Raw genomic sequence first — 72,089 nt, forward strand, 5'->3', positions numbered from 1 at the left:
CTACTACCACTCTATTAACTATGATTTTTTTCTGCTACCACATTCATAAAGTAAATGTCTAAAAATCTCTTTTATTACTGTTTCATTTTCACATTTATCAGCACTACTTTTTTGGTTCATTGATGCAATGAATGCCTTTTCTTATTTCTGTGATGACTGTGTTTTATTCGACCCTGCACTTTGTGCCTATTTCTTTTAAGTTCTTGTCCCTCAGCCACCTTTTAAATAAGAGGCTTTTCTGCATGTGATTATCTGTTTGCTCATATTTAACACACACACACACACACACACACAAATTGGAGTTCTTGGTGTGTGAATCAGATTTATGTATCAATTAGTTTTATTATAAGATTAGCAGGACAGTGTTTGCCTGTCTTGGGGACCCAAAATGTCAGTAACCACGGCGTTTCTCTCTCTTGGGCCAGTCATGGTGGGTAGCAGGGTGGAGTGTTTGAGGCTTCTGCTGGTTGCTCCCACCTGCCTGTTAGCATTCTGGAAGTCAGTGAGAAGAGGGCTTGGGGACCCCATTTTTTTTTCTGTATAGACTTTTACTTGAGCATGTTGCCTCTGCTCCACACTTCTGTGCCTTGTGTCCCTCACTGGGTATCTCTGATTACAAAACTGGAGGACAAAGACTTATCTTGCTGCCCAGCGTGCCACAGTGCACCTGATCCTCACAAAGACCTTTAATAATTGTGCTTTCTTACACTTATTTTAGCCTACTTTTATGGAAACCGAACCCTTAAACTACTGTGTCTCTTTGGGGTGTGTGGTATGAGCACAATTTGTGTTGGGCTCTCCCAATGGCGGGCTTTTTCTTGTTCACTAAGTTGGTCATGCTGCACCCATCCATTTTCTATCTTCTAGAAATGCATGGATCACTCTCCTCACTGCTGTCCTTGTTGGTACGTTGTAGTTTTATGAGATTCACGCATTCGTTCAACACATTGTTTAGGTACCTTCTGTGTGCCTGGCATTGTGTCAGGTGAAGTGGATCCAGGGATAAATCCCTGCTCTCAGGGGGCTTACATTTTAGGAGCAGGAGTCAGAGGATAGATAAGTCAAATAGACAGTGTGTCAGATGATGGTCAATGCCACATGTCGGGTAAAGTCATATAGGGAAGGGGCAGAGAACAGGCTGGTCACAGCGGCCTCGGTGATAAGGTGCTTCTTCTGGCAGAAGTGTGGGGATGAGGCTTGCAGCAAGAGATGAAGGAGGCCCTGCAGCTCTTGACTGATCACTGGTGTGGTGAGATGCTCTTCCTGTGCTCTCAAGAGCGTCTGCAGCATGCTTTAGTAGAACTGCTTTCATAATGTGTCATTGTCATTATTAAATGATGTGTCTCTTCCCCTGACTTGACACAGCCACTCAGCAGCTGGAACCCTGTCTTCCTTTTATATCCCAGGACCTGATACATCATAGGAAGTGTTCAGAATGTCATTGTTGATTCAATGAATAAGAGATGAGATCCTCATTCAACAGTCAGGCCCCAGTGTTCCGGCAGAGCTGACTCACACAGGACCCTTTCTTAGACATCTGTCACTCCAGCACTTTCCTCCTAGCCACAAAAGCCTCTCAATCCAGCAGGGCTCCTCCACCTCTCCCATGCTCTTCCTCATCTGTCCTTTTAGAAACAGTTTTAAAAAGACACCCATCCACCTTCTTTTCTCAGTCTCCAATACAAGTCATCACCTCCCAGCTTGGGTAAAACTGTTGTGATAAAATATTACTGTGTTTCTATCACTTTAGTAATTTTGAACGATCGTTCTTTGCACAGCTGTCGTAAGTTCTTGACTTCCTTGTATGGGATCGCCCTATTCTGACAGTCGCCCTGTAATGGGCTCATTTTACACTTGAGGATGTGGGCACTTTGGAAGGTTGTGATTTGCTGGCTATCTCACAGTTACCCAATGACGGCGCCAGGATCTCTTTCTGGCTATACAGCTGTCAGCTGGAGCAGCAAGTCAACACAGAGGGGAATCCTAGAGGCATTCAGAATCACTGACATGGGGAAGGTAGGCGTTGTTCCTTCCAAGCAGATGTCAAGTGCAGGAAATGCGGGGTGGGCTTCCTTTGTTTCAGAAGGTACCTCTCAAGAGCCATCATTTTTAAGGTCTCCTTTGCATAAGCAATTTCCCTTTTGTTTGACACCCCCATCTTTCCTCCTCTGCTAGATCATTCTCATCAACGTGAAGCAGTCTGTGATTCCTCCCATGTTAGAAAAACAAGGAAACAGACCAAAAAAAAAAAAAAAAAAAAAAAACAACAACCAAAAACCCAACAACCTTCTCAATCTTATACCTCCCACCACCCTCCATTACATTTCTCTAGCTCTTTTACAGCAAAAGAGTAGGGTTTTACTTTCTTTCTTCCTTTTCTCTCCATCTACTTGAATTAAACTTTTCCCCCCTTATCATTTGCCATCAAATCTAGCACTGTTGCTGATCACCATGGCACACTCTTGGAAGCTAAGGAAGGAGGATTGCAAATTCAAAGTCAGCCTTGGCAACTCAGCGAGGCCTTAAGCAACTTAATAGGATCCTGTCTCAAAAAAAAAAAAAAAAAAGAAAAAAAAGAAAAGAAAAAGGAAAAGGAAAAGAAAGAAAAGAAAAAAAAAAGACTAGGAATATGGCTCAGGGGGTAAGTGCCCCTGGGTTCAGTCCCTGGTACCAATAAAAACAAAACAAAATGGAACAAATAAAATAACAATAACAACAATAAAACTAGTAATGTCACTGTCATCGGTGACCCCCACATTGCTAATTCTGTGTCCTTTCTGCAGTCTTTATCTTACCTAGCATCTCAGAAACATTCGATATATTTGATCTCTTTCTCTTCCTTAACACCACTTTTCCTTGTTTTCTATGTTTTTCACTAACCACTCTCTACGGCTGGCCAACCCTCTTCCCCATGGGATAGATATTGAAATGCCCAGAAGGTTAGCTTGGGCTTCTTGTTTCTCTCTGCATTTCCTACTTTGGTGGAAGTCACTGATCCTTATGGCTCTAACTACTACTACTTTTATGTAAATGACTCTCAAATTTCCATCTCTGGACTAGCACTCTCTCCTGAACTATATCTGAGTACCTGAAGTCCCCTGGAAACCCTAAGTGGTGTCTCCTCTTAACATGTCCAAATTCAAATTTCTTTTGTTTCTTCGAACATGTTCCAAATCTTCCATTAGACATCCTTCTGCTTCTCAGTATCAGTAGCAGCACTTGATATTACTCAGTCCAAGAATCTAAGTGTTTTTCTTAACTCTTTTATTTTCAGGACTCCACATCTGCTCTATCAGTTAATCCCATTGGCTATAACATATATGATGAATAATATATATAATATATTATAATAATATATATATATATATATTATTACAGGTGTATTATTACTCTCCTGTATTATTACAGGTGCCTCCTAACTGGCCCTCTCACCTCCACCATGTTGCCATTTAGGCACAAATAACGATATATAAAAAAATGAAGCCTATCTTGCACTTCTCAGCTCAGAATCCTCTTGTTTCAATCAAGTTAGAGCAGATTGCGTTCCAGATGATTTACGGACACAAGGTCTGTCCTTCCTCTTCGACTTCATCTCCATCTACTCTTCCTTTCTGACCATCCTCTCCAGCCACGTTGATTCCTCTAACTTCCTTGAATGTGCAGGGCTCCCCCATGTTTCAGGACCCTTGCACTTTGGGTCTTCTCTCCCTGGAAACCTCTTGGTTCCAATAGGTGCTTACCCACCTCCTCACACCTCTGTTTAAACTTTATCTTTTCATTTTCTGGTTTCTATCTTCTCTGATCACTCTATTTTTTATTTCTTTTCATTTTGTATTTTCATTAATGCACATGAATTATACAGAGTAATGGGCTTCGCTGTGGCATTTCTGAACATACATATAACACGCCCCGTTGCCCTCTCTATCCTCCCCTCTCCTGATTCTCTTCCTCTTTTCTAATAGGCTTTGTTTTACTTTCACGTTGCTTTTTTTTCCCTCCATAGATTATACATAAGAGAAAAACGTGATAACTTGTCTTTCTGAGTTTGCCTTATTGTGTTTAACATGATGATCTCCAGTTCCATCCATTTTCCTGCAAATGACACAATATCACTCTTTTTGACTAAATAATGCTCCACTGGGTATATATACTCATGTTCTTTGTTCTTAGAGCCTAGGCTGCTCTCATAACATGTCTATGGTGAGTTGTTCTGTCATAGCATGGGTATGCAGATACGCTGACTTGGTATGCTAATTCCTTTGGGTGGATATAGAGGAATGGGTAGCAGGATCATATGGTGGTTCCATTCTTAGTTTTTTGAGGATCCTCCACACTAATTTCCACGTGGTTGTCCTAATTTATATTTTTGCCAACAGTGTATGAGAGTTCCTTTCTTCCTTATCTTCTCCAGTATTTATTGATTTTTTTTTTGTATTCTTAATGACAATCTTACTGACTAGGATGAGATGGAATCTCAATGCAGTTTAATTTGCATTTCCCTAATGGTAAAGATGTTGAATTTTTTTTCATAAATTTACTGGTCATTTGTATTTCTTTTTAAAGTATTTGATCAGTACATTTGCCCATGTATTGTTTAAGTTATTTGCTTGAATGTTTTGAGTACTTTATATCTTCTCAATATGAGTCCTGGCAGAAGAATAGTTGGCAAATATTTTCTTCTATTCCGTAGGCTCTCTCTTCACTCTTTTGGGTTTTTTGGTGTGCAAAACTTTTTAATTTGATGCAATTAAACTTGTTGATTCTTGCTATTATAACCTGAATCTTTGCAATCCTGTTTGGGAAGTTATTGCCTGTGTCTGTATCTTGAAATATTTCCCTAAGTCCTCTTCTATCGGTTTCAAAGTTTCAGGTCTTACATTTAGGCCTTTGATCCATTTTCAGTTGAGTTTTGCACAGAGTGAGAGATGGGGACCTAATTTCAATCTTATACATATGGATATCTAGTTTTTCTTGTACCATTTGCTAACATACGTTTTTGGTAACTTGTCAAGAATCACATGGCCATGACTATGCGGGTTTATTTCTATATCTTCTATTCTATTCCATTGGTCTGTTTTTTTTTTTTAAATACAATTACTATGCTGGCTTTGTTACTGTGGCTCTGTGGTATGTTTTGAAAATCACTGTGATGATATTTCCAGCATTCTCTTTTTGTTCATGATTCCTTTGGCTAATTGAGGCCTTTTTTTGCACCCATATAAATTTCTGGTTCTGTGAAAAATGTCATTGGCTGAGCACTGTGATGCTCACCTGTATCCTCGAAGCTCAGGAAGCTGAGGTAGAAGGATCTTGAGTTCCGAGCCAGTCTCAGCAAAAGCAAGGGGCTAAGCAACTCAGTAAGACCCTGTCTCTAAATAAAATACAAAATAGGGCTGGGGATGTGGCTCAGTGGTAGAGTGGCCCTGAGTTCCCCTGAGTTCAATCCCCGGTACCATCCTCACTCCCCAAAATTACTAGTTTGGTGGATATTGCCTTGAATCTGTAGATTGCTTTGAGTGGTGTGGCCATTAACACTGTTAATTATTTCAATCTATGGACATGGAAACTCAATTTTCTACTGTCTTCAACTTCTTTTTTTCAATATTTTATAATTTTCATTGTAGAGGTCTTTCAGCTCCTGAGTTAAGTTTATTTCTAGGTATATTTTTTTGATACTATTGTGAATGAGATTGCTTTCTTGATTTCTTTCGCAGTGAGTACGCTACTGGTGTATAGAACAGCAGCTAAGTTTTGGTATTCTGGTTATGTATTTTTTCTTTTTATTGGTTCTTTTGGTTACCCATAACATTAAGATTTATTTTGACAAAATTATAAAAGCATGGGATATAACTTGTTCTAATTCGGTGCCTGGTACTTCCCCTCTTCCCTTCCCTCTCTACTGATCTTTCTGTTGTTTACTTATAGATTTGTTTAAATTAGTGTATTGCTTCTGATTTTTGAACATTGATTTTTGTATGCTTTTTTCTTACCAAATTTGTTTATTAGTTTTCAGAGTATTTGGGTGGAGTGTTCAGAGTCTTCTAAGCATGGAATCCTCTCATCAGTCAACAAAGATAATGACTTTCGCTTTCCCTTTCCTATTTATATCATTTTTCTTTCTTTCTATTACCCAATTACTAATTACTGTGGCTAGAATTCCTAATGAATTAGAGTGGTAAGAGTGGATACTCTTTTCTTGTTCCTGATCTTAGAGGAGATGCTTTCATTATGATGTTGATTATGGTTTTGTCATAGATAGCCTCTGTTATGTTGAGAAATGATTCTTCTATACCTAATTTATTCAGGGTTTTTATCATGAAGGGATGGTGGATTTTATCAAAGACTTTCTGTATCTTTCAAGATGGTAATGTGGTTTTTATCCTTCGTTGGGTTTACGTGATATATTTTATTTATGATTTGCACATGTTGAGCAAGCCTCACATCCTTAGAAGGAAACCACCTTGATGTGGTGAATAATTATCTTCATATACTGTCGAATCATATTTGCAAGTATTTTATGGAGACTATTTGCAAATATTGGAATATTGTCTACATTTTTTTTCTGTTATTGTGTTCTTCTCAGGTTTTGATAGCAGGGTAATACAAGATTCATAGACTCAGTTTGGAAGAGTTTCTTTCCTTTCCATTTTGTGGAATAGTTTGAGAAACTTTGGTGTTAGCTCTCTTTTAAAACTCTCCTGAAATTCAGCAGAGAATCCACCAGTCTTGGCTTTTCTATGTTGGGAGGCTTTTTATTACTGTTTCAGTCTCATTACATGCTATTGCTTTATTTATGTTTTTGATATTCTATTGTTTAATTTTGGTAGAGAATATGAGCCCAGAAATTTATCAATATCTTCTACATTTTCCAATTTATTGGCATGCCGTTTTTTTTAATATTCCCTGTTGATTCTTTGAATTTCAAGGGTATCTATTATAATGTATTTTTTTTTGCACATCTGATTTTATTTATTTGGTCATCTCTTTCTTTAGTTTGGCTAGTTTAGCTAAGCATTTGTCAATTTTGTTTAATCTTTTCAAAGAAAAAAAATCTCTGTTTCTTCAATCCTCAGTAGCATTTTTTAAGTCTCCAATGCATTTATTTCTGTTCTCAACTTTATGATTTATTTCCTTCTACTGATTTGGGGTTTGGCTGGTTCTTGTTTTCTTTAGACTGTGAGGTGGATCATTTGTTATTTATTTGAGATTTCTCTCTCTCTCTGATGTAAACACTTATTGTTATAAATTTATCTCAGTACTGCTTTTGATGTAGCTCACAGGATCTAGTAATTTTTTTCCATTTTTCTTTGTTTTTAGGAATTTTAAAATCCCTCACTCGTGAATTTTTCAATGACCCACTGTTTATTCAAAAAGTGTATGATTTGATCACCCCGTGCTTTTATAGTTTGCATAATTCCTGCAGTTTCTTTTGCTATTAATTTTCAATTTCATTCTATTGTGGCGAGATAATACACAATAAATTATTTTGTGATTTCCTCTATGATATATTTTGGAAAAAGTTCCCTGTGCTGGGGAAAATAATAGGTATTCTAGAGTCACTGAATAAAACAATCTATAGACATCTGTTACCTCTTTTAATATATAGTGTAAACTTACTCTGATATTTCTTTGTTGATTTTTTTTCGATGTGGATAATCTAATGAGAGCAGGGTCTTGAAGTCACACTCTGATTGTATTGGAGTCTGTCTCTCCTTTTATGTCCAGTGGTGTTTGTTTTAGAAAATTGGGTGTTCCAATGTTCAGTGCTTTTGTATTTGTAATCATTATAATTTCTCAATGGATTAGTCACTCATAATATATAGTGATCATCTTTGTCTATTATAATTAATTTGTCCTAAAGTCTAATTTTGGATGTATGTATAGCTAATCCTGCTTGCATTTGGATTACATTTGGTTGGAATATAATTATGCATCATTGCACTTTCAGTCTCTGTTTTTGCAGGTGAGGTGAGTTTCCCGTTGGCAGATAGTGTTGGGTATTATTTTGAAACCCATTCATGCCTGAGTTATTTTATTTATATAATTATCTCCATTTCCATCCATGTTGTTGCAAGTGGTAGGTTCTCATTAATTTTATAATAGAATAATATCCCATTATGTATATGGACATTTTCTTTTATCAGTTTATCAGTTGTAGACACTTAGGTTGTTCCCATTTATTGGATATTGTGAATAGACCTGCAGTTAACATAATAATGCAGATGCAGATGTTGACATGTAGACCTCATTTCCTCTGAATGTATATATATATACTCAACACTGGAATCACTGAATCACTTTAACTTTTGAGGAACCTCCATACTGTTTTCCATAATGGCAATACTAATTTATGGTCCCACCAACAGTGTGCAAGAGTTCCCTTCTTTGCATGTCTATGCGAGCACTTTTTACCTTCAGTGTTTTTTAAAATACTTATTATTATTGGAGTGAGAAGATATTTTACTGTGGCTTTGATTTGCATTTCCCTGATGATTGGTAATGTTGAACATTTTTCCATATACCTGTTGGCTGCTATTTGTATGTTTTTTAAATGTCTATTTTGGTCTTTCATCTGTTGGCACATCATGATTTATTTTTGCTATTGATTTCTTTTTACATATTCTGGATATTAACTCCTTTTCAGATGTGTAGTTTGCAAATATTTCCTCCCATTCTGCAGGTTGTCTCTTTACTCCGTTGTCTCCTTAGATGAGCAGAAGCTATATCAGTTTTGTGTAATCCCATTTGTAATTCTCACCTCTTTCCTGTCGGTTCGGCCATTCGAATGTCCCAAAGTGTATCCCCTATGTTTTTCTTCTACGAGTTTCATAGTTTTAAGTACTATGTTTAAGTCTATAGTCTATTTGCAGTTGATTTTTTTTTTTTTACATATTGTGAGAAATACAGGTCTAGTTTATTTCTCTGCAGGTCGATATCCAGTTTTCCCAGCATACTATGTTGAAGACTGCCCTTTTTCCACGGCATGTTCTTAATACCATTGTAAAAAAATCAATTGGTATACACGCATGGGTTCATTTCTAGGCTCTGTGTTGTGCTCCACTGCTCTATGTCAGTTTTTATGCCAATACTTGGCTATTTTGACTATTACAATTTTGTACTATGTATTGAAATTCAAATCATTTGGTGCCCCTTGCTTTGTTCTGTTTGTTTAATGCTGCTTTGTCTATTCAGAGTTTGTGTGTGTGTGTGTGTGTGTTTTCACACGAATTTTAGGATTTTTTCCCCCTAATTCCATGAAGAATGTCTTAGTAAAGAATTGCACCAAATCAGTAGATTGCTTTGGGTGGTATGGATATTTTTACAACATCAGTTCTTCCAATCCTTAATCATGGAGTGTCTTTTTACTGTCTCTCTCTCTCTCTCTCTCTCTCTCTCTCTCTCTCTCTCTCTCTCTCTGTGTGTGTGTGTCCTCTTCAATTTCTTTTATCTTTTTTTTCTGATTTTCATTGTAAAGATCTTCCATTTCTTTGGTTGAATTTATTCTTTTTTCCTAGCTATTGTAAATAGAATTGTTTCCTCAATGTCTATTCCAGATGACCTGCCATTGCATACAATAATGCTAGTGATGTTTGCATTTTGATCTTGTATCCTGCAGCTTGACTGAACTCATTTATTAGTTCCAAAAGTCTTCTGGTGGAGTCTTCAGGATTTTTATAAATAAGATCATGTCCTCTTCCAACAGTGATAGTTTGACTTTCTCTTTTCCAATTTGGACGCAGTTTATTTATTTGTTTTTTCTTGCCCGATTGTTCTGGCTAGGTTGAATAGAAGTGGTGAATTTGGGCATCCTTGTCTTGTTCCATATCTTAGAAAGATAATGTCCCTCATTGAGCTCTTTATTGCAAAAGGTCTTTTTTATATTGACTTTCATTCCTTCTATACTTAATTTTTCCAGAAATTTTATCATGATGTGTTAATTGAATTTCATAAAATACCTTTTCTACATTTATTGAGATCATTGTTTTGTCATATATGGGGTCTGAAATGTTGTATTATATTTTTGACTTTTATATATTGAACCATTCTTGCATCTTTGGGATGAATCCCACCTGATCATGGTGAATTATCTTTTTAATGTTATGTTGGACACAGTTTGTTAGTATTTTGTTGAAGATTTTTGTTTATCAGGGATATTGGCTCATAAATTTATTTCTCTCTCTCTCCCTCCCCACCCCCCTCATTATTTCCTTGTCTGCTTTGGGTATAAGGATAATGCTGGCATCAAGAATGAGTTTGGAAGAATTCTCCCCTCTTCAATTTTTTAGAAGAATTGGTATAAATAAAGACTTCGGTTCCTGGACTTTTGTTGATAAAAAACTTTTTATTCCTGATACAGTCTCATTCATTGTTGGTCTGTGCAGGTTTTCTGCTTCTGAATGTTTCATTGTTGGTAAGGTTTATTTTTCCAGGAATTTATCTATTTCTTATAGGTCATCAAATTTGTAGTCATATAGTTTTTTGCAGTTATCTCTAATGATGTTTTATATTTATGTGGTATCAGTTATAATGCCTCCTTTTTTCATCTGATTTTATTATTTGAGTTTTATCTCTTTTTCCTAGTCTAGATAAGAGTCTGTCTATTTTGTTTATCCCTCTGAAGAAACAGCTTTTTATTTCTTTGCTTTGTAAAATCTCTATTGCATTAATTTCGGCTCTCAGCTTTATTACTTCTTTTATTCTACCAATTTAATTTTTTAAAAAATAATTCCTTGCAGGTACAGTATGTTTATTGGAGATCTTACTGCTTTTTTGAAGTGAGAGTTGATTGCCGTGACCTTCCGTCTTAGTACTTCTTTTGCTGTCTCTCACAGGTTTGACATACTGTGTTTCCATTTTTATCTGTTTAAAGAAATCTTTTAACATTTTTTTCCATTTCTTCCTCAATCCATTGGTTGTACAAAAGTAAGTAGTTTAATTTACATGTATTTTTATGGTTTCCAAAGGTTCTCTTGTTACTGATTTCTAGTTTTATTACACCGTGGTCAGAAAGATAATTATATAATTTTTAATTTGTCAAATTTTGAGACTTGTTTTTTGGCCTATTATGTGGCCTATCTTGGAGAATGTCCCATGTGCTCCAAAGAAGAATGTGTGTCCTACAGTTGTTGGATGGAATGCTTCTTTAGGTCCGTATGGTCTAGAATACAATTTAATCCTTTGGTTTCTTTGTTTATTTTTCTGTCTGGATGATCTCTCCATTGCTGAAAGTAGGTGGTTAAAGTCCTTTACTATATTTGTATTGGAGTCTATTAATATTTGCTTATATATCTAAATGTTCTGATATTGAGTGCTTATATATTTAGAACTGTTCTTTCCTTTTACTGAATTTATCCTTTTATCATTAGATAATGGTCCATCTTGTCTCTTGGATTTAAAGTCTTATTTTATCTGATATAACAGTGACTACTCCTATTTTCTTCTGGGTTTTATTTCCATTCAACATTTATTCCACTCCTGTACTTTCAGTCTATGCATGTCCTCAGAAGTTTCTTTCTTTCTTTTTTTAAAAAATTATGTATTTATTAATTCTAATCAGTTATACATGACAGTGGAAAGCTCTTTGATTCATTGTACATAGTTGGAGCAGAATTTTTCACTTCTCTGGTTGTGCATGAACTAGAGTCACACCATTCATGCAGTCATACATGTAATGATGTCAGTCTCATTCCACTGTCTTTCCTACCCTTTTGCCCCCTCCTCTCCTCCCCTTTACCCCATCCAAAGTTCCTCCACTTATCCCTTGCCCCCCGCCAATATGGATCAGCATCCACGCATCAGAGAAAATATTCAGCCTTTGTTTTTTTGGAATTGGCTTACTTTACTTAGCAGGATATTCTCCAACTCCATCCATTTATTTGCAAATGCCATGATTTTATTCTCTTTTAAATGCTGAGTAATATTCCATTGTGTATATATGCCACAATTTCTTTATCAATTCATCTATTGAAGGGAATCTAGGGTGCTTCTACAGTCTAGCAATTGTGAATTGTGCTGCTATAAACACTGAAGTGGTTGTGTTATTGTCGTGTGCTGTTTTTAAGTCTTTAGGGTATAGACTGAGGAGTGGGACAGCGGTGTCAAATGGTATTTCCATCCCAAGTTTTCTAAGGCATCTCCATACTGCTTTCCAGATTGGTTGCACCAATTTGCAGTCCCACCAGCAATTCGAGTATGCCTTTTCCCCTACATCCTTGCCAACACTTAATTGTTGCTTGTATTCTTGATAACTGCCATTCTGACTGGGGTGAGATGAATTTTTAGAGTGATTTGATTTGCATTTCTCTAGATACTAGAGATGTTGAACATTTTTTTCATTGTTGATTGATTGAATATCATCCTCTGAGAAGTGTCTGTTCAGCTCCTTAGCCCATTTATTGATTGGGTTGTTAGTTTTATTGGTGTTAAGTTTTTTGAGTTCTTTATATATTTATTTATTTATTTTCAAGACTATTGTGAATGGGATAATTTTCCTGATTTCTCTTTCAGAGGATTCATCACTGATTTATAGAAATGCATTTGACTTATGTGTATTGGTTTTATATCCTGCTACTTTGCTGAATTCATTTATTAGTTCTAGAAGTTTTCCTGTGGAATTTTTTGGATCCTCTAATATAGAATCATGCAGTTGGCAAATAATGATAGTTTGAGTTCTTCTTTTCCTATTTGTATCCCTTTAATTTCTTTCATCTGTCTAATTGCTCTGGCTAGCGTTTCAAGGACTATGTGAATAGAAGTGAAGTGGTGAGAGAGGGCATCCCTGTCTTGTTCCCATTTTTAGAGGGAATGCTCCCAATTTTTCTCCTTTTAGGATGATGTTGGCCTTGGGTTTAGCATAGATAGTTTTTATAATATCAAGATATGTTCCTACTATCCCTAGTTTTTCTAGTGTTTTGAACATGAAAAGAGTGCTGTATTTTGTCAAATGTTTTCTCTGCATCAATTGATTATAATCATATGATTATACATATGATTCTTTAAGTCTATTGATGTGATGGATTACTTTTATTGACTTCTGTATGTTGACTCAAACTTGCATCTCTGCAATGAACCCACTTGAACATGGTGTACTGCATTTTTGTATGCAATTTGCCAAAATTTTATTGAAAATTTTTGCATCTATGCTCATCAGGTATATTGGTCTGACATTTTCTTTCTTTGATGTCTCTCCATGTGATTTTTGGTATCAGGGTGATACTAGCTTCTTAAAATGAGTTTGGAAATGTTTCCTCCTTTTCTATTTCATGAAATAATTTGAGGAATGTTGGTGTTAATTCTTTATAGGTCTTGTAGAACTCCACTGAGTGTCTGTCCGGTCCTGGACTTTTCTTGGTTGGCAGGCTTATGAAGGCATTTTCTGTTTCCTTGCTTGAAATTGATCTGTTTAAGGTGTGTAAGTCCTCCTGGTTCCATTTGGGTAGGTCATATGCCTCTAGAAATTTCTCGGTGTCTTTGAGGTTCTCATGTGCTGCTGAGAAAAAGGTGTGCTGGTTTGTTGATGGTTTGTTGATGTTCTATATATGTCTGTTAAGTCTAAATTATTGATTATTTTAGTGAATTCTATAATTTCTTTGTTTAGTTTTTGTTTGGGAGATCTATCTAGTGGTGAGAGACGTATGTTAAAGTCACCCAGTATTATTGTGGGTTGGTCTGTTTCATCTTGTAGTTGAGAAGGGTTTGTTTGATATACATAGAGGCTCCATTGTTTGGGGCATAGCTATTTATGATTGTTATATCTTGTTGATGTGTTTTTCCCTTAAGTAGAATGCAATGACCTTATTCATCCCTTTTCACTAACTTTGGTTTGAAGTCCACTTTATCTGATAGAGGATGGAAACCCCTGTTGTGTATGTGGTCCATGTGAGTAAAGGTTTCACCTTCGCTCTGTGGATGCCTTTTCCTGTGAGATGAGGCTCTTGAAGGGTCTCTTTTTAAATCCAATCTGCCAGTCTATGTCTTTTAATTGATGAGTTTAGGCCATTGACATTCAGAGTTATTATTGAGACATGGTTTGTATTCCTGCTCATTTTTGTTTATTTTTTGGGTTTTAACTTGACTTGGTTTTTCCTTTGATTGACCATTCCTTTTGTGTAATTCTTCCCTATTCAGATTTTCATTGTTGTTTTTCATTCCTCCTTGTGGTATATTTTGCCAAGAATGTTCTGCAGTGCAGGCTTTCTAGTTGTGAATTCTGTTAATTTTTGTTTATCATGGAGAGTTTTAATTTCATCATCAACTCTGAAACTTAATTTTGCTGGATATAAGATTCTTGGTTGGCACCCATTTTCTTTCAGAGTTTGGTATATGTTGTTCCAGGGTCTCCTGGCTTTGAGTGTCTGGGTTGAAAAATCTGCTGAGATCCAAATTGGTCTCCTCTGTATATTATCTGATTCCTGTTTCTTGAAGCCTTTAAAATTCTATCCTTATTCTATATGCGAGGCATTTTCATTATGATGTGCCTTGGTGTAGATCTGTTGTAATTTTGTACATTTGGGGTCCCGTAAGCCTCTTGTATTTAATTTTCCAATTCATTCTTCATGTTTGGGAAATTTTCTGATATTATCTCATTGAAGAGATTATTTATTCCTTTGGTTTGAATCTCTGTGCCTTCCTCCATCCCAATAAATCTTATATTTGGTCTTTTGATGTTATCCCATAATTCGTGGATGTTCAGTTCATGGTTTCTTACCATCTTCACTGTGTGGTCAACTTTATTTTCAAGATTGTGTATTTCGTCTTCATTGTGTATGGTTCTGTCTTCCAAGTGATGCTTTCTATTGAGTTTTTTATTTGGTTTATTGTTTCCTTCATTTCAAGGATTTCTGATTGTTTTTTTTTCTTTTCAGAATCCCTATCTCTTTCGTGAAGTGATCTTTTACTACCCGTATTTGCTTTCTTATCTCTTTGTTGGTGTGATTGGTGGTTGCCTGAATTTGCTCTCTTATCTCTTTGTTGGAGAGATCAGTTTTTGCCTGTATTTGCTCACTTAGGTCATTCTTCAATTTGCAGGTCATTTTATTTATGTATATTCTGAACTCCTTCTCTGACATTTCACCTACTGCCCTTCAATGGATTCTATTATCATAGTGTCTCAGTTTGTTTGTGGGCTCTTTCCTCCCTTGTTTTCTCATGTTGTCTATGTGTCTTCCCCTCTTGCAGTGCAGATCTGAGGTATTGCAGCTTCTACCCTATAATCTTGTAGTGTCCCTTTAGGTTACCAATACCTCACCTTCAAGGGATCTATCAATGTTTACAGTACCTAATGCAACCAATAAGTAGCCATAAATCTATTAGCTTCTATTTTGACATTTACAGTTTTGTGGCTATAAACAGAAATGATGAGCTCAGTTATCTTCTGCCATATAGCCAGTAGGTTTGCATAAGGGTTTACAGTTTTTAATGGTGGGCAGGGGGCCAGGGTAGGCTGTGATGTTTATGAGGTAGGATGTGAGAACATAGAGGTATTAGATTATAGGACTAGTGAAAGGATCATCAAAAGAATTTGGCTGTTAGCAGAAGAAAAAAGAGAGAGAGAGGCAACCCCTGCAGGGCTCCCTGTTGCCTCTGCAACAGGATGGTGTCTGTTAGAACAACCAGTGAACATACCTCTGGTGCAACCCGGCCCACAGGGACCTTGGTGATGGCTTTTCCAGGCTCTGATTGTTGTCTCTAGGTGGAAGCAGTCATGTCCCTTGTTGGTGGCAGCAGCAGGTATCAAGCCTGTAGATACCTTGATGTTGGGTTTCCAGGCCCCACTCAGTGTCCCAAGGTGGAAACTGCCCCAGCTAAAGATGGCAGAGATGGCAGCTGGGTACCCTAAGATGGCAGTGGAGGTGTTCCAAGATGGAGGCAATCACTTTCAGAGATGGGGCTGGAAGAATGGGCTGCACGATGGCATTGGGTGGCCTGTTCAGCGATGCTGCAGTGTGGTGTGTGGTGCTGCAAGGGGCGGCTGCCTCCTGGTCCTGTTTGATGTCCCTCGGTGGAGATTACCATGTGGGGAGGGCCATGGTAGGGGCTGTGAGGTCCCAAGATGGAGGTAGCTTAGGTGGAGGCACACGTTGGTGAGTAGGGAACCACAGCGTCTGTTCCTCTCGGGCAGCGGGTGGTGTGGTGTTCCTCTCGAGTGGTGGTCAGCTCCGGGGTGGATCGGGCCTCTCCTCCGAGGTTTCTTGTGAGTAAGTATGGTTAGGTCTTCATTTTTTATCCGTTCAGTCATTTCATATCTTCTAATTGAAGAATTTAATTCATTCAAGGAAATTATTGGCAGATAAGTTTGCATTTTGTACCTTGTTTTCCGGGGATTTTTTTTTTTAACCCCTTTTATTTCTTTCTCATTCTCTTATGGTCTGCTTTTGTGGTTTATTCTACTAGTGCGTTTTGATTATTTGTGTATTATTTTGTGTTTATTATAGATATTTGCTGTGTGGTTTTCATGAGAGTTACAAAAACATCTTTTGATTAGGACAGACTTTTAAAAATGATAGCAGTATAACATGATCATAAAAATAAGAAAAAATTAAGAGAGAAAATATACTGATTAAAAAGTCAGCAAAGACATTCCATTTCTCCACATGTTTTGATTTTTTGATATTTTATTCTTTATCTTTCTATTTTCCTTATCTCTTAAAATTAAGACAATTGTTATTTTTAATTTTTTTTGTTCTTCAGGCTACATATGAATGGCTTATGCACCATGTTTGTAATATTAGAACATCGTATAATTACTCTGACCAGTGAGTTTTATACCTTGCTAACGGGAGCGATGGCCAGCATCTCTTTGGAGGGGTGGGGTTCTTCTCCCTGCCCAAGAGGATGTAAGCCACCCTAAAACTTAAAGTCTTAAATAATTAATAAATAACAAAACACAAATATTCAGACATATATTTACAAAAGCAAAACCCCTGATAGATCTAGTCCATGTGGGTGCTAGAACTAGACAAAGAAAAGAAGGCTTCAGTGGTTTATTTAAGGAGCTACATAAGTGGTTTATTTAAGGCGGTACATCAAAGGCAAGGATAAGGTTTCAAGAGCAGAGTCTTGTTTCCTGATGTCTTGCAGTCAGTAGGTTGATTGACATCTTGACAGGTCACACCCATCTCAGGTACTTTATGGGCAATGGCAAAGTGGGATAGAAATTCACACTGTCCCTGGGCAAATGTCCACTGGTCATTCCCAGACACCAGATGTTTCAATCATGGAAGACACCACTAGGGGCTTCCATGTACGGTTCCCCACATGCAACCCATGGACAGCTTGGGACACCTTGCTCCATTTTCCTCTTACTCAGGAGTCAGTCTGTCTGTCTGTCTCTCTCTCTCTCTCTCTCTCTCTCCCTCTCTCTCTCACTCCCTCTCTCTCTCTCTCTCTCTCTCTGTTTAATTGGAGAGCTCCCTTTATCATTTCTTATAGGAGAAATCTGGTGAAAATATATTTTCTCAGTTTTTGTTAGGGAGTACCTTTGTTTCTTCTTAATTTCTAAAGGATGTCTTGGCTGGATGCAGTATTATCCGTTGATAGTTTGTCCTTCTGTATAGTGAAAGCCTCTTGCCACTCTCCTGGTCTATGAGGTCTCTGTTTATAGGTAAATTCGGGAAACTCTTATTTTTATTTGTTTCTTTTCTCTTGCTGCCTTGACTCCTTTACCTTTAGACTTGGTTAGCTTGATTACTGTATGTGTTGCTGTGGACTTGGTTGAGTTAAATTTGACAGGTCATCTTTGATCTTCTGGTTCCTGGGTATTTGTTTTCTTCTCTTGCCTTCTATGATTTCTTTGAATCTTTTCTGCTTCAGTGGCATTCTCAAGTTCCCTTTGTAGCCCAATAACCCAAATATTAACTTTCTTAAAGTCTCTATAAGCTTTCTTCATTTCTCCTCCTTCTTTTTTTTCCTTTCTTGTCTTCCAACTCTATATTTTGAGCTTACTGTTTCTTTCTTGTGTTTGGTCTCTTCCGTTACTGATGTCTTCTGTTGTGTTTTTCTATTGTGTTTATTTTTCAGCTCAAGGATTTGTTTGATTTTTAAAATTACTTCCATCTTTCTGTTAAGTTTCTATGTTATATTATCGAATCATTTCTCCGAGCTCTCTTGAAGCTGATTGAGTTTCCCTAAATGAGCTGTTTTAAATTTCCCATGCTAAAGTTTGCCCATACTGGTTACATTCTGGTCAGTGTATTCCAGTTTATTTTGAATATTGAGTGAGGTAATAGTTTACTGAAAAAGTTTTTGATGCTTGTTGCTATGTGATGTTGTCTAAACATTAAAGGAATAGGTGTTCCAGTCTTCCCAACCTGGCTTTGTTTGTGCCTGTCTTTATAGACATTCTAATGGCTTGTTTTCTTTGAGCCTATAGTCCCTTCCACGATTTTAACACTTTATTGCATCAAGGCTTACCAGGAATCAGCTCTCCATGTGCTATAACTGTTTCAGTACTAGACAGTGGTCTAATTCCATGTTTATTCCAAATCAACAGTTACTGTATTGACCAGCATGAAGTAGGGCGGTCGCTAAAAAGGGCAGGCCATCCCCACGAGTCTCTCTGGGGCTGGGATAGGCCCAGACATCTCATTCACAGTCACCAGCCTGTGGTCAGGTACTTCGCAGCCCTGGGCAAAAACACCATGGAAGGACCAGCCCCAGGCTGCTGTGCCATGCCTCTGGCCACCAGTGCCCCTGAACTGTGTCCTACCCTGAGATCACAGCCCACAGAGACCATGCAGGACTGAGAAGGAAGAAGACCCATATTGATATAGGTTTCCTTGTGTTCTTGGGGCCCAAGACTGCTAAGTGGAATATAGTTGTGAGAGACACTATTTCTGCCCTCTAGCAGGGCTGTTCCAGAGGCGCCATTTGCAGGTGCTGATCTGGGCTTGGCAGCCATTAGGACCTGCCCGTTTCTCTAGCCCGTCACTGAGTTCCAAGGCGAACTTAGAACTTGTCACCTGGTCCTGCCCTCACTGAACGGCGTCCTACTCTGTCACCCCCTGAGCAACGTGTCCTCAGTTTCCCAAAGGAGGACAGGTGAGAGGATTAGAAATAAAAACAAACAAACCCACAGATACAGGAGAGTGGGACCCGGTGGGAAAGCCAAGCCCTGATGAGGCTTGGCTGACCCCATTGCGGGCTCAGCACGTTTATTATACCGGTTTTTGGTTTTTTAATTTCTATTTGTTTTAATTAGTTACACATGACAGTACAATGACCTTGACATATCATACATTTGAATCAGATGGGATATGATTTCTCGTTTTTCTGAGTGTACAGGTTGCAGAATCACATTGGTCATGCAGTCACGTAGATACCCACAGCAATGGATTGACTGTGAGAAAGCGTCTTCAAGATAAACAAAGTCATGAGCAGGAACAGCTCAGTTAAGAGCTTATCAGAATCAAAATGCATTCTGCTGTCATCTATACCTCATTTTAAAAAATCCTGAAAATTTGGAATACCTAATAAAAGTAAAAAAAAAAAAAAAGAAATGGCTTATCAGCTTGCACTTAGATCTTTACTACCTCCCGGCAGCTGGTGTTTGATCCCAGGACTGTTTGAACCAATAAATTCTGTGAGCCACTGAACCCCCTTTGAACAAGGTGTCACCAGCCACTGAGCATTCTCCATTGGTGCATTTCCACCGAGAGTTCTCAGAAGGGCATCGTCTCTGTCTTGGGATGGCTTAAAGAATCCTGTAATGTATTCACAGCTCCTGACATTACTCCACGTTGTTCTGAGGAGGAATCAGGCTGGTGAAGGTGCAGCAATTTGGCCACCAAGGCTGACACCAACCTGGGTCACACCTGAATCTCACAGCCACAAGGACCTGCTCAGTCTTAAGCCTTACAGCACAGCTGTCAGGGACACAGGCCAAAGCACCAGCCCATCCCCCTGGGACATAAGTCTCTGCCTAATCCCAGAGCAGGTCTAGAGGCTCCATGTATGAGCGCTGACCTGTGTTACCCAAGTTTGGGGGACAGGTGGTGGAAACAGCCCCGTGACCATGAAGGGTGGTATTAGACTGGGTCACATCAGGACCTCACAGCCACAGGGACTTATGCAGTCTCAGGAGGACAAGGGTGTACCTAGGCCCACACTGAGGCTGGTAATGATGTAGGCCAAACTTGTGTTCTTTCAGCAGCGTGTAGGTTGCTGGGTGATGTCTGGCAGCTCTAGAAGCTTTGTCTGTGAGTACCTGCCCTTCAATGTGCCTTTTCTTCCTGTTGTACTAAAACCAGGCACTCGGGTGTCTCACCCGGCTTCTTTAGCTAATGAGAAGTCAGTTTGGTGTGTGAACAGCTGTTCAAATTGGTGTTTCTGTGGGGAGAGGACCATTGGAGGGTCTTAGCCACCATCTTGTGGAAAAGGGATAAGTCGTTTAGGCTAAGAAAACGATTGCCAGTTATTATGATATTATTATTGGAATTATAAGAGGATTAGATATTTATGATGCTCTCCAAAACACAGCCAATAACATCAGCTTTTTTTTTTTTAAGCGTTATTGCACATTCTCTGAACAATAAAAAAGCAGTTGGCAAAAGAAGGAACAAAGGGTCTGGATTCAACAATTTGAGTTCACATCATCTTATTGCCATTCACTAGCTGTGGGGCCTCAGGTAAGCCATTCCGTCGTGAAAAGCTAATTTAGCCTGTAATAATTGAGAGATTATAATAAATGAAAATGTATTTTTCAGACATATCATGCTGGGTACTTATACCTAGGGGGTAGAAATTATCCCATTTTAGAGATAAATGGGCACTCCCTAAATATTTTCTTTCCTTTGTACCATCCACATTCCACGTGGAAGCACTTGGTAAATGGCAGAACATTCTCCAGTGATCAGTTATTATGCATGATGCAGTATCGTGCTTCTTAAATCACAGTGCGGTGGACTTTGGGGGCCACAAAGTCACCAAATTGATCTGAATGCATTTGATTTCTGTATAAATTTTACATAATAACAAATATCTTATTGTTTTTCATGTTTTGTGGTGCTGGAGGTCAAACCCAGGGCCATGTGCACGTTAGGCAAGCACTCGACCTGGGAGCTATATCTGTATTCCAACAAGTACTTCAAAACAATTCTTTTAAAAAGTGGACAGATGTTATGAAGTAAAATGCTAATTTTACATTCATTAGATAAAAATAAAACTTCAGAGAAATAGCTGTCTTAATTTTCTCATTAAAATGTGATTATGTTATTTTATAAGAGGGTTCTAGCAAGATTAATGTCATGTAGACAAGTAAGAAGCATGCTGAGTTGACTATCACATTACGGATATTTAACCAAAGTTATCTTCCTTACTGCTTTCTTGAGTAAGGAAAGACTGGGACATTTGAGAAGATTGATTTCCCAGGTATTTCAGGGGCATACTGTATTTTGAAAATGGTGCTGATAATAGTTTTGGTTTTTAACTCTACATGTTTTGGTTATTAACTCTACATGTGCAAGAATAGTTTTCTCCAGTCCTTACCTACTGGAAAATTAATAAGGATATTTTAACCATAATAACTTTATTAACATTGTCTCTATGGATGGAGTCTTCAGGCTTCTGAAATTCATGGTCCATTATTTTCTAGTAATAAACATGCCATCTTTCATTCTTTGGCTTATTTCTTGAACCTCATATGTTGCTTCTCTGGAAGTTACTAATTGCTAGTAATGTCAAACATCTTTTTTTGAAAGTTTATTAGACATTTGAGCAAACATTGCTTATTCATATATTTTGCCCACTTTTCAGATAGACCATTTATATTTTTCTTATTGTTTTGTGATTCTCCATATATTTGGAAAGCAAATCTTCTGTTACACACATCGAAGATAGTATCTTCCCAGTTTATTTTCACTTTATTTACTCTGTGTGTGTGTTTTTCCTACAAAGAGGTTTAGAATGTGCACACACTCAAATTTGACTTTAGGCTTTTCTTATCTGGCTCTTTTCGAGCCTTATTTAAGAAATGCCTTTACCTCAATGTGATGAGAAGTCTTGTGTTTTCTTCAACAGCATCACAAAATATATATTGTGTGTGCGATGTGAGATAACGATTCAATATTGTAATTCCTCATATATAAGTGTCTGAACACTTTTCCTGTTCAGCCATCCTTTCCTTGTGATGTATAATGTAACTTTGATCAGATACCATGCTTTTATTTCTGTTTCCATACTCTATTATTAGTTAATTTTTCTCTGTGACACTATCATATCATTATATAATAATATGTTACATACATAATAAACTCATTATATATATTTATGTGAAGGATTGGTAAGCTAGGAAGAATAGTGGTTTCAAATAAACATTTTAAACTTACTTTGTATAATTTTGTCTTTATCCTTTGATGTAGATTTTAGGATCATCTTGTTAAGTTCTCCAGGAAAAGCCCTTTGAGATTTTGCTTGGAGTTTATAGACTAATTTGGCAAAACTGCCATCTTCATTTTATTGAATTCTTCCATTCAAAATATCATACATATCCGTAATTAATTATGTACTTTAAGTCTATCACTAAAGTTATAATGCTCTTTAAAGCATTATATATTTTTATTACATATTCTAAGTACTTTGTAGGTTTGTTATTATTAGAAATTATACTATTTTATTCAATGTTTTCCCCTTTGGATTATTACTGAAATAAAGAAATGAGGCTTTTGTATATGTTAACCTTATATTTAGAATCATTGCTAATTCTTATTTCTAATAGTTTTTGTATTATTTTTGATACCATACATAGACAATCATATTACTACAATATTGTATTGGCCTAAAACCCAATAAGTCAATGGAATGGAGGAAAGAATTTAAAAATGGACCAAATCATATTTGAACAAAGGATTTTTGACAAAGGCACAAAGGTCAATGAGTGGAGAAAGAATATAATTATGGAAAAACTAATATCCATGTGAAAAACATGAACTTTGAATCAGACCTTGTACCATATAAAAAATGATTCAAAAGAGGTTGTAGATATAAGTGCCCAAAGGCCAAACTATAAAATTTCTAGAAGAAAATATAGGACAAAGTCTTCTGATCTTGTTTGGAAAAGACTTCCTGGACGTGACACTAAAAGCATGATCCATGAAAGAGCAAATTAATAAATTGGATTTCAGCTACTGTATGCATACATCAAGATTTTCACATTGTGTACTTGAAATAAATTCACTGTATTGTGTGTCAGTATGTTCAACAATTCCATTTGCAGAGTGAATCCTGTTCTCTAAGAATTACAGATTCATTGTAACACCTCTGAAGATGTCCTTTCTCAGTAGTAGTGGGCAAAGATGCCCACTTAATAAGCTAAGATTTTTGTTTAATCCAAATCTCCTTTACTGTACTGTAGACATTTTACTCTCCCTTTAAAAAGATGTTAACCCTGAGTAAGGTTGAGCACACCCGTGATCCCAATGATTGAGGAGGATGAGGCAGAGGGATTGCAAGTTTGAGGCCAATCTCAGCAAGTCAGTGAGACCCTATCTCAAAATAAAACATAAAAAGGGATGGGGATGCAGCTCAGTGGTAGAAATCTGGAAGTCCAATTCCCAATACCATCAATAAATAAATAAATAGAAAAAGAAAGAGGTGGGGTCCGGGGGAGGAGATATTAACCTCTCACCTTGCTTATTTAACTTTGGGTGGTGTAACTTTATGTGTTTGGGGTTTTTTATAGGCTGACCCCAAAGTTGGGAGATGGAGAGCAAATACAGAGAAATGCTGTTACTGAGGGGCCTGGATAACATCACTGATGAGGAACTGGATAGGTTCAAGTTCTTTATTCCAGATGAATTCACGATTGCCAAGAGCAAACTGCAGACTGCAAACAGGACAGAGTTAGCCAACTTGCTGATTCAAAATGCCGGTGTGGTGCCTGCGGTGACTAAGACCATACGTATCTTCCAGAGGCTGAATTACATGCACGTGGCAAAAAGTCTTCAGGACGAGAAGGCGAAAGGTACATGGAGTTCTTCACCTTTTCTGGCATCAGAGGGAGAAGACCCCGGGGCACATTGAGATTTGTTTGCTAGCACAGATGTCCATTTGACCCCTTTTACTGATAATTGCTAGAAGCGGTTTTTAGAAATTCCACCAATGCAGCCCAGCATGAGTGTGCCACCTCTGGTTCCAGACCTCAGAACTGCCGCTCACTATTTTCTCATGTTCCCTTTGCCCATCTTTACCTCTGGGCCACTTGCAGTGACCAAACACACAGGATGGTTGGCAGTAGTGCTTCAGACTGTATCACGTGGTCTCACACTTTACTGAAGCACACTATAGCCCTGGAAAGCCATAAACCGGGGCATCAGGCACCTCTGCCTCTCCTCACAGGTGCTGCATCTCCCCTGGGCCAGCCTGCCAGGGTCCCAGACTGTCTGTCTTTCTTCAAGAAAGACCCTGTCCTTCTAGTCCAGGGATTCTTCTGTCTCCTCTTCATCTCCAATGACAAGATACATTTCCCAGGACACCATGATTTATATTATTCAGTGAACTATTGATCAGTCTGTAAGAAATATCTCCTTGTCATTTAAGCTCCTGATTGTTGCGTAAGAACAACTGATACATCCTGGCTTTATTGACAAAATGACTTAAGAAAAAAAAAGGTCAACCAAAGATGATCTCATCCAAAGACTCTCCAAAACGAAAGACACCAAAAGTAGTAGTTTTAAGATTCTAATATAGTATTTGTTTGTGGGTACAATGTGAATAACATAGTTTCTCATATGTGATTTCTATGAAGGCTAAATGAGGCCCATTTAAGTGATGATATAAATGTACAGATATGAACTTTTATCTAAGGCACTTTAGAGAAAGGATTGGTTGTGCGGCCAGGCCTTCTATTTTCCTTGGATTGTTGAAATTAGGAGGTGTACTTCTTAGATATGGCCACTAGGTGACAGTAATGGCACACAGTTGCTCCACGAAACCAATTGCCCTGCTTCTTTGAATGTGGACAAACATAGACTGTTAGTATGTTTTCATCTGCTCCATCTCACCCCAATGAAAAATTCATTCCTCTTGCCTGGCATGGTGGCACATACCTGCAATACACCTTACTTGTGAGGTTGGAAGGATTGCAATTTTGAGGTCACCCTGGGCAACTTAGTTACACCCTCCAGCAACTTTGAGTCTGTCAAAATAATAATAAAAGGACAGAACCCTCCCCTCCTCCTAACCCTCATTCTTCCCTTTGGCTCAGGGAACTTCAAATTCCTCTATCCACAATCTTTACTCCTTACTCCAGTTTGCTTTTCTAATGATCCTGAAATTGGATTACCTCAATTAGCTAAAAATGATCCACAGTGGTCCCAGCCTAGAAATCTAGGAATGACTGGCAGCTTCGTATGCTGTGTGAGAAATCAATTAAGTTCCTTTATAAGTCAAAATTCTATCCATAGTTGTCTTTAGGCCTACTTTAAATGTGCCAGATTTATTTGTGCCCCTTACCTCTCCTATGTTTGGGGATCAGTTTTGTGTTTTTCTTTGTAAATTTCATCCTCTGTCATGTGTTTTTGTTTGTTGAATGTTACACCAAGGGTCTGCATGCTTCTGCATGCTTCTACTGCTTGGAAGGTAGGGGATATTTGAAAGATTCTTAGTATTATTATTTTTGTTGTTATTGTGTGTGTGTGTGTGTGGGGGGGGTTATTGGGCATTGAACCCAGGAACATTCTACTAACACTCTACCCATCCTTTTTAATTTTGAAACAAGATCTCACTAAGTTGCTGGGGCTGACCTCAAACTTGTGATCCTCCTGCCTGCCGCAGTCTGGCTGGGCTAAATAACTGAGAGGTGACAAGCAACTTGAAGGTTGAAGCGGGAACTAGTTTATTGCAAGTGAACTCAGCAGGAACTGAGCGAGAACTGAAAGTAGCGGGCACCCGAGATGGCAGGAGCCGCCTCTCTGCCTGACAGCAGAGGTTTATATACCTAACTAATTACACACAACTTGACTCAATTAGCGTCATCTAGATACAGCAGTCAGCCAATAAGGAATCCTCATCATCTTGGTGGCTCGCTGGCGTTGCTTCACAAACCACTCCTCCTGGCAAGCTGCCAGGCCCCATCTTGACTTGATTTGCATCCCCAACACCTGCCTCAGCCTCCTGAGTATCTGGGATTACAGGCATGCACCACTGCACCTAGCTTGCTGAAGGAATCTTTAGTGACTCAGAGTCAATGGTTAGGAGATAGAGAGGCTTTGGGGGGAAGAAAGATGAAGACTAAGAAGGATACTTAAGCATGATAAAAGGAAGCTGAGAGAGAACATGATCAAAGTCTGCAAAAGTCATGTCAGATGAAAATAGAGGTTGAAAATGGTAAATCAAATAGATGAAAATGTGAACCTGATGATTAAGGAATGTAAGAGATGTGTAGTGGGCAGATGTGTTCTTTGACAAACATTTCCTTGGTCCCCTATGAATGAGATGAAAGATGGCTGATGTGATGGGCAGGAGGACATGTGGAGTCCTTTGACCTTCCTGACCCTTTTCTCTCCTCTACGGTCTGGTCCGCTTTGAAAGGGGGACTTTCATCTACACACCTCTCTGAAACCAGTTTCATGGAACTCACTTACCGTGGGAAGGTCACTTCAACTTCTGGGGCAGAGGTCCCCCTGTGATCTCCCTGTCAGAGGGTCCAGTCCTTCCTGCTGTTTGAAATGTAGCGACAGAGAACTTACTGCAGCAGAAGACAGCTCATTCTGCGGTGAGCCGTGATAACTATTCTTCTTTCCCATAAAATCAAAGTGACCTTTTGACTTCAGCCTAGAACTGCTCAAGTTCCGTCAGGAACAACATCCAGTGATTTCTCATGCCCTCTTCTTCCTGAGAGAGCCTTAAATAATTGAACGGAATCATCTTGATAGATATATGGTCATTTTAAAACCAGAGCCCAAAGTTGCCTGAGTAAAATATAATCTGACCCTAGGCCTGGGGTATCCAAGCCAGACCCTAAGGCTGCATGATGGTGACACTGTGAGGAGCTGGCATGCCATCCACCTGTCTATCCATCCACCCTTTCTCTAATATTGATTGAATTCCTGGTAGGCGCCAAGAATCCTTCTAGATCTGGTGATAAAGCAGAGAGATAACAAGTAAATGAGAAGTTCGGTTGTGCTGTTGTTTATTCAGGAACATGTTGTAGAATTTCCGCATATTCCTGAATATCCTAAAATTATTTTCGTGTTTTTGGTTTTTGGTTTCTAGGTGGTCGGTTCTGCTGTTTCACTGCTTGGCATCTGTATTTGGGCAGAGCCACAGGCTGGGTTGGAAGCTGAGAAAGTGGGAAAAGTTGTTGGGGTTGCTTTGGGGTCATCCAACTGGGAAAGCCATAAGCCATGCTCCAAAGATATATGAGATCTCAGACTTGCTTCCTTGCCTGGGTCCAGCACAAGTTCAGATTGTGCTCCAAAGCTGGGTGGCACCACTCCTTAACCACTAGGACTGGAGCGGCCAGATGTTCTCCTCTGCAGATGTGCAGGGACACAGGCCGGGTGGTGGGTGGGGTCAGCTGCTCAACTGCTTGTGTCTGGCAAGGCCAGATGCTCCCCTGCAGAGGTTTCTGTGGAAGTCGGCTTGCGTCTTCGCGTGGGGAAGCATTATGCTGAGGTCTGAGGTTAGGCAGCTTCCCTCCACAGGTGTGCATACACGTGCACTTACCTGTATTGTGGGGAAGACCATGGCTGGGTGGGAAAGCTGGTTAGAGAACTGAAAACCATCAGACCAGCTGGGCACCGGGGCACACACTGATAAGCCCCTCCACCCAGGAGGGGAGGAAGGACAATCGCAAGTTCCAGGCCACCCTGGGCAATTTTTTGAGAGCCCCCATCTCAAAGTTAAAAAAAATAAAAAGGACTGGGGATATGGTTTAGTGAGAGAGAGAGCACCCCTGGGTTCAACCCTCAGTACCACAAACAAGAAACAAAAAACAAAACAAAAACCCAACAGACCTATTGATCATGTTTTCTGCAAAACAATGCTGTTGGGACCTCTCTCTGGTTTGGAGCCTCCATTGGCCAGAACGTAGGGTCACCAAGATCTGTGTGCTGATCCCTGTGATACCCACCCCCTTCTTTCTTTCTAAGTGGGCCTCCCGGGTGGTCTATCACTGCCAGTGCCTCCAGTGTTCCTCGAGACCTAAGTGAGCCTCCTGCAGAGCTTCCCAGGATGCTGGGGACCAAATGCTCCCCATGCCTCTTTTCTCCTTGCAGCACCCGTGGGTCCAGGGGAATTCCGTCTGAGTGGTGCTGGGCTGCCTCGGGAGAGGGGTGGCATGGGAACAGTGAGACCATTCCTCTTTCCTTCCAGTGGAACTTTTCTCAGTTCTGTGGTCCCAGAAGGAGCCTTGGCTGCACTCCCAGGTGGCTGCAAAAGTCTCCTTGTATGTGACGGCTGTGAGGCGGACTTCTGTGAGGCCAGCCGGATCCGGGAAGCTCTTGGTCACCCCTCCTGCTAGGGTCCTTCTTCTTATTTTGTTCCTGAGAGATAATGCTGTTTAAATTTCTCAGCCAACTTTGTCCCTCTTCTGGTTAATATGTCCTTTTTTTAAAATTTTTTTTTTAATAGTTGATGATAAGTATATGGGAAATAAAAAGACCAAAGAAGCAAGTCTGACAAAAAGGAAAAGTCTAACTGAAGTGGGTTCTGTGGCCTCCGCAGTCAGCGGCAATGATGCTGGCCAGCACCGGGTGGCACCAGCAGTCTCTCCTCCTGGGAAGGTAGGACGGCGTGAGCAGAGTGGCCTTCATCCTTCTGAGAGTACCCTCTAGTCACTGTCCCTGTCCTTCCCTACCTGAGGATCTCTGTTCTTTATCTCACAGCTTGCAATTAAGGAAAGACAGTCTATCACATGAAAATTGTTCCTAGGTTACAAAAAGAAAACTGGACTCAAAAATACTTATGGAGTTTCTAATCTCTAACATGCTCTGGACATTTTAACCCCTTGTTAGACTGGATCCCATCAGAAGAAAACTCAGTCATTTTCAGGAAGTATATATATTTTTTTATTGGTTGTTCAAAACATTACAATGCTCCTGACATATCATATTTCATACATTTGATTCAAGTGGGTTATGAACTCCCAGTTTTCCCCCGAATACAGATTGCAGAATCACATCGGTTACACATCCACATTTATACATACTGCCATACTAGTGTCTGTTGTATTCTGCTGCCTTTCCTATCCCCTTCCCATCCTCCTTCCCCTCCCCTCCCCTTCCCATCTTCTCTCTCTACCCCATCTACTGTAATTCAAATATTTTAGAATGCTTTCAGTATTCATGCCCATGAGGAAGTAAAAGAAATAGTGTGGGGACAATTTCAAGTTCAGTACCTTCAGTCCGTCCCACAGAGCACTTAGGAGCCGAGGACGCCCACAGACAGGAACAGTTACTATACACCGGTGGTCACCAGATAAAATAAAAAAATAAAATTCAATTTCTGGCATATTTAAGACAAAGAAAGTGCTCAAAGGAAAACAAAAACAAAACCCCCAAATCTACCAAACATGCAGTTTTGTCTCCCGTGAAGTAGGAATCTTAATTTTACAGATGTGTGAGCTATAGAAATTGATGGAATGTTTTCCATTCTCTTTGCCCAGAGCAGCCACTTCTTCTGGGTTTGGCCTAGAAACTTCTGAAGTTGTCAGGGAAACAATATGGAGATATAAGTAGTGCATTTCAGAAGTTGGTCATTAAAATTACTTAGTCTGGGAAGACCTAACTAAAGGTACCCGGACCAAAGACAAGAAATTTTGTATTGGGCCTCAGGGAAGCTGATGTTTTCCTGCACTGGTCCAAACGGAGTCTGTGGGTACTGTCCGTCAGGTCCCCTTATGGACCCATGTGCCAGGTCCCACCAGAGATCCAATTCAGACACATTTGCACTTGGTCTTATATAGTTCTTCCCCATCCCCTACATTTTCCTTCGGCTTTGGAGAGCATATTGCTTTTTAAAAGTAACATTTGCTTCTAAAACAGACACAAAGAATCTCATATCTCTGTTAATTTCAAAAACCAAAAACCATAGACATGACAATAAAATTACTTAAGATCATGTCACCTAGAAAACAACATATGTGATATCGGTAAATATTTCTGTGGAGTGTGAGTATTATTTAATTGTTGATTTTGCCAATAAGAAAAACATTGTACATTCTGTTTCGGACTTCATCCTTTGTTAAATCAATTATAACCATTTACCATTTATTCTTCTAAAGCATTTTTAATATTTGCATAGTAATCTATGATGTGATTATACATACTTATTTAATCAAATTCCTTGTTTTTGGAATTTATTTTTATTTGTTTTAAATGCAATGTGATAGTTTATAAACAGCAAGATCCTATTATCCAAAGATCAAATTCTTTTCAGTATTACTACTTTTCTGAGATGCTTAAGATTTTACTGTAGTAAAAATAAACAACCCTGTTCAGTCCTTGCCGTTTAATAACAGGGATATGTTCTGAGAGACATATCTGTCATTAGTGGACTTTATTATTGTGTGAACATCATGAAGTGTACTTACACAAAAATAGACTGTGTGTGCCAATCAGTCTTCTCTCTCTCTTTTTTTTTTTTTTGCATTTAAATGATTTCAAATTTTTGTAATTAAAAACAACAATAATTTTTTTAAGGTAAACCGTAGTGTACCATTCAGTATTTCTAGGGGTTAATTCATAAAGGTAGACTTGATTCTCCTTTTTAATTAGCCTTTAATTTATTTGTAACATCTCTGTCCTAGGTCTCTCTCTTTATTCACATTTAATTTAATGTGTACTTTTATTATTACTATCCCTAGGAATTTGGGGAGACTTGTCAGATCACTGAGCTCCCTCACCTTCATACCAGAGTAAAATGAATATTCAGGACAATATTGGATAGAGCACAAGGGCACCTTATGCCCCAATACAATCAGCAGAAGAAGACAAGAAGAGATTTACCCCTTTGCCTTGGCAATGCTGCATAAATCTGATGCACTCTACACACCCTTTAGATGAGAAAGCTGAGGATTCAGATTCAGGGAATCTATCTCCCAAGCTTGTTCCACTGGCCCATTTGAACACAGGACTTGAAATCGTTCTTTTGCATTCTCTTTCCTGTCCAGATAATTCTGAGTTCAAATCTCTTCCTAACCCCCTTCTATCTCTTCCTTTGGTTGCTCCTCTCTCGGGCTGGCTTCCTAAGGTTTAACACTAAGTGCCCCTTTACTCATGGCTGACATCTTTCTTCCATGGTCTTCAGCCTAAGCAGAAGCAGGTGACGGCCCAGCAGGAATCTGTCCGAGAAGAAGGGTTGCAGAAAGACCGCATCACAGTCCTGGTGCTGAAAGCAACGAAGCCCTTCGAGTTTGAGACCCAAGATGGAAGAAAGCAAGAGATGTTTCATGCTACTGTGGCGACGGAGAAGGAATTCTTTCTTGTCAAAGTTTTTAATATGCAGCTAAAAGATAAATTTGCCCCAAAGAGAACAATTATCATATCAAAATATTGTTGGCACAGTGGTTTTCTGGAGGTGAATAGTGCCTCACTGATAGTTGATGCTAAGTCTGATCAAGAGATTAATGTACCACCGCATATCATCAGGAAAGCTGGGGAAACACCAAAGATAAATAAGCTTCAGACTCAGCCCCTCGGGACAATAGTGAACGGGCTGTTTGCAATACAGAAGGTAAGTTCCTACGTATAGTTTTACATATTAATTAGTAAGAATAAGGTGTTCTCTAATCTGACCTTTAAATGGACTTTAGAAATTATTCAGTTCCATTTTTTTCTCTATTAGTAAAAATCTCAACAAATAAGCCCAAAGTTCTAGAGAGTTGCAGAGTTAATGTGCCAAAACTCAAAGGCAACCCCCTCCCCCAAATATTTTCATTCTCAAGAGGTTGTCATAAGCCTGTTTCAACTTCTTTTCATCCTTATTGCCTCTGGAGAAGGGCTACAATAGTGTTTACCCTTTGGGATATTTTCATGCTTTGTATGTACCATTGGTGTTTTAAGTGATAGTTATATTAATCCAATAAACTGGATTCACTGACCTGGAAGATCCATAAGTTAGGGCAGGATTAAGGAATTCTGACTAAATGAAGAAAATAGAAAGAAGAGTGTGCAGAGACGTATTAGAAGTGAGAAATCATAAAGGATTGTGTGCTGAGCCTCCGGGAACTTGCCTTGTGTGGCCACATTTTCTGGAAGGACCTGAATAAACACAGGAGGGAAGCGATAGCCCCTCATCCAGGGACCATAGCACAACCTCGGCCATCCTGGGTGAGCTGCAGACGAGCTGACAGGAGGAATCTGTCCTGGAAAATTCAAGCCCAAAATGACCTCAGATAGGAAAGCACTTTCTTTCTCTCAGTTTTGAGCTTTTAATCTGGCCATCCATCCACTCCTACATACTCATTTAGCCCATAAGATTATACCTCAACTACTATCAGTCTCTTGGGTGGCTGATCAACATCCTATTTCCTTTTGATCTAGACTTGATTGTGGATGATTTCTGGCCCTTGGTTTCTTACTCTTAATTAGACTCTTTTTCTAGGTCCTGCATCATTGGCTCATGCCTTTCCTGGATTTGTTACTATAAATGAGTCCCCTGCAATATCAGGATCTTCCTTTCCCCTTGCTGTCCTGGCTACTGGCCTTGGAGAAGCCTCAACTTTCCACTCATTAGTTTTTCCTCTGGGAGTCATCCTCCCCTGCCCCCCCCCCCCCAGCCAAGGAAGAGGGCTTTGGACTAGAAAAACCGGTTCAGGGGCAACGTGCTCCATTGAGTCAAGGCTGCCTCCTGTGTCTGAACTTGTTAGCATGGGTTAGATGTAAACCAACTGCTAGTGAAGCTGAAATTTTCCCTTACATTTCTTTCTGCCAAATGCTTCTGGCATGTCTGGTATCTGATTAATATGGCATCCCTTAATCAGCTTATCATACTGGGTGCTGGTTTTCTTTTTACAGAAAACAGAAAAAAGGGATCATGTACTGTTTGACGTCAGTGACAACACGGGGAGCATGGAAGTATTGGTGTTCAAAAAACAGAACCAAGTAAACTGCGAGGAAGGAGATAAACTTAGACTTACCTTCTTCGAACTGTCAAAAAGTGGAGAAAAGTTACAGCTGAAATCTGGAGTTCACAGCTTTATTACGGTAGGAACAACTTTAAGGAAAGTCAGCTGAGTGGGTGGTATTGAACAGGAAGATCATGATACGTAGCATGCCTGCATCTCACAGAACGGAGGAACCTCCCTCCCAGAAAATGCACATTTTAGACACAATGAAAAAGTCATGGGAAGAGACACCCTGGTTCTCACAGAGGTCCACACAGAGTTCCTTGATAACACCATGAGTCCAATGCAGACAGCTGGCCCAGAGTTGTACAGATCATCCTGGCAAATGCAGATAGAAGGAGTCACAGACCGTAAACACCTTGAAGACAGATTTCTGAGTCAGTCCAACCATCCCTGCATCTACCAGAGGTGTGCTACTGCCTCCACTTTGCTCCCTTCTCCGTGGCTTGGCTAGTTGCTGTCTGTCTTTGTAAGAGTTGGGCTGGAGCCTTGACAATACTGCACGCATGCCCTTGTTAAGTAGAAGTGTGTGTCTCAGAGCAGATGCACGTCAGGAGAGCAGTCCAGGAATGAATAATGTATTAGGAGGGAGGGAGGGAGATGGTACAAGAAAGGTCCATGTCAGGAGGACATAATCACTGGGAAGAGAAGAGAAGTAACTGATCAGCTGCCTATCAATCTGTTTAATTCTTTTCCATCCAGGTTGTTAAGGCCAAAAAGTAAAATAAATAAATAAATAAACAAAAAGGATCAATTGAACTCAGTTCGTCTAAGCAACATTTAATTGAAGAATCCCTGATGTACACTCTTCGACCAGATTGTGAGCTACCTGGGGGTACCAGTTCACAGGCTCCTTCCCACATCAAATTAGTGAAGATGTGATGATCACTGGATAAACAACTCCACAATACCAACATAACATCGTAATAAAAGTTATTTTCTCATTAATTAGAGTCCTGGTTTGGTTTGGGGAAGGGATAGGATTCTGCTATGTATATATATATGTATACTCAAGGATATTGCTGTTGTTCAATAAATATCTGCTGAAGGAATAAAATTATTAATAAGAATTTTTCACTATATGTCATTGTATAAGTCAATGTGAGTTAAGTATATATAAACTAAATACGTAAATTATCAAATCTAAAAGAACAAATATGAAAGGCTCATAGACATGAAGATTGTCAACTTCACTGATAATTTGAGAAATACAATTTCGTAATTACTAAAAAGGACTCTGCTTCCACTGAATATGTAGAGATTTGGAAAAGGCATTATTCCCACTTTTACAACAACAAAAATAAGGCCAGATATTCTGAAACATCACAAGGTTTTCTGAATCCACAAGAGAGTTGAGGTTGCAGAGCAAGCATCTAATTTAAAAAAAAAAAAATCTATCGAAAGATACTGCCAAGGAGACAGCAGATAGAAGCATTCTTGCAACCTCGGGCAGAGGGTGGACTCAAGATGCCCTATCAAATAGAAGAATTTGGCTAAAATTTGTAATAAGTTGAGGGTGATCAAGGTTGATGTTGGACTGGCATTAGAGTATGGAACTCCTGGGAACTGCAATCTTGAGAATTTGTACTCACTTGCAGGAACTACATGTATCATAGGATGGTCTTTAGAAAGATTGGGGACAGTCCTGGGGGAGGGAAAGATAAGCCACTGAGGGAAAGACATGAAGCCTTGACTAGATCCTTCCACAGAGAAAAAATATCTCTTGGGGAAGAAAAGCAAACTCTGCCATCTTTAGAGCACAGAAGCCTTTTTGTGAAATGGAAGACGTTTTTCGTCTGGAGGAAAGGAAGAAGTAGATTCTAGATCCAACGTCTGGAGGACATTTAGAATTAGGGAGAAAATCCTACCCCTAAGATTCAGAGACACAGTGCCTGCCAAAGACAGGCTGAACAGGCAATAGATTGCTCACCCTCGTAGTGAAAATGCGTGCAATTTATCACCAGGTAAAATCATCAGATCACAGGTAACTAGAGCTAACTGCTAGGGGAGTGACTAAGGGCATGGAAAGAGAAATTTCCTTAGGTTTGGTTGTAAAGGAAGACATGAAGCTGATACTGATGGAGGTATTGAGACACTGACACGGCATAGCTCTAGAAGAATTTTCCTCGTGTGGGGTGTAACCAACAACAATTGCAAACATGGCCTCTCATTTAGAATTACCAAACATCCATGGTAAAGTCATAGCAAAAGAAATTCCAGATACAATAGAGATGTACTGAAACTATCAAAGTATTTAAAAATCGATGGGCAGAAAACATCATCCAAAGGACGATATCAGAAGCAAAATGAAAACTGTGAGAAAGAATGAAATGAAAATGCTAGAAATGGAAAAAAAAAAAAACAGCTACAGAGATGCAGAATGCCCTCAGCAGGATCATCAGTGGACTTTATGTGGCCAAGGAATAAACTGATGAACCAAATATAGATCAATAAAAATTACTCAAATTAGAATACAAAGATAAAAAAGTGAAAATTTAAAAAACAGATTATGACAACCAAATGACATAGGATAACATCTCACAGGTTAAGATACTTGCATTTGGAGTCCCGGAAAGAGAACAGAAAGAAAATGAGGCATTTGAAATGAGATGAAAGTTGAATATCATTCAAAACTATATAATAGACACCAAAATTGGCACAGACCCAAGAATCTTAGAGAACATCAAGCAGAATAAGTAATAAAAATAATGGCATAAAATAGCAGTAAACCATTATATAGTTATAGATATCATGCATATATCATATTTGAACTCGTAAAAGGCAGATACAGTAAAAATCTTTTTTTTTTGGGTACCAGGGATTGAACCCAGGGGTGCTTAACCACTGAGCCATATCTCTATCCCTTTTTATTTTTTGATACAGGATCTCTCTAAGTTGCTTAGGGCCTCCGTAAATTACTGAGACTGGCCTCAAACTTGGGATCCTCATGCCTCATCCTCCTGAGCCCCTGGGATTTGTAGGCATGTGCCACTGCATCCAGCTAAAGCAAAACCTTAAAGGGAGTCAGTAAAAATGTCACATATAAACACAAACAAATGTAGAAATTATAGCAGACTTATTATCTGCAAATAGGTAAGCCAAAAAATTATGGATCAACATCTTTAAAGTTCTGTCAAACAAGAATCATAATCCCCATAAAGTATTAAAACATGCAAATAGAAGAGATTTTGAAACAAATATATCATTTATAGTGAAAATTAAAGCAAATGTTAAGAGTTTTAAGAAAATGAATGTAATATAGAAACTTGGATCTACATAATGGAAATTCAATGACAAATGGCATAACTGTAGTGAATGTAAGAATTCACTTATTCTTGTTATTTTTAAGTGCCCTAAAAGAAGATTGATGTTCAAAAAGCAAGGCCTGACCTTTTATGTCTATTAGGTTGTGCAGGACATATGGCCTCTGCTACAGCTGCTTAGGTCTGCACAGACTACAAAGCCATAGGTAGTATTTAAATAAATGAGCATATCTGTTTTCCAATAAAACTTTATTTATAGACTTCGATGTTTGAAATTCATATAATTTTCTATGTCACGCAGTATTATCCTTTTGATCTTTTACAAACATTTAAAATTAAAAAAAAATTAGCTTGTAGGCTGTTCAAAAACAGGCAATGAGCCAGACTTGGACAATGGTTTATAATTTGCTAATTCCTGGTCTCAAACAAAAATACTAGCAATGTATGGTGCATTTATATAACATCTAAAAGTACAATATATGGCAAGAATAGCACAAAATGTGAGCAGGAAGAATTAGCAGCATACTACTACAAAGGCCTTTATACAAAAATATGAACAACATAATATTATTTGAGATTGGATTTATAATTAAAGATGTATATTGTGAATCTTAAGACAATGACTAAAAGTATTGCAAGGGATATTTAAATAATAAAATGACTATGATGTTGGAGCAATGACAGGCATATAGAGCAATGGAAGATAAAGTAGTCCTTCACTCATACGATCTGTTGAATTTCCTACAAAAGAACAAAAACATAGCCATGGAGAGAGGATATTTTTTCCCCCAAATAGTACTGGAACAATTTGATATCCCTGTTAAAAAATAATGAATATTATCAATACCTCACTTTCAATATAAAATTAACTAAAAATAGACCATTAGCTTAAAGGTAAAAACCTAAAACTATAAATTTTCAGAACACAAGACAAAACTCTGTTTGATATTGATTTAAACAAAGACTTTTTAATATTTGACACCAAAAGCACAATCTACACAAGGGCTATTTTTAACAATGTGAACTTTATCAAAATGAAGAATTAATCTTCAAAAATATCATTAAACACATTGGAAGGCAAACCATGGATTAAGGTTGAATATTTGTTAGTCATGTAGTTCCTCAAAACTTTGCATGTAGAATTTATAAAGACCTCTCAAAATTCAATATGACGAAAAACCAACTACATTTTTTAATGGGCAAGACACGATACATGAATGGCAGACACATAAAAAGATGCTTAATCTAATTCATTTTTAGAGAGATACAAATTAAAAGTAAGAGATTAAAGTGAGATGCCACTGTACACTTATTAGAATGATTAAAATTTAAATTGATCACAGCAACTGCTGACAAGGATATGGCAGAACAGGAATTGTCCTAAAATCTGGTGGGTTGACAAGTGGTTACAATCACTTTACAAAAGAGTTTTTAAGAAGCTAATGGACATCTACATTGCTAAGCTCTGAGGGGGGGATGAAACGGATCTGAAACTCTCACATATTGTTGGAGGAAATAGAAAACGTTATAGTCACTTTAGAGAATAGTTTGACAATTCCTTACAAACTTAAACATGCACTTAAAATAGGACCCAGCAATTTCACTCTAAGTTTTTTTTGATACATGAAATGATAATGTATGTTCAGAAAAAAATATGCATGGAAATATTTATGGAAGTTTTATTTATAATTATGCAAAAAATTTAGAGACCATTGACCCTCACCTGAGAAATGGATAAATGAACTTGTATCAATTCACACTATTTAACTGTATTCAGCAATAAAAAGGAATAAATCAATGTCAAATATAACTCCATGGGATAAATATTAAATGTATTTTAGTAAGTGAAAGAAGCCAGATTCAAAATTTTATGTTCTTTTGGATTCCATTTTAAGATATTCTGGAAAAGTTATAAATGTAAGTAAACTCTAAATCAGAAGTTGCCTGGAGTTTGAACTTGGAGGAAAAGTTAAAGTAGATCTTAGCTTTTGTTGGAATGGACTATTCTGTATCTTTAGAAAATCTCACAGGAATTTCCATTAATTATAGTTAGTGTTACTGTGTGCATTTTATATAATAATCAACAGGAAATACACATCAAGTTGGAAGATAGAATTTTGGACTTTTAAATATGCATTTGGTTGTTTTTATAAACATTTCTCTGAAATAAGTTCCCATTGCTTAATAATAAATAAGATGAAACCAAAAGACTCACAAAGACTAGATCAGGATTTTTAAAACAATGACTAATCCTTATCCATAAGGTTAATGATTCCCAAGTTTGTGAATGTGTCAATGATTTTTTTTCAGGTTTTAAAAATAATTTTTATTTTTTAAAAGTAAATTGTACATTACAGGGGAAAAAAAAACACAAGCAAAGAACAAAGTCATCCAGTCACAAGAAGCTTAGTTGAAAGTGTCCCATTTTGTGTGATTGAGATTGTGGTGTGTATTATGCTTTTCCACACATCATGAATATTCACCAATTCAAAATCCTGAAGCTACATGAGTATTTTTTGATAACCAAGAATACACCAACTCAATCTGTTATCCTTTCTTGGGGACAAAAATTTCACTGAAGACAGAAATGGCAACAGGCCTCTAGATAGACATATTGGCAGAGTTACAACTAAAGCAATTCATTCCCTTAATGCTCAATGTAAAATGAAACAGCAACAGAATACACCAAGCTTGTTAATCATTAACAGATTTCTACTACTAAAATATTAGCAAGAATGCATGTTCCCAGTGAATTAAAATATTCCTATAGTACAGCCAGAAGATGCACACACACCAGTGGCTCACATCAAAATGTAAGTGTCAATGATTTGTAATTACTAAAAACAATGTCTTCAGAAGTATTAATTGATACATTTTATACATTTGCACTTATTCTACTATTATTTGATTTAGAAATTCTACTTATAGATCTAATCTGTTGGTTAATGGGCATTAAATAATTGTGTGTGTGTGTGTGTGGGTGTGGGTGTGGGTGTGTGTGTTTTGGATGGAATCCAGGGACTAACCTGCGGTAGGAAAGCACTGTACCACTGAGCCTTTAGCCCCTGAAATTGTACAAAATCCCTGGAGGGATCAACAACAGTTCAATAAATTATGATAAATTTGTTATTAAAAATAGTTTAGAAGTATGATTTAGATTGACATGTTTTGATACAAAAAGATTTCTAAGACAATTACTAAATAAATGCAAGTTACAAACTAACTACAATGGCTTTCTTAATTGTTTGATAGATGGTAGCTAATTGCTAAGTACTTTATCTAGAATGTCTTCACTTAATATCCAGGCCAGCCATGACTATGATGTTAATTCTGTTATTAGCCCTATTTTAACAGTGGAGAAAACGTAGGCAGGCAGTTGGGTGTGTCTCTTCCAATCATTGTCATTCTGGGATACTCCAGAGATCTTCACAATGACATTTCTCTGTTTCTTGGATACCTTAAAACCACCCAATCTGTCAGATGTCTATGGTTGCAGATTAGCATCTCTGTGAGCTGACCTGACCTCTTTGGCCCTCATGCACTAGCAGCAGCTCTGGATTTTGGCTTTTTCTTAAGTTTATTTTAATTTCAAGGAGGAGCTCTGATATGTGGTATGGCAAAAGGAGGTAAACTAGAGTGGGATGGTGGAATTAGAGGATGAAGCTATTTAAGTGAAAACAAAACAAAGAAGCAAACTCTTGTGTAGAATGTGATTTTTTTGATCATCTCTGTTGGAGACCCAGTTCTTACAAGTTCAAAGGGGATTGAATCAGCATGAGGGAAAGCAGGGCAGGGACACTGGGTACTGTAACTCAGTCTTTACTCTTAATGGCCACCATCTACAGACTCAAGAATAGCAAATTGTAGGAAGTTTTCATGGAGTATCAGAGTATCAGGACAACTCAGAATACAAATATCAGTTGGGTATGAAGCAATCTTTTTCCTTATTGTCCATAAGTCAAGTTTGAATTTAGAGGAAGTTTTAGCAGGTGACATCCCAGGATGATCTCTGTTCCTAATTAGTGCCGAAGTAAGTAATTTGACACTTCATTAAATCTCTTTGAACTTCAGTTTCTGTTGATGAGGAATACGTACCCATACCATGTAATACATTACCATGTAGGCACATCTGCAGTGATAGAAAGCACATCTGCAGTGATAGAACTGTAAATAAGTATATAACATTATGTGTATGTGTGTGTGTGTATGTGTGTGTGTGTGTGTGTGTGTGTGTGTTATTAGAGTAGTTATAGGCAAGAAAATGTCTAATTAGCATCCGAGTCAACTATAAGAAAAGAAATAATCAAAACAAAGGCAGTCTATGGCAAAGCAATGCAAAATTATTCCTTTGGCCTTGGGCCCCAGAACCTCATGGTAGAACTTTAAAACCTCTTTTCCTTAGACAAATAGAATACAAATAGTCTTTGTAGTCTTGGAACCACCGTATTGTGGTAAATGTCCCCATGCTCTCCAAATTTCCAACTCAGCTCCAGATTCTTCCCCATCACACCTCCCCCACCCTGGAACTGCTCCCTGGGTTCTTCATGTCGCTCTCTACTTTCCCATCCAAGTGTCCTTAGGAGAGTGGGTGTGCCTCTCTGTTGCTTGTCTGCCACACACTACACAGAGTAAAATGGAGAAAACTATCCATCCACCTTTTAGGGCTCATAGGAAGATTAAAGGACACAAAACAATCACAAAATACCCGGTACCAATATGTGATCGATAAAAATAAAAGAGTAAAATTTCTTTGCAGATATCTGCTTCCTGCTATTCTACTCTAAATCAGTTCTCTTCAGTGATTGCCTGCAGCAGAAGTGCCTGGGACAGCTTCCTGATGGATTCACACACAGGGAATGTAAGGAGGAGGAATTGTGGGGGGATAGCCACGGAGGCCTATTGGTACTTGGGTAGATTAATGGAAATACGTATTTCAGAAACAGGGAGTACATCAGGGAGGGGCAAAAATTCTTTTAACATTCTAGTATGTTCATGCTAATCAACAGACGACACCTCCACATAGTCCCCAGTTGTGGCCTCTCTAGGAAACAGATTTTCAAAGATATCCCCTCTTCTGTGCTAAAGCAAACCCTCCCAGTATAAAGGGGTCTGCAATTATAGCCCAGGGTGAATTTCATTGCCAAACATTCATTTTTTTCTTTTTGAGGAGGTCATAGCCTATTCAATGGTGACTAAGACCTAGCATTGATCGAGAAAAAAATTATTAATTATAGTTACAATTATAGAAGCTATAGGTGGCAAAATATAGAATTTAGAACACACAAAAAAGTAGAAAGTAGAAAGACTTTTAATTGATTTCTTAAATTCCTATTTCCTAAAATTAAGTGCTATTTTTGTTTTTATTCATTTATTACTCATTTATTTGTGTGGTGCTGGGGATTGAACCCAGGGCCTCATGTTTGCTAAGAAACCACTGTACCACTAAACTATATCATCAGCACAAAAGCTGGATTTCATATTATGATATTGTAATATGTATCTTTTTTTCTGTACTTGGTTCGTATCTCCATGAGCACTGTTATCAATGGCATCCTGGCTTTTAGGAGGATTCTTGTGAAGTGTTCATATTTGAATTACAATAGAGTTGTCCTCTGCTGAATCTCCTGGCCTTGATTACCTTGAAGAAGAAAGTAAGAAGTTGAGATGCAGCTGGCCACACATTTCTCTCTTCACCCACAGGGTCTCCTCCCCACGAACCTCATCTCTTTTCTCACTCCTACTTATCTCCTATAACCATTCCTGTGGTTGGAGTCACCTTTTGCCACTTGCTTAGGACTAGAAAATCAGCTAGTCACTTTATCCAGCATGAACACAGGTGGTATCAGGAAACAGCACAAGAGACAAGAGCTGGTAGACCCCATGGCAAAGCTGAGGGGAGGTTTTCATTGGGCAGAAGGGAGGGAGGAAGTTACAAAAGGCTTTCCTAGTGCAACTGGTGGGAGGAATATTTGACTGATGGTCCTGAGGATCAGAGAGATCTCAGCAGGTGTGCTTCAACAGGTCGTTTGCACATATCAGTGGCTTGAACAGGTCAGCCTTTTTATTTTATTTCTTTGCTGTCCAGCCTCAGCCTTTTGCAGTGTGCCATGACTTGCACATGAATGTGTGCATTAGTGTGACAAAGAGCACAGACATTGTCATCTACCATTTCTCTAAAGGGAAGTACTTGTGTTCCGATTTGCCCAGGACAACACTGGTAACCTAGATCTCTTAGGGGTTTTGTTGGTGACCTGTTATGTTAGAAAATATTTCCCCACTTTATGGATGGTGACAGAGAAGTGCCTTGCGTTTTAAATCTTCAGTCATTTAGAAAATTACAGAGCCAGAATTTAAAACATATCTGTCTTAATTGAACCCAAATTTCTTATTAAATTATTTCTTGCTTTGATCAATTCAGTATATCTTCATTATTTAGCTTAGGATGTAATAAATTTTGAAAGTCTCTCTGAATATACTTTCTTCACTCTGATTAGAAATATCCTTCTTTTTTTAAAAAAATGGTGAAAAAAAGTTTATATGCACTAATGGGCAGAGCTTACTTTTCTTTCCATCTGTTGAAATCTGTGTTAACTGCTGCTATTTTGTTTTCTTAAAGTGTAGTATAAAGAAACTAGTTGCCATAATATTGATGTGACTGTGTCACTATAGCATACTGAGTTTACATCCCTTTGGGTATATGCTGAGGATTGGGATAACTGGGTCAAACAGTGGTTCCACTCCAAGGAGAAATGGGAAAGTCAGTAGAATGAAAAGGACATAGGATATTCATATATGAACACACAACCAGTGTAACTCTTATCATGTAGAAAATGAGAAGTTGTACTCCATGTGCATATGATATGTCAAAATACATTCACATAATTTAAAAAAAATAAAATAAAATTTTTTTTAAATAGTTTCCATTTGGAAGAATCACATTCCCATAGAACACCCACCTTGATATAGCTGTGCCTTACGGATCTAAGCTGCCACTTATCTTCATTGAAAGCCAATTCAAAACAGAAGAGATTAATTTTATCTCCTTCCTCACAGTTGACATAGGTCATCCATCCATACACCACCACTTCCATGTTCCCTGTGTCATCTCGTATTCCATAATAAGTGCAATCTTCCCTCATGTCTTTCTGAAAAAGATAACTAACACTCAATTTTCTGAGAAATGTATCAGGAACTCTTAGATCTATGAAAAATAAAGGGTATAGATGAAAATATTCATCTGTGACAAAGTAAATAGATCTGAACCACAGGTCCAGATATTTTCTATCAAACTTCTCTCAAGATTTCCTTATTTAGTGTCTTCATGTGTTAGATTTTTCTAGGAGACTTTATTATCTTCCTAATTTTTACATATCTGCATTAATTGAAGAGTTAGCAGCAGTTAATTGGCAGAGTTGGGATTTCCTAAGGAGCTCAAAAAGAGAGAAATCTGATTACCTTGGTGGGTTTCTTTGTTACTTCCACATGAAACGAGAAGAAGAAAAGCCATTTGGGGCTCACCAGGAGCCTGAGAGACTATGAGAAGTCCTCATTAAGTGCTGCATGTTATTTCAATATACAATTTCTTTTTCTATCCTCTCCATTGATTTGCTCTGTGCCAAATTTTAAATCCAAAGGATTTAGTCCCACTGTCTTTGGTTTGTATTTTACTATATTAATGAATTCTACAGCCACTTTTACATGTACAGTTGTTTAAAGAAAGTGTACAGAAAACAGCACAGGAAAAAGAAAAATCCACACTCATCTGGGTGTGGTGCAGGCCTATGATCCCAGATGCTCTGGAGGCTGAGGTCAGAGGATCAGAAGTTCAAGGCCAGCCTTGTCAACTTGGTGAGACCCTGGATAGATGGATGGATGGATGGATGGATGGATAGATAGATAGATAGATAGATAGATGATAGATAGATAGATAGATAGGACTATGAAGGTATCTCAGTGGTGGAGTAACCCTGGTTTCACTCCCCACCATCAAAAAGAAAAAATAAAAAAGACCATCCTCAAAGACATACATAGCAGATTGACGCACTTCCAACATTAGCAGTTAACTCGGCCAAGGGTACTATTTATGTGGTATGTTGGGGCTGCCTAGGAAGACTGAGGAGTCTAAATATTCACCAAGCTTCTTCGCATTTCATTGTCCATTGTAAATGGAGAGATTAAATTGCATGTTTCTTGTCTGCAGCTTCTGTTTCTCTTATGATTTAATGCAGACGAAATGTGTCACAATTTCTTAATAAAGAGTAATGAAGAGTAATGAATGGGAAAGAGTGAGCGCCTACAGTCCAGCTGATCAGATCACTGTTAGATGTCACCACATCCTGGGGCAGAGCCCTCTATTTAGGCTCCTTATTTTGGTCACCATAACCAGATCCAGATTTGGGAGGCTAACTCTTCCTTTACAATTAAGTTGTCATTGATACAGATGGGGAAAACTCAAGCAAAGTCCTAAGGATACATGGGTTGAGAGGAACTGTATACTGCTGTAGACCAGGGTGGCTAAGAAAGTATCAGAATAACTGTTAGAATGCCAAAGATTCTTGGTGATTCTCTTTCTGAAGAACTTTCCTGGTGAGATCCTGAAAAGATTAAAAGGTCTGAGATCGACTATGCCGTACTCTAAAGTGGGAAGTGAGTCGGTCAGGCCTGGATTTCCTGTACTCAGTCAACTGACCCATCTCCAGTTAGCAAGTGAAGGCTTTTAAAAATCTAGGTTTGCTGAAGAAATTTTATGAAATAATACTATGGCTTACCTTATACACCGTGTACACCCCATTCACGAATTTCATTGTACATTGCGAGCAAAGATACTCGATTTTAGGAGTTGCATTAGCATTTTTAATCAGTCTATTTGAGATCTCCATCTTTCTGTCTGCGCTCACGTGAGACACGCTTGAAGCACTGTATATCTCCAGGAACCCGTCTTGGCCAATATAATCGGATATGGCAATAACTGTCTTTGGGATGAATTTGTCCTTCAAGTGGAAGTCGAAAACTTTCACTCGGAAGAATTCGCTCTGGGTGGCCACTGTAGCATGAAACATCTTCTTCCCGCCTTCTTTGAACTCATAAATAAATGGTTCAGTTACTTTCAACACCACTACTTCTTTGGGGCCCTTCTGGTGACCATGTTCTTCGGAAGCTTCCGTAGGTACAGTTGTCAGTCCTGGATTCTACTTAGAAAGCACACAGCAGAAACACAAGCACAGTTATGACAGGGAATCCAGAGTCACTGTCTAGTGAGACCCCTCTCAGGTTCAGGGTCGATTCTCAAGGAATGTAAAGAAGATTCCCGATGTTATCCTCAAGGAAACATTAATTGGGCAGAGTTGGGGAAAATTTAGACAATAATGGCAGACGCAGTATAATTTATGTAGTGAAAAAAAAAAAGAAAAGATTTAGGTAGTAATTTCAACTGATACTAATCTTAATAGGACTTTTTAAAGACTCAAATCACAAAGCTTTTTAAAAGAAATCAGTGATGTATTGCAAAAGGGTTCATAAGGCAGACATTGAAAGAACCCCCCAGGACTTTCCTAGTCTGAACAGGTCCAGGCTGAATGCTACCAGGTATTGAGGGGAATCATGGCATTGGAAATTAGTCATGAAGGAACTCAACCCTGATCACATTTCTCCACAGTGCCCTGCACTCTTTCTGAATTTCAGCAGAGCACTTTGAATCACAGGGAATCTACTGATCTGGAAGAAGAAGTATGGAGGAGACCATGGGAGTTCCAGGACTCAGCAGATGGATGTTCTCCACAGATCAGCAGTGCTCACTGAGACCTGACGGAGAAAGTTCTACAGAATACGACCTGCGAGGGATGGGGTTTCACTCTGCCTTCTCATCAATATGGTACTTTCCTACATCAGGAAATTCATTCCCAGCACCTCATGATGGTGATGCTAACATATGACAGAAAGTGTACAGAACTTGAGAAATAAATTATATCATTCTCTGCAGGTGATATCTTCCATTTATTGCAGGTATAGGGAATACCAAAAGTAACATAAAGCCAGATAATGTGAAATTATTTTTATAATGCATAGAATAATCATGTAATTTTTTACATACAATAAAGTTATTTAAGTCTATATTGGCTGATTGAAGCCAAGCACTTCAAAATATGCTAAAAGAATTTTGAAAGTCTGGGTTATATAAGAATACATGCAATGTGGCCCAACTTGGGAGAAAATGATATTTCTTATATACACATAACAAAAGATAGAGAAGACGATACACTTAAGCTTGGCATGTGATAGAGAAAAAATTCCAGACAGTTAAATTTTAATTATATTTGTCCATACATCTATTTTTTTTCATAAATTTTCTAAGATGATGTCATTGGTGTTAACAAAAAATAATGAAAGAAAAGCAATATCAATAGATTCCCATTGGCTCTGTATTTCTACACACTATTTTACCCAAGGATACCATTTACATGTTGCAGGGAGGAAAAATGAAAAATGCAAACCAAAACACAAAAATAAAATGAAGTAAACTAATGTCTTGTTTTACTGGTTATGGAACAGGGAAGATTTAGGTACTCACGAATAGTCATAGATTATCCTGATGGAGTGGGGCATTATCTGAATTAGAATTCAAAGTTAGGATCTCAAAAAAATACCTAATAAAAATAACAACTGAACTAAATAAGTGGGTTAGAAGTTTCTGTTCTTCCAAGTTTCTGTTAATCCCTGTCCTTATCTTTGCGGGAACAGGAAATTTTACTGTGAGGAAGCAACTGCTGAATGGGGTTTGAGTCATCAGAGGAGTCTGCAGACTGGTAGACAGTATGGTTGCACCCACCTGCAGAGTCTGGATTCTGGTGGATGGTTCTGTTAGAGTCACCTGAAGAGTCTGGAAACTGCAGGATGGTGCTCTGGGAGCCATCTTAAAAGTCTGGAACATACTCGCAGTTGTTTGTGTGGCAAATGATGACAGTTCTGGAAGTTGACGCTGTCCCTGAGATTCCTGTACCTTCATGTTATCATGTGTTTGGGTGTTTGTGTTGTCCATTTCCTGCAGGAAAATAAATTTCTTTACTTTTTTTTTTGTTTAATGTTTTTTTTTTTAAAAAAATCAGATAAAAATGCATCTTTTATTCTCATTTTTTTTTCTATTTTACATAGAACCTATACCATGCATATTTTTCTCCTGGGTCACAGGAGGAATAATAGCACACATTCAAGCACCTCCAACACCATACCTCCTCCTACCACAATCCTCCTTTTAAATGTAAAAACCTCAAAGGATTGGCATTTCACTGGTCTAGGATGTAATACAGGTTCTACAGATCCTATATAACTGGTCTAAACCATTCAGTTAGATACAACTCTTAGAGTTTTTGTTGTTGTTGTTGTTGTTGTTGTTGTTGAAGGGGTGCAAAACAGGCTAATGGGCCTTTGTTAACTAAGTCTTTCAGTTACAGGCACCAGTCCCTGTCCTGTGCTCTTTGGCATCTAGGAAATGAAAGTCTCCATCCTTTCAAGTATCTGATCATGACTGCAACAGGACAGGTCCCTCAAATTCACAGTTCCTCAGGAAGGATCCTGCCACCTCTATAGTGTGGATCAGGAAGCCAGAATCTTTCTAGGTTCCTAGTTGCATTCACAGCAATTTAACATACTACCCAAAGCATTTTCTTTAGCTACATGGTTAGACAATTTCAAGTAACAATGGGAAATCTCTCTAAAATCTTATGGTATTGCAACCTTCAATTACACTAATGGAAGTCCATTAAACATTATCATAATTGGGTCAGCACAACACAGTACTGACCAGTTTTGACACCATTCAGTAATCTGACTTTAAAAAAAATTGTAATTATAGATGGACAGAGTGCCTTTATTTTATTTGTTAATATTTATGTGGTGCTGAGGATCTAACCCCGTGCCTCACCGATGCTACGCTTTTCCACTGAGACAGCCCCACCACTTGTTGATGGGTGTGAGAGAAATGCTTAGAGAGCCCTCAACTGGAGTAACCCTCCTTAGAACAGCTTCTGACACGTGTGCAACAGTAACAAACCCAAACACAACAAGGTCTATTCAAAAGTGTTCAAACATAAATTGGAGACATTTTAACATCTGCTTACCCTGCATTCCATCTATGATCATTCAACATTCAAGTTTTAAAGTTCAAAGATGGCTGCGTTTAAATCCTGGCACTAATATGGACTCCCGTGTGACCTGTGTGATTTTATGCATCTCCATTTTCTCAAGTGTGCAATGAGACTAACAATAATACCATTTTCATATGGTATTATAAAGAATAAATGAGATAATGTACATAAACCTGGGTTCTACATCTGTTGCCAAATGACTTAAAACAACTTGACCAAGCACAGTTTTAGGGTATGTTTGGGTAAACAACCCTCCTGGAATATAAAGCAGGAAATTTCAGAGCAATGTCAGCTGTGGTTATGAATTTGGTTTATTAACTAAAACTTTCCATTAAGGGAATGCACAAATTTGTTCCTGACACCAGTTTTGCAGACTCCTGAAAACAAAACAAACAGCCTCTGTTTTTTTTTTTTTTTATTTCTATGACTTTTCAGGAGAGATTTGGGGAAACATGGGTTCTTGGAACTAATAGCAATAATAGCAACAGAGGTTGGGCATGGTGGTGCACGCCTGTAATACCAGCAACTTGGGAGGCTGAGAAAGGAGGATCACAAGTTCAAAGATAGCCTCAGCAACCTAACGAGGCCTGAAGCAACTTAGCAAGACCCTGTCCTGTCTCAAATGGAAAATAAAGAGATCTGGGGATGTGGTTAAGTGACCCCAAGTTCAATTCCTCATAACAATGGATGAATACAATGAAAAAATACAGCAGAAAACTAGGTCAAAATTGAAAGTCTCTTTCTAGAGGGACTCTGTCTTCAATATCAGAGTGTGGCTTGTTGGTAAGGCTGTGACCTAAGACAAAATGCAGCTTGGTCTTGAGTTAGAAAGTATAGTAGGAAAGCGTGACTCAACTTGTGCTCTTACGTGCCCGCCCTGAAGATTTGAAGCAATTTTTTCTTGCTCATTCACCAAAGATACAGACTTCTCAATGTCGAGTCGCTGGTAACCACAGGAATCACATCAAGGCAGGAACAAAGGACAAAACAAAAAGCAGATTGTGATGGAGTGGATGAGATAGGTGTTTGTCTTTTCTTCCCTCTGGCCCAGCTAACTATAATGTGAGTTTATCATCTAGTAGATGATAAACTCCCCATACCCATCTCTCCTGAACGAACACATGAGCTGTGGAGATCAGGAATTGTTTCATCAATGTATGCCTTGTAAATAGCATGGGGATCTTAATATATGCATTTGATAAATTTTATTTGTGATTTAATTGTAGGAAGAAATTGGGAACAGTAAGGGATTAGGAGAAGCTCTTTCATGATTATAATGACCCCAGAAATATGGTGTGGGGAGGGACAAGTATTAGGAGCAGGAAGAGGTACCTTGATTGGAGGACTATGGGATGGTTCTGGTGGAGGCCCCTGAGGAGTCTGGGGACAGACCGCAGTTTGTTCTTCGCTGGTGGCTGAAGGTTCCATAAACCGACCCTGTTCTGGGGGAAGCTGTGTTCTCTCAGGGTCTTCAGAGTTCTTGATTTCGTTTTCCTAAAAGATTTTTTTTTCCCTTTTAGTCTTGGTAAAGATAATTTTTCTTTTTTGGTACTGTGAACTCAACCAGGACCTTAAACATGTTAATTAGATGCTCTACCACTGAGCCCAGGTCCCAGCCTTTGGTAACGCAATTTAATGTTAGTCAAAGCACAACATTTTCAGAGAAGGAAGTCCTTTTGTATAAAAAGATCCTAATTATACTTATATTCTTGGGAACTCCAGGGAGTTACAGTCTATCCTCTGAAAAGATGGCCAGAAGGAAAGCACTGGGCATATATGACTGCTTCAAAGAAAGACGAGAAAAAAAATTCTGCATATTGCCCCGTACTCACCTCTGGTGATAGAAGAGCAGGAGACTTGGATTTGAAACAGCTAAATTTGGACTCAGTGTCTCTCAATAGGCTTTAGCAAGCCATTGTCCCAAACTGATTGCTATTTTAGTGCATATCTTAGAAAAGTGTGATGATTTTCTGTTTCTGCCCTAGGGGGTCATATTACCTAAGTTCAAGTGCACAGAAGTACTGAAAGAAAACGGGAGACCAATAGGTATGAGTGTGCAGGCTCAGAACCTCGTTTTCACTTCGTTCTTGAACTATACAGAGACTGGAGGGTAGATTAAAAGGCAAGAAGTGGAAAATGAGGAGTGGATGCTTTTTCAGTGGGGGCTCAGCCGTCCTACCTTCAACGAAGGTATCTCCTCCTCTGATTCTGGTTCCGAATCTGTATTTGTTGTGGACCTGGACTGGGCAGTAGGAGATTCATCCTGCTCCACTTTTTTCCCTGTAGATTTTTTTTCCCCTGTGGATTTTCTTCCCACTTTGGATTTCCTTTTAACTGATGAAGTAAAAGACAGCACAATAAATGCTGAATGTTTTCTCTGATATAAGGCGGGTGTGTGTGTGTGTGTGTGTGTGTGTGTGTGTGTGTGTGTGTGACTCATAGTGGGGTAGGGAGGGAGAGCATGAAAGGATTAGATAAATTCTAGATAGGGAAGAGGGGTGGGGGGAAGAGAGGGAGAAGGGGATTAGCAAGGATGGTGGAATGTGATGGTCATCATTATACAAAGTACATGTATGAAGACTTGAAAATACCTTATATACAGAGATATGTGGTATATATGTGTATTAAGAATTGTAATGCAAAAAAATACATGTATAATGGCATAAATTGGTGTGAACATACTTTATATAGAGAGATACAAAAAATTGTGCTCTATTTGTGTAGTAAGGATTGTGATGCAGTCCACTGTTGTCGTGTATTTTTTAAAAATAATAAAATTAATAAAAAAGAAAGACAGCACAATAAACCGGGGCTCCTGGGTGAAGTCAGTGGACGCAGTCTCCTCTCTGTTTCCTCTCTGCTCCTGCTTTTGTGTCTGACTGTGGGCGTCCACCTCTAGCCCATCAGCTCAGCCTGGCAGAAGCCACCCAGGCCCAGCCTGTCCCTCGGCGGTTTCCTTACCCTTCCTGTGTGCAGTGAGCACAGCCTTCCTATCCCGGGGACTCCCAGGGACCTCTGTCAATCCCCTTCCTAACCCTCTTATTGTACATTTGCCCCATAAGCTTCTACACTGTACATGATGTTAAGGAGAGGTCATCTTTGTAGAAGATTCCTCCGAATTGGAGAAAATAGCGGAAGAAATTATCATCTGTTTTGTCACATGATAAAGAAGTGATATTGGACTTTGAGTTTTTGCAAGTGGTTTTTAAACCCTTGATAAGAGGGAAGTTCTTCACATCACAGAGAGGCATGCTTTTATTAAACATTCTTTTATTTTTGTTGCCAGAGAAGATATTAATGATGAAGCAAGTATTCTAATAGAGCAGTAATAATAATTGATTTAAATATTTTTGTGTTGGTGTGTATGGTGCTGGGGATTGAACCCAGGGCTTTGTGCATGCAAGACAAGCACTCTACCAACTAAGTTATATCACCAGCTGTGATTTAAATATTTTTGAAATGCACATTTTTTTTTAATTTTACTGTTCATTTTCTTATATAAAGTATTTGAAGCCCTAGTCTCTCAATGGCTTTTCCTGATTTTTTTCTTCGTTTCTACCCTCAAAAGACATACTTCACTAACCAAAAGGCACTCGGTTGTAAAGGAGTTCTCTAAGTTGTCAAATGGTTGGCATCTCAAGAACCATGATTGCTATGGTAACTGAGGTTTTGACTTGGGATGTATCAACTGTGAGCAAGTCAGGGCTCTAGTCAATTTTGGGGAAGGTGGGGGCAGAAAGGATGGGAGCCAGGGGTGCCTCCTGGTTACCTTTCAACCTCCGAATTTTAAGGGTTTCCGCGAGTTCTGCAAGTGCCGGAATGTCTTTGCAGAGTGTGATCAGTTTTCCCAGCCCAGCATCTCTGTGGAACTTCTCTTCCATCAAGTCAGCAATCTTAATTCTGTCATAATCATCTTGCATATTTCTAGTCAGTTTTAAGTCTTTGGCCAATAAGGACTTAATCAATCTAAATTCATAATCCTTAATGGCCTCTAGCCCCACCAGCAGGACAATTTTCTTGTATTCGTTCACCATCTCTCAAGTTTCGGATGAGCCTACGAGACAGAAACAGCACAGAGTCTGACATGTGCAAACGGACACTTTCAAAAATGGCTTATGTGTATGTGAGTGACTGCCCCCTGTTCAAGTGCCGTCCAGAGGTGTGTGTGCAATGAAGAGGGCTGGGTTACCAGAGGTGCTGCTGTGGAGGTGGGGGGAGGAATGCTGCAGTACACGTTTCTAAGAAGTTCTTCCCTCTGAGTGATGAGAGCTGAGTGGATTCACTGGTGGGTGGTGAAGGGGTCTGGAAACAGGCTGGGGGGGGTGCAGTGTCAGCGCCCCTGGCTCCCCTGCCGTTCTTTCTTGGACCTGGGCCCATCCCTGGGTGTATCTTGCTCCTGACTCTCTGCTCACCTGTTAGGAATGAAGTGGCTGCTGGGCCAATGGCCTCGACCTTCCCCCGCCCCCAGGAGTGACTGTCTGCTGCTGCACCCCCCTTCCAGGCTCAGGCACTGACCCTGTCCACTTGGCTCTTCCCTACCCAGCTGTGTCTGTGTCTGTCCTCATGTGGGAGCATGCATTCTGTGTCCTTTGTCACAATATTTATTGGTAGAATTATTTATTGGGTCATAGTATTTACTGGTAGAATTATTTCAACAGTTGCTTGATTTATATACTTTCAGGTCTAATTTTCTCCATTAGTTTTTATTATAATGTCTATTTTCTCTCTAAAACTCACAGTATATTACAGCTTAAATTTATTAATAGTTTCTTAATTTTCTTTTAAAAAAATATCCCTGACTCCCTAAGTATAGTCTGAAAGGCCTGGATTTATCTTCATCTATTCATCTATTCTTTGTATACCTTTCTATCATATGCTTTTGAAATACACAACACACCTTGTCTTTTCATGCTTTAAGACTTTGCTAGTTCCCATTTCATGGCCTGAAAAGCCACTTCTGTATTTCTTTCTCTGATTACCTTCCACTACAACCCTGAAGACTGAACTGAAGCCCCATAGTTCCCACATGGATAAGAGTCACACCCCTGAACTTTGGTAGCCTCTTATTCTCTTCCCTAGTGACACTGGGTACATGGTATAGATTCCAATTTTCTGCTTACCTTACAAGTCTTTTTAGTTTAGGATTCTGTTTTTTTTTTTGTATATACTTCTAATTGACTGGAATGTTCAAATATCTGGAGCGATAATTGCTTCCTCCTGAGGGAACAGGAATATCGTCAAGATTGAAAAGGCACATAGAATAAAGAGAAGATTCACACAATGAACATTATAGTGACATGAAGAATATTTAAACAAAAAAATGAGTACTCTGTGAGTCTCTAGAAACAAAGAATGAAACTTACAAAGAGTCAAGCATCAGATCGAAACTGATTTTCAAGAGCACAACTGCCTACAGTAAGATAATGGAATAATCTTTCTATAATACTAGTTCAAAATCCCCATATCTATCGCACAACTCAAAAAGTTTTATTAAGAAATAGTTCAGGAGCTGGGTGGGGTGCACTCATGTAATCCCAGCAGCTAGGGATGCAGCAGGATCTTGAGTCAAAGCCAGCTCAGCCAAAAGGAGGGGCTAAGCAACTCAGTGAGACCGGTCTCTAAATCAAATACATAAAAGGGCTGGGCAGGTAGCTCAGTGGTTCAGTGTCCCCGAGTTCAACCCCTGGTACCAAAACCAAAACCAAAACCAAAACCAAAACAAACAAACAAACAACAAAAAAAAAACACACTAAATACTTCAGGCCAAAATATTTGGAGAATGAAATCAAACGTGATTAAGTAGATTATGTCTTAAAAATAAAAACATGGTAAGAGAGAAGAGAAATAGGAAGTGCATCCATATGGTGAATGAAAGGGGGAAACAGAAGGCAACAGTTTCTGATGTATTTGTCTTTTAAAGCCTAAAAAAGAGCAATAAGTTAAGAAAAGAGAGAGAGAAAGAGAGAATAATAAAGAAGGGTCATAGATTAGAGTGAAGATAGCAAAAAAACAAGACAAAGTACTTATATCCATCATGGACATACAGGGTTTAATTAGTTAAGGGAAAATTTTTGTTAAAAATAATTGAAGACACCTATTTACCTGTTTTAGAGTGGAGTTAAAGAAAACTAAAACCTACTTTTGAAAATATTAAGATGATGTATTTGAATAACTGTGTTTGTGAATCTGAATATTTTTACAATGCCTTTGCAATTGTTCTCATGTTTTCTAAAACTGGGATAATGTTACACAACACAGCGTCACTCCAGATGTGTTTTTAAATTAACAGTATTTTTTTTCATGTCTCATTCTTGTCTTTTCCTGAGGCCCCTCACTACAATCACCAAGTTTTTTATACTCTCTCCAAACAAGAAAACCAAAGTCCTCTTCTGCAATATGAACTCCTGCCAATTCCTCCTCAGCGTTTACTTTACAATCTGCAATAGTCAATATGCACTTCCCTTTATTCAGGCCTCAGTGTTGGAGAATAAAGAGGTCTGTTATCTTTCAAAGTGAAGCATGAGAATCAATCACTGCAGTTGTCCCTGTTCTCAGCATAACTGATGCCTGCCCTACTCCCCTCACCCCACCACCCTGAAGAGCCCAGACTGATTCTCCTGGTGATCTTGTGATTTGGGGCTAAGTGTTCAGGTCTTCTCTACAGAAAGCACTGGCAGGACTCACCTTCCTGGAAACTTCTTCAACAGTGGTCCAGGTTCTTCGGAGCTTCAGTAATGCAGGAAGCAGGGCTTTTTTGTTGTTGTTTGTTTGCATTAGGAAAATAAATCAGCAAAGCTCTCAGAGAATGAACAGCAGGATATTGTGTTCTGAAATGCTAAAAATAAACAAATCAATAAAATTATTTCCAGCATTTCCAAAGATAACAGAGGAATAGCACACTGGTGAAAGTTACTAACTTGAGCAATGTTGGGTGTCTCATACTGCTCAGAGCCCGCAGAGGAGAGGAAACAGAGAGGACTCCTCCTATCAGTGCTTCTAACTTTCGGTTTCTTGAGTCAGAAAAAAACGGAAGAGCTTCCTGTAAACACAGTGATGACCACCACAAGTTAGAGCTCAGCAGTACTGACATGTTTTTCTCAATAGATGAAACTTTCCAAGAACTTCTATAGCCAACATTTAGGAACCTCTATTCCTTGGAATGAAGTCAAATTTCAAAGGGAAAATGTGCGCCTTCTAGCCAATTACCAGGCACACTTCCCTAGTCTTTCACACAATGAGAAGAAAAGGGAAAGGAGCACCATTAATCTCATCTTCACGGCATTACACAGTGGGGAGTGTGTGAATAGATGAAAGAATTAAGTTTCCAGTTCAGCCCAGATACTACTCTCTGACCCTCACTATTATGGACAAGGCAGATTTCCCTACTATCTGTCTGCTTTATATTGCTATAAGAGAATACCACACACTGGGTAATTTGTAAAGAACAGAAGTTTGTTGCTCATAGTTCTAGAGGCTGGGGAGTCAAAGATCAAGGCCCTGGCAATTGGGATAAACATTTTGCTGCATGCTCATATGACAGAAGGACAAAAAGAGCAAATTTATTCTCACAAACCCTTTTTATGGTGACAGTAGTTAATTCATTTATGAGGGTAGAGACCTCATGACCTAAACATGTACAATGAGACACCACCTTCCAGCAAGATTGCATTGGGGGGGTTCAGGTTTAACAGGAGTTTTGGAGAGGACAAGGACACTTAACTGTAGAATTTACCCGTCACTGCTTTTCTATCTCAATCCTCTATGTGTTCGTTGAGAATCTTAATTATTTTTATAAATCCTTTATTCTTCTTTATTCCAGTACTACTTTTTTTTTCTCTCCAGATTTTCACTAATAATATTTCTCCCTTGAATTGAGGATGAGATTTCTTACTTTTGCAAAGAGTGAACTTCCTACCTGAAACATTTTGGTTTGGGAATTCTAACTTCAAATGACAACAATCTATAAGTTACTCAGATTTATTTAACAAAAGGAGGAAAAGGAACTGGAACTTAGATTTCACAATATTATTTTGCACAATTTGGGGGTATTGGAAATATTGAGTAGAGAAAAATAATTTACACCAATGAAGAAGCAATGTTCGAATTTTCTTTTCTTTTTGGTTTTAGATGTGGGGCTTTAGAATCGGGTCCAAGGGAAGAAACTCTCATGCACCGAAATAAAGGTTACCATCTTCTCAGTTGTTTAAAATACCAGTTCATGGGTGTTAAAAGGGGAAAATTGGAATATGGAAGTATTAAGTGGTGAGAAGTTACTGAAGCAAACCCTTACTATTTTGTCCTTTCTTGTTTCCTAGCAAATGACAAACGGCTAACTGTTCCCTACACTAACGTAGAGGTCTTTTTACTCAGGTATTCTGGGTTTTGGGATAACCAATCAGCAAAGCAGAGACAAAAATACTTAGCATAGATGTATTCTTCCAGGTCTTTGTAGTATGGCAAATTATTGCTTCTTAACTCTTCTGGCATGAAGTTAAGTGTTGGGTTATTTTTGTAATTGCAGAGTATTATGACCCATCTAGATTAAAAATATACCCATATCCTAAATAAATAATGTATTAACCAGTTAAATGGTGTTGAAAATTTAATAGCAGAAACATAAAAATAAACTACAACTATCAGTTTGCTTACTCCCCACCCCACTTCCCTACATTGTACTGTTTTACCTTCTTAGAACCTTTAGCTGGTTCAGTGAAACTGCAGGAGACTAGACTATTCCCTCTGGTGATAGAAGTTTCTAAGTTCCCTATCTTGATTATATTTGATGTTACATATTTGGCATGCTGTTTTGGACTCTGAAAAGCATTCTCAAACTTTTTTTTTTCTTTTGAAATCATCCTACAAGTATGACAGTGATGTAACTACAATTTTTTTGTTCTCTTCTGTTTTGTTTGTTTTTGTCTGTTTATCTATGCTATTTTTGGCTTGGAAAACCCCTTTAGAAAGTGTTCAGTGATCACATTTACTCTATGAGTGCTCAAGTAACTAGCTCTTGACGAATCAAACTAAATACATCAATAGAACCTAGTAGGTGGCAATGCCCAGGACTGAATTTTGAGACAGGGAAGCCTAGACTGTTGACTCAACAAATATTGTCTAAACAAATGCTTGTTGAATATCTTCTGTGTGCCAAATACTATTTTGGGAGGCAACATTCAGCAACGAACAGCAAAGTCCTTAGACTCAAGTCACTTCTATCACAGCAGAGACTGGCAAACTAGCAACAGCACAAATACTGTGCAGTGTCAAGTAAATAAGTTCCATGGAGAGATGATAATGGTGTGAGGTAATAGAAAATAGTGGTGTTACTGCTCTTTCGTAGAATATACCCAGGGAAGGCTGACCTTAGGAAGGGACAATGAGCAGAAACCTAGATTGAGGGGATGAGCTGCTGACAAAAGACATAATCGCTAATACTCGGATTATGACAAGGGTAGACATTTGGGGGTTGACGTCTTCTAAATCACAGCCAATAACAACCTTTTGTCTTGCTTTTGTTTTAAAATGGTCTCATTCCACACCATACTATAAGAAAGTGGTTGGCAAAAGAAAGAGCAGAACTTTGGAGCCAGAGGGGTTCAGAAGGGCCTTGGGTTTGGCTCTTCTCATTTGCCTTTTAATAGCTGTGTGGCATCACAGGACTCATTGCAGTTAAGATGCAATGTGATAATTGGGAGATTATGATAAAGGGCCACCGTCATGTGTCAGGCAAACCAATGCTGACTACTTGAAACCTAGGATTGTCATCCTCTTTAGAGATATGTAGGAGTTCCCTGCATGCTCCCAATACTTGTCTTCCAGGATTCATGTCAGAGTACTTTGTAACTTTGAAAGCTCTACCCAGTGATCAGCTTTTATGCATGGTATAGTATAAATGCTTCTCAAACTAGTGCGTATGCTCTTGAGGTCAGAAAGTCATCCAATAGATCAGGAATGTATTTCCTTTGGGTGTTTAAAACATTTTAAAGAAATAATTCAGAGAAACAGCTAAGTCTTAAATTCTCATGCATAAAATATAATCTTTCGTGACTGTTAATACATGATGAAATTATAGAAAAATTACAACTTCATGGTCAAGTAGGAACATGCTGGGTTGCCTGTTCACCATATGGTATATGCTTTTCTTTCACTGTCAAGCCTGGGAAATTCAGGTGACTTAATACTTTCAAGTATTTCAAGTGTGTTCTTTATTTTGAAAATGTTCCTGATAGTGGTTTCAATGTTCACATAAATAAAGCTTTTCCAGTCCTCACATGACTATAGAAAAAAATCATAACAAGTCTATATTAAATGTAATAATTCAGAATTTGTTTACATGGATCATACTCACTGGGAAGTCAAGCTTTCCTAAAAGTCACCCTCAATTATTTTCAGCTCATAAACCTCTTCTCTTGTTCTTGGCTTAGGTCCTCTATCACTTAGGTTGCTGCTCTGGAAGGCACTAATCACTAGCAATATGAACATCTACTCGTATGTGTATTGGACATTGGAATGAAGTGGTGATTCATATCTATTTCCCATTTTTTTTTTCAAGTGGACTGTTTAAATGGTAGAATATGTGGTTCTCCATGTCTTCTGCATATCAACTCCCTATTAGTTATATTACATATTGCCTCAACCAGCACGGCCAAACTTGTAAGAAAGAGAAAGACTCACATACACATATGATTTTGAAGATGAAGCTACAGTTGCGGGGAAGGCTGCTCTCTGATGGAGAAGCAGGTCTCAAGAGTTATACCAGTGTATGCGTTCCTGGTCACTGGTGTGTTCGATGGTCACTCGCCTACCTAGGTCGCAGGGGGTAGAGATGCATTATCAAATCAACACATAGACACCTGATGCTGGTGAGAGCTGGCAGGTGACAACCTCAGTCAGCCTCCAGGCAAGCTCGTTTATTTTTGGAATGCATACAGCTGTTATAGGGTTCAGGTAGTGCGTGCCCGCCAATCACACATAAGCACCTTAACATCTATAAGCCAGTCATCTTATGCTTAATGTAACTGCACTATGAGGAAGCACTAAATATTGCTGCCGTGATGGAAGGCAGTCTGGAAGGGTCTTTGTCCCTAAGGGAGGGGGACTTTATGAGTTGGGGGATTTCATGCCCTGAAGCATCTGACCCTCGGTTTCCTGACCTGGTAGTCTGGTAGCTTGGCAACGCTAACCACAAGTGCTGAGGATGTGGTTTCACAGATGGCTCACTGAGAGCAGAACACCCTGTCCTGCAGGTGTTCCTGTCAGGCCTGTACAAGCTTAGGTTTTCCTAGCACTCTGAGCTGCTTGTACTTGCTAGCTGTGAACCAAAAGTTATTTCAACCCACCAGCAATCTTTCTTTATACAAGTAAAAGGCTATGCAAGATTATTCTTTGTACTCAGAAAGTTACAGGGCTAGAAACACTTATGCAGTTTCTCTGCAGTTGCCAACTATGGTCGCAATGTGTGATGCTAGGAGCTCTGCGTAGCTCTCAAGAAGGTCCATTGTTTAAAGTTATTGTTAAAGGGGCAGGTTCAGCAGTAGGGGAGCTGGTGACACATTGTGGTTCCTAGCAAGAGAGTTCCTCTAGTCCCTGGAGCTGTGTGCCCGAGATCAAGATTGAAGCCGGTAAGTCTCTTCCATAGAGCCTCCTCATTCAGGGCTTTACCACAGCAGCCAGGCATCCTGGGCCCTTATACAGGAACATTCCCAGGCCCCCAGGCTTGCCACAGCCATGAGGACATCCGAGACCCCAAACCAGACACTGCTTTCCCATCCTCTATCATACTCTCCGTACAGAACATCAAGGCATGGTGTAGAAAAGCTGTTCATCGAACGGCAGCAGGAAGCAGAGTGAGCAAGGTGCCAGGGACAAATTAAATTAGAGACCCCAGAGACTTGCCTGTGGTGACCTAATTCCTCCAGCCACACTCTATTTGTCTCTACCTGCCACTCAGTGCCGCAGTATTACTTTAAAATTATTAATCCCTCAAGTGACTTAACTGATTAGATTACAGTTCTCAGTCGGCTGGATTCGTCTCTGAATATTACTGTGGTCTCTCACAGAAATTTTGAGAGGCACCTTGTATCCCAACCACAATGCAGCCTTTCATGGTGACAGAGGCGTAGGTTCTGCCGAGTGAATTGTTAGGATTTGTTTAGTAATTGAGCTGCTGTTTTGATCCCTTTTACTGAAAATACCTAGTAAGTGACTTTAAAACTTTTTTTTAGAGATTCTTCAGAACATCCCAGCATTATTTTGCCACCTCTGAGCTGACACTCCTCATCTCCTCATCTTCCCTTTGCCCATCTTTACCTCCAGTCCACTTGCCATGACCACGCACACGGGACAGATGTCAACCTGAATGCTCAAGGCACCATCTACACAGTTTGAAATATTTTCACACTTCACTGAAGGCTTGAAGAAAACCAAAAGGAATCAGAACACTGAAAAGTCATAAACGTGGGTATCAGGCACCTTTTGATCTCCTCCTCATGGCTATCCACTTCTCCCCTGGGCCAGCCTGCCGTGGCCCCAGACCGCTGGCCCTACTTTATGGGCAGACGCTATCCTTCTGCATTTTAGCTCAAGGATTCTTTCTAGTTTTCACTTTTTTTCCTTATGTATGAAACATAAATCACCTACATCTCAAAGACTATTTTTATATAATAACTATTGTTTCCATTGGAAGTGTGTGCATCTTCCCCCTAAAAACAACTCTTGCCCATTTTCTTTCAATCTCTGAATGATTAAAAGTGGCCAAGAGAGGAGCATCTCACTCAAACACTCCTTAAAATGAGAGCCCCCGAATGTAACAATTTCAAGATTTTAAGTTCAACTGTAATGAATAACAAAACACACAACCCCCTCGCCCGCAGCTTTTTGTAATATTCATGTGTATGTTTTTGTGTTTGTATATACAAAGGGGATCATGGTTTCTTTTACAATTTCCCTAAAGTTAAATGGTACCATCCAATTAGTCGATGATATAAATAATTAGTTCTCCTTAGATATTAACTATAAGGTAGTATCTAAAGCATTTTAGTAAAGACACTGTGTCACATTTTTTTTGTTTCCTGGGCTAGCTGAAGTTAGAAGATGTAATTCTTAGAGGTGGCCACCAGATGACACTAAACATATGTTGCACCAAACTAACGTGGCTCTAAGTTCAAATACAGTTCTAAAATTCCACCACAGGTCACTCCTAGTCCTGCCTTGGGTGTAAAACGGTTATTTGTGCCGGATGCTTCCCCTTATTATTATCATTCCCCTAAGTATTATAGGAAATTACTTTTTGTTTTATTTGTGTCATCTTTCATTCCCTGTTGAGAGGTCTTTGTGTATAACTGTTATATGAGTGTACACATAGGATATACTATTCTACTCACAACCTCACTTCATGGAAGGTGGCCAAACATCGCAGCTATTCACATGGTACATGGTATAATATGAGTTATTTACTCTCTTTGATCACGAGGCCAACTGGGAACTATGGCTTACTACCACTGCCCCAAATCTCCAGAGAGTATCATACCACATATTTCTGGCCTGAGAAAAGATTAAAATTCAGAATTCAAAGTATAGTTTCTATTGACCATGTGTCATTTTTTCCCCTCCATTGTGATGTACAGAAAACACCAGTTGAACCATTTATAAGTCAGGGATCTTCTGTTTTCTCAGAGAGACTTTCTCCATGCTTGTTACCCCCCTACCCCGCTTTTCTGAGCTCTAAGTAGAATCTCCTTTAATGATCATATCTACTACTAATGTCCTCAAGACAGTCCAGGACTTTTTTTTGTAGCATGCACCTCAAATTCTTCCGGCCTCTACCCATTATCCAATTCCAAACCCATTTTTGCATTTTAGGTATTTTTTGCAACAGCATCCTACTGTGAACAGTTCTAATGTCTGCTTTCCCTGTATAAGAGCCTTCTTAGCCCAGTATAACAAACTGAGTGGCTTAAACAACAGAGATGCATTGTTTCCCATATCTGGAGCCTCCAAATCCAAGATGGAGGTATTTGCAGGTTTGATCCTTCTGAGGTTCTGGTGGAAATATCTGTCCTGTGATTACCTCTTTGGTTCTGGTTGTGGGCTAACTCTGTTTTATTTCCTTTGACTTATAGATGCATCACTCCAGTCCCTGCCTTTGTGATTACATGGTATATTCCATGTGCATATGTTTTTTTTTTTTTAAGGCACAGTCTTTTTAAGGTAGACTTATGGCTACCTTCTTGTTTCACTTCAAAGGCTCTATTTCCAAGTAAGTTTACATTCACAAACTTAAGACTTCAACACATTTAATGGGGAAAGATTAGTCAGATCAAATGGTGGTAAGATAACTAGATAGGAACATTGTGGTGAGCCATCCATGGGCTGTGTGTGTGAACTGTGTGCATAGAAGCATATGAGGGAACAGGTCTGGACTGCACACTGATTGGGCTGTGTGATACAAGTCCTCCTCTTCTCTTCCTTTGCCTGTGATCCCACACAGCATCTGAGATGGGTGGGACTGGCCAAGATGTCAATCCATCTGCTGACCACAAGACATTAGGAAACAAGACTCCACCCTTGAAACCTTATCCCCTGCCTTGTTTGGTGAAGAACATTCTATCAAAACTCCTTTGCTAGTCCCCCTATAAAAATAAAGAGATTCTGGGTATATTCTCTCTTTTCAAGTGCCCAATGTGAAAGCTGACCCTTAAGGTAGCAGATCCATCCTGATCTGAAAAACGTATGTCTGTGTGTTGCATGGTTTCTTGCCGCTTTATTAGTTTAATGTTGCAACCAGCTCTTTTGAACACAGCTCATCTCATCAGCGCTGGTGGCTGGCGAGATAACATGATGCACATAAATGAAGTTGGTCCATTATCACACACCATATGCAAAAATTAATTCAAAATGAATCAAAGTCCTGGGTGTAAAAACTAAATTATTAACTCTCAGAAAAAAATAGGTATAAGTCCCCAGGACCTTGGATTTTGCAATGATCAAAAGATTGAGCTTTCCATAGTGGCTGCACCAATTTGCAGTCCCACCAGCAATGAATCAGTGTATCTTTTTCCCCACATACTCGCCATCACTTATTGTTGCTTGTATTCTTGATAACTGCCATTCTGACTGGAATGAGATAAGATCTTAGAGTAGTTTTGATTTGCATTTCTCTAATTGCTAAAGATGTTGAACACTTTTTCATATATTTGTCGATCAATTGTATTTCTTATTCTGTGAAGCGGCTATTCAGTTCCTTAGCCCATTATTGATTGGGGTATCTTTTTTTTTTGGTGTTAAGTTTTTTTGAGTTCTTTATATATCCTAGAGATTAATGCTTTATTGCTGGTACATGTGGTAAACATTTTCTCCCAATCTGTAGGCTCTCTCCTCATGTTATTAATTGTTTCCTTTGCTGAGAAGAAGCTTTTTAATATAAATCCATCCCATTTATTGATGAATGGATAAAGAAAATGTGGTATAAATACTCAATGGATATTACTCAGCTTTAAAGAAGAGTGCAATTATGGCATTTGCCAGTAAATGGTTGGAGTTGGAGAATATCATGATAAGTGAAATAAGCCAATCCCATGAAACCAAAGGCTGAATGTTTTCTCTAATAATGTTTTCTCAACCATGCATTGAGTCTGCAGTAATACATCCAAAAAAGACTGTTGTGCATTTGTGCTTCCTTTAATGGGGAAGCATTGAAGAGCTGGTCTCATTCTCATTAATGACTTCATTTGAATAGGCAATGCATAAATAAGCTAAAATCATATAAACAGGTCCAAAGATATAGAAATATTCCTGCTTTCTTCCTAGTCCTCTAGTTCTTTTCTCTAGAGGCAAAACTGGTTTTAGCTCCGCCTATGCTCATGCAGATATATTTTATGTATAAACAGCATATGTTAATTCCGTATGTTGAAAAGAAACAGTCGGATGGTTGGCCCACTTCTTTGATGGCCCCTGAGGCTCCTGTTCCTAGTACATGTGCCCTTTATAATCCTGTCTTGAGTATGGGAAGGACCAAAGCAAATGATGAGATATCACTACCATGATTAGGTTGGGCTACCAGCACCTCAGCGCCACTGGCTCTGAAGATATAAGCTGCCATGTTGTCAGAGAGCCCCATGCTGGGATGTGACATGAGGTTGGTCCATATGAGCTGAGAGAGACCCCTGGTTTACAGTCAGCAAGGAATAGACTTCTACCAACAACCTGAATGAACTTGGAAGAGAAATCCGAACTTCAGATCAGTGTAGTCCCAGTGGATACCTTGATATCAGTCTGGTGAGTTACTAAGTGGACCCATATCCAGATTTCTGATTTAAGGAAACTGAAATATTGCACTTCTGTTGTTTTAAGCTGCTATATTTGTGATATTTTATATTGCAATGGAAAACTAATACAAGTATAGTCATGTGCTTGCATAACAAAGGTTCAATGATGCACCACATATATGATGGTAGTCCTGTGAGACTATGTTGCCTAGTGACATTATGGCCATTTTAGTGTGTGTAAATACATCCTGTGATGTTTTCATAATGATGAAATCGCCATATAACTAATTTCTCAGGATATATATCCCCATTGCTAAGTGATACATGACTGTAGTATTAGAAAAGTAGTTATTTAGCTGTTTTGTTTATAATTTTTCCTCCCTTTAAAACCCTATATAAGTCTGGGAGTGGTGGTGCATGCCTGTAATCTCAGCAGCTAGGGAGGCGGAGGTAGGAGGATCACAGGTTCAGAGTCAACCTCAGCAACATAGAGGTACTAAGCAACTCAGTAGGACTCTGTCTCTAAATAAAATACAAAATAGGGCTGGGGATGTGGCTCAGTGGTCGAGTGTTCCTGAGTTCAAACCCTAATACCAAAAACAAAAACAAAAAACAAACCCCAAACCAACAATTAGCCACCAAGAATGGTGGCACACATCTGTAATCTCAGCAGCTTGGGAGGTTGAGCCAAGAGCACTACAAGTTCAAACCCAGCCTCAACAATTTAGTGAGGTACTAAGCAAATCAGTGAGACCCTGTCTCTAAGTAAAATTTTAAAAAAGGAGGGGGCTGGGAATTTGGTTCAGTGGTTGAGTGTCCTTGAGTTTAATCCTGTGTACAAAAAGAAATTATTAAGAAGTGTGTGGTCCTTATGCCATTTATTAATTGGGTTATTTGGGGTTTTTTAAAATTTTGTTTTGTTTTGTCTTTTTGGTGTTGAACTTTTTGTGTTCTTTGTATGTTCTACGTATTGATTCCCTGTCAGAGGAATGGCTGGTGGGGATTTTTTTCTTTTCTGTAGGCTCTTTCTTCAGGCTACCTTTATGTACACGTATAAAGCACTAAATATAAAGAAACAAGTAGAAAGAACAAATTCGGGGGTTAGGAGAGAAAGTTAAACAAAAATGTGAGCATTTACCGTATGTAACTTGTATTGTGAAGAATTTCAACCTTTAAGTACTATTTGCTGTTTAGATAATAAGTCATAAAAGAAAATATACTTCCAAGAAGTTAAAGGACCAATGAGAATATAAATAACAAGAAAAATCTTGAATAGCATGAAGATGGACACTGGTGACCACCCCAAGCCACAAACACACAATATTTTCAGTTATAACTGTTGTATAATGGGTTATTTTGGGAGCCCAACTCATTATGCCTGTTCCCAAGAAGCAGTACTGTTACAAGGAGTGAGAAAAACATGTGCTAGTCAACCTCATCAAGTTCCTTAATTTTGAGCGGTCCCAGGGTATTCTCTTTCAGGAACAAGAACTTCACCATGAGTAGACAGCATTTAAAACTGTAGATCAGGCTTGCTGAACTACATTTTCTTTTCCCTCCAGGGTCCCAGGATCATATAAGCGGCAGCAGAACATGGTATGAGAGAAAGCTGCTAATGCCTAGCAAGAGTTGTGAAAGGAAAAGATGGGCTCTAGGCTTTAAGTTGTAGAAAATGGAGCAAAAGAGGGATCGGAGGAAAGAATGTTAAGAGAAAATGCCCGAGAGCTTGTGATTACTAACTAGGTCCCCAGAATGTTCTCTACAGACAACCTTACAGATACTTACGCACTGGAACTTCATCCACAGTACTGTAGATTTTAGATCTGTGTGGGAACTGCAGAAATCACTGTCTGTCTTAGAAGCACAGGAAGGCATATTAGTAATCCTCTCCAGAGACTGAACTGCAGGATGTTGTGCAAGGCTAAGAAAATGAAATCATTTGAAAAAGAAAAAGAAAACAGCACAAGTTTAGGTCACTTGAATCTTTGATTAGTGCCAGCTGTTTCATGATGTCCTTAGACAGCTCTGTCCCTCTTCTGCCCTCCTCCCAGGGAAAGAGTAGTTATGTGGCAATTTTGAGACTCCTCCCATTGAGTTTCAAAGTTTCTATTCCATTAGGCAGGGAAACTAGAATTTCTTCTAATAAATATCTTACAGATAATGAAGAACTGTGGTGGAGTTATCCTCTTGTTCTTTTTATTGTGTTGAAGACTGATAGAAGAAGTTCCATCATTAGCAGCTTCTTGTACAGCAGATGGGTCCCTAGACACCAAAGCCCCCTATGAGAGGGTCAAATGGGAAAGGTGAGTCTCTCAATGACTTCCCCCTTTGCTCTTCCCAGAGTGTCAGTGGAGAGGAGGGATATTGGTTGGAGCATTTATTATGACCAATTCTTTACTGCACCTCCTGAATAGAAGGAGATCAGCTTGGCAGGCAATTTCCATAGTACGTGACACTTTAAAGTTATTGCTAGCTGACATAATAGGGTATGAACTCAAAATCATTTTGTGAATCCTTCTTGGAATACCTGTAAATGAATTTTGCCCTAGTTGCTCTTACCTGTGACTCAGATCCATGATTTCAATAATTAATTTCCTTGCCTTTCTGACTTAAAGTCAGTTACCACAAGTGAGTCATGGACTCAGCACTACAGGAGTGAGGCCTTTAACTTCTGGAAGAGCATTGAGGCTCCAAAGGCTCAAATACCTGATATATAATTTGGGAGAGGGGGAATTTTTTTTAAAACTGTCAAAGATATTGGCTCTTACTCTGGAAAACTGGAATTGAAATGTCCCCAAAGTGAGTCAATCCACAGATAGAAAATATAGGGCAAATCAGGGAGAACATTGCTGTTGTCTGACTTCCACAGATACTCTGAATTTCATGGTAGTTTATTATAGATTTGCTTTTGCTGCTTCTGTGATGCAATGAGCTGATCTTACCAAGGTAGAGAGGCAGAAGAAAGAGGTCAGAGAGCATCCTAGTCCAGAATCCACAAAAGACAAACATGATCATGGCTCCTAAATCTTCTTTACTTTTTATACGAAAACAAAGTTTGTGGTGTGTGCCCTCTGATGTTTCTTCCACCAGATTAACACACAACTTAATAACCTAATTTTAAAAAGTCAGAAAAAAATGCTTTCAAGTTCATGCTCTACATTTAGGAGTTTACTAGATAAACCAATATGTATTTTTCCTAAGCCTTAGGCAGTGGCCAACACATAGAAACTTCACTATTGGTTCTGTGCCTGAGTCTTCTTGGATCAGCCTGGAAACCTGCGTTCTTGGAGGCTGGCCTAATGCCAGGCTGGTCACGAAGCTTGAGTCCACACGGGCAATTATGGGTCCTGGGTCCACAGGGAATAACCCTGTGTGTGGCTGTGTAGAAGTGGTACTAGAGGATCAGCATGCAAGGGCCAGCTTAGTGCCTGAGTCCACTGGGGTGGGTCTGGACCCTGCAGATGTCATGGTGCAGGGTGGGCATGGTGCAGGGTGGACATGAAGCATGTGTCAATCTGTGCTGTCTGAAATCCATGTTTGGATGCAAATCTGGTGCCAGTAGTTAGGAGGCCTTACCTGGGTTTTGGGACCGTGGGGCTGGCCTAGAATTCAGTCCATAGATGTGGTCTGCTTAGGCCTATGGGAACCAATCCTGTGCTGGGTCTACTGGAATGGGTCCAGACCCTGTGTCTTCTGGAGTGGGCCTGTGTTCTGAGTGTGCTGGACCATGGGCTACAGTGACCAGCCTCTAGCCTGGCTGCAGGCATGGTGCCTGAAGCTATGGGTACCAATCTGATGCTGGCTTGGGTCTGAAGTCTGTGTCCATGGGACCAACCTGGCTCTGGACTGGTCTGAAACCTGGTGAGGGCTTAAAGGCTGGGCTGCTCTCTGTAGCTTGGCACTGAAAATGCCTAGAGTCTACATAAACAGAGGCCCTATTTGTGCCAGTCTTGATGGCTATGGCTCAGGGGACAGCTTCATTTTGGGTTGGGTCATAAGCTTGGCACTGTGGGGACCCCGGGTAGTGCCAGCGGCTGTCCAGGGCCTAGTGTTTTAACCCTGGGTACAGGTCTGAAGTCTGTGGCTGTGGGCTCGTCACCAGTATGGTTTGATTGGACAGGCCTGGCACTGAGGTCTGAAATTTTGGTCAGCCTTTCATAAACTATGCGTAAACTAAAGCAATGTTGAAGCCATTAGGCAGGAAAGCCTGGTATCAAGAATTCCCAGCAGTAACCCCGCTGGTTTGAAAATGTCTGGTCCATGTGGCCTCCTGCCTAGCTCCATCTGAAGTTCAGCACAGCACCAGAGATGGAGATGGGTGACCCTCTGGAGCCACACAGCTTCTTGGAGATGGGTGTGGCTTGCCAAAACGCCAATCAACCTGTTCACTGCAAGACCTCTACCTCATCTAGAAGCAAGATGCCTCCCAGGGAAACCTCATCCCTGCCTTTGATGAACTTCCCCTTAAATGAAGAATCAGAGCCCTTTGTTCAGTTGTTCAGTTCCAACTCCCATCAGGACCGAAAGACCCATCAGTCACTAGCTTTATATCTGATTTCTGGCTCTGTCTCTCTTTCTTACTAATTATTTCAGACTTTTTATTTCCCAGGCTGCTCACACTGCCTGAGCAGGAACCTACCCTGGTGGGGGGCTGGTCACCCCATTATATAAAATATAGTCCAGTGCTCCTGTTCTTCTCCTTCCCCTAAGTGAAGGCTCTCCCTCTCCCTACTATGGTGCCTGAGAACAGGGATGAATGATGCGGGGAAATGTAGAACAGCCAAACAGCCCTTCCTACTTGTTTCAGTGAATCTTATTTCTGTGCTATCCCTGGGGGCTGTAATCTCTCACCTTACCTCTTGGAACATATTTTGTGTGTAGACAATTATTCAAATTGATGTTTCAGAAACACCTATTCTGCTGTCATTCAGATTTTCTATACTGAGTTTTGAATGTTGAACTTGTGTCTTAGCATCAATTTAATTTTCTTCATAGAGCAGTGTGATCATTTCTTCTATAGGACTGGGTTTAATTTGTTAGTGTATTGTTAGGTATTTTGCATTAGTCTTCATGAGGAATGCTAGGCATTCCTTTTCTCCTAATATTTTATTTAAAATTGATATGAAGGTAATGTTATATATTATTTTATCTTTTATGTCTTAAACAGGGCATTAAGATTTTTTTTTTTGATAATTCACTAATGAAACCGCCTAGATAAGCAATTACCTTTGTGGAAATCTTTTTCTTTATTGGATGAATTTTATTCAACAGGCACAGGACTATTTAGATTTTTAAATTGTTCATGGGATCATTTTCATAATTGTGTTTTGTAACTTGTATTTTGGAAGAGATTTGCTCATTTCATCTTAGTTTTCAAATTTACTGGTATAATTTCTCAAAATATTATTTCAAAATGTTATTTGTTGTTTTAATTTGTAGTTACCATAGTGACATTTTGTTTTTCACAATTGAAATTATATCCATTAATCTTTGTGGAAACTGTCTTTGTTAATTTGTTCTAATTTTGTCTGATTTGTGGTAATTCACTCACATCTGTTTATTTAATATTTAATCCTTTTTTTTCCCTTAGTGTTTACTTTGCTTTCCTTTTTAACTTAACATTTAAAGATGGAAATTTGTTCAGGAGTCTTGATGCCAGCATTTGGGTCTGTCTCCTCTTTTCCTTTCTAATAGGATTTGCATGAACATTATTTTCCTCCACACACTGCTTTTCCTGGTATCCCACACCCTTAGATAATGTTTTGTTAGCTTCTGCTCAATATATTTTCTAATTTCCCTAGAAATTTTTTATTTGGCCTATGAGTTATTTTATAATACACAATATAAATTTTTGGAATTTGGGGATTTCCTAGGCATTGTTATTGGCTATTAATTTAGTTCTGGTTGATCATAAAGCATACTGTGTGAGATTTCTGCCTTGTAAAGTTTACTGAGTCTTATGTTTCAACAGCATTCCATTCTGGCCACTCTAAATATTTTCTCTGTGTCTTTGTTTGCAGTAATTTGATAGGGATCCCAGTAGTTCATTATACTTTATTTATTTTTTGTATTTTGACTTCTTAGAGTTGGTTGATTCCCTTTCTTCTGTAAGTCAATGTTTTCAAACATGAATAATATTTTGCAGTATCTTTTAAGATGTCTTATTCTCTACCATTTTTATTCTTTTCTCTGGCTGGGATTCATATTACTTATATAAGAGTTCTTGCTATTATTGTTTAATTAATTGGTCCATTAGAATGGATCATTTACCTTTAGCTGTTTGTCTCTCTGCGTTTTGGAGTATACAGCATTACAATTTAAATTTTTCTTCTGTGATCTTCAATTTGCTATCAAGCTAAGTGAAGTTGTAAATTTCAGTTATTAAAATGTTCAGTTCTTGAATTCCTATTTATGTGTTTATTTTTATTTTTATTGGTTCTTTTTAGTTACACATGATAGTAGAATCCATTTAGAATATATACACAATTAGAATCTATTGTGTATATATAATACAAGAATGGGATATATCTTGTTCTAATTCATTCTGCAGCACCTCTTACTTCCACACCCCTCCCCCCATTGCCTGCTCCCTTCCCTCTACTGATCTTTCTGCTATTTACCCATAGTTATTCTCTCTCTCTCTCTCTCTCTCTCTCTCTCTCTCTCTCTCTCTCTCTTACATTTCCTATGGATGCACACAATGGTGATATTTACTGTGATATATTGATATTTGTACATGGAAAGTTATGTCAGATTCATTCCCCTGTCTCTTTTTCCATCCCCCTCTTTCCCTCTTTCCCTATTTCTCATCCACTGGACTTCTATTTTTTATTCCACCTTCCACCCTCTTATTGTAGACTAGCTAACATTCAAGGTCTGTTTTTTTGGGATTGGCTAATTTCACTTAGCACAATAGTCCTCAGATCCATCCATTTATTGGCAAATGTCATAAAGTCATTTTTTTTAAGGAAGAGAAATACTCCCTTGTGTCTATATAGCACAATATCTTCATCCATTTAACTGTTGAAGGATACCTAGTTTGGCTCCATAGCTTAGCTATTGTGAATTGTGTTGCTATCAACTTTGATGTGGCTGTGTCACTGTAGTATGCTGATTTTAGATCCTTTGGGTATAGACCAAAGGGTGGAATAGCTGGGTCAAATGATAGTTGCATTCCTGATTTTTTTGGAGGCAATTGTATACTGCTTTCCAGAGTAGCTGCACCAGTTTGCAGTCCCACCCACAATGTGAATGTACCCTTTTCCCGGCAACTTAACCAATATTTATTCTTGATAATTGCCATTCTGACTGGAGTGAGATGGAATATCAGTGTAGTTTTAACTTGCATTTCCCTAATTGT

The 72,089-nt window shown here is 38.8% G+C and overlaps 2 protein-coding genes across 2 annotated transcripts; one reads left to right on the forward strand and one right to left on the reverse strand.

Moving 5' to 3' along the window:
• Positions 1-23,678: 23,678 nt before the first annotated feature.
• Aim2 (absent in melanoma 2) lies at positions 23,679-33,784 on the forward strand. The gene is made up of 5 exons (XM_026407993.2): positions 23,679-23,956; positions 28,567-28,718; positions 31,243-31,668; positions 32,952-33,140; positions 33,764-33,784. Exons 1-5 carry the CDS (start codon positions 23,695-23,697, stop codon positions 33,782-33,784), a joined length of 1,050 nt encoding a protein of 349 aa, XP_026263778.2. The 5' UTR covers positions 23,679-23,694.
• A 7,061-nt stretch (positions 33,785-40,845) lies between these two features.
• On the reverse strand, positions 40,846-55,455 carry LOC113196223 (interferon-activable protein 203-like). Its single transcript, XM_077803639.1, has 11 exons — positions 55,382-55,455; positions 55,149-55,299; positions 53,585-53,681; positions 52,234-52,518; positions 50,644-50,798; positions 49,797-49,958; positions 49,321-49,407; positions 47,150-47,362; positions 45,093-45,512; positions 43,281-43,469; positions 40,846-41,962 (listed from the first exon to the last, which is right to left on the reverse strand). Exons 4-11 carry the CDS (start codon positions 52,496-52,498, stop codon positions 41,885-41,887), a joined length of 1,569 nt encoding a protein of 522 aa, XP_077659765.1. The 5' UTR covers positions 52,499-52,518; positions 53,585-53,681; positions 55,149-55,299; positions 55,382-55,455; the 3' UTR covers positions 40,846-41,884.
• Between the last annotated feature and the right edge of the window lie 16,634 nt (positions 55,456-72,089).

The sequence above is a fragment of the Urocitellus parryii genome, chromosome 11 (genome assembly GCF_045843805.1).
Source record: "Urocitellus parryii isolate mUroPar1 chromosome 11, mUroPar1.hap1, whole genome shotgun sequence".
Lineage (NCBI taxonomy): Eukaryota > Metazoa > Chordata > Mammalia > Rodentia > Sciuridae > Urocitellus > Urocitellus parryii.

Bases quoted from the DNA above. Each gene is read 5' to 3' on its own strand.
- Aim2 (XM_026407993.2), top strand. From the start codon at position 23,695: ATGGAGAGCAAATACAGAGAAATGCTGTTACTGAGGGGCCTGGATAAC. The intron at 23,957-28,566 runs GTACATGGAGTT...TTTTTTTAATAG, and splicing joins TCAGGACGAGAAGGCGAAAG to TTGATGATAAGTATATGGGA. The intron at 28,719-31,242 runs GTAGGACGGCGT...CATGGTCTTCAG, and splicing joins CAGTCTCTCCTCCTGGGAAG to CCTAAGCAGAAGCAGGTGAC.
- LOC113196223 (XM_077803639.1), bottom strand. From the start codon at position 52,498: ATGGTGAACGAATACAAGAAAATTGTCCTGCTGGTGGGGCTAGAGGCC. The intron at 50,799-52,233 runs GTAACCAGGAGG...TTACTTCATCAG, and splicing joins TAAAATTCGGAGGTTGAAAG to TTAAAAGGAAATCCAAAGTG. The intron at 49,408-49,796 runs GTACCTCTTCCT...TGTGGTTACCAG, and splicing joins CCCATAGTCCTCCAATCAAG to CGACTCGACATTGAGAAGTC.